The 72,089-nt window shown below is 37.4% G+C and overlaps 1 long non-coding RNA gene and 4 pseudogenes across 1 annotated transcript; 3 read left to right on the top strand and 2 right to left on the bottom strand.

Moving 5' to 3' along the window:
• Nucleotides 1-9,019: 9,019 nt before the first annotated feature.
• On the bottom strand, nt 9,020-11,846 carry LOC145058532 (uncharacterized). The gene is made up of 3 exons (XR_013686414.1): nt 11,682-11,846; nt 9,784-9,843; nt 9,020-9,196 (listed from the first exon to the last, which is right to left on the bottom strand). It is a non-coding gene; the product is annotated as an uncharacterized LOC145058532 (long non-coding RNA).
• Nucleotides 11,847-15,513: 3,667 nt separating this feature from the next.
• LOC145057890 (UDP-glycosyltransferase 73C11 pseudogene) lies at nt 15,514-17,208 on the top strand (annotated as a pseudogene).
• Nucleotides 17,209-41,475: 24,267 nt separating this feature from the next.
• LOC145057889 (UDP-glycosyltransferase 73C11 pseudogene) lies at nt 41,476-43,241 on the top strand (annotated as a pseudogene).
• Nucleotides 43,242-55,094: 11,853 nt separating this feature from the next.
• LOC145057887 (UDP-glycosyltransferase 73C11 pseudogene) lies at nt 55,095-56,904 on the top strand (annotated as a pseudogene).
• A 332-nt stretch (nt 56,905-57,236) lies between these two features.
• On the bottom strand, nt 57,237-58,978 carry LOC145057888 (UDP-glycosyltransferase 73E1 pseudogene; annotated as a pseudogene).
• Nucleotides 58,979-72,089: the final 13,111 nt, after the last annotated feature.

Raw genomic sequence — 72,089 nt, 5'->3', positions numbered from 1 at the left:
CTGTCCATCTGTTTGCGGGTGAAAAGTGGTGCTAAAATGTAGACGAGTTCCTAGTTCATCATGGAACTTCTTCCAGAACGTGGAAGTAAACCGAACGTCTCTGTCTGAAATCACCGACACTAGCACCCCGTGCCACGCCAGCACCTCCCTGATATAAATGTCGGCCAACTTTTTGGCCGAAATACTCTCCTGAATCGGGATAAAATGGGTGCTCTTGGTCAATCGATCGATGATGACCCAGATCGAATCCGCTCCCCTCGCGGTCCTGGGAAGCTTTGTGATAAAATCCATCGTGATGTCTTCCCATTTCCACATCAGATTATCCAACGACTGCATCTTGTCGTGAGGTCTCTGATGCTCAGCCTTGACCTTCCTGCAGGCCAAGCACCGCTCTACATACCATGCCACATCCCGCTTCATGCAGGGCCACCAATAGTCCAGACGGAGATCCCTATACATCTTCGTCGCCTCGGGGTGAATGGAGAATCGCGATTTGTGTGCCTCCTCCATCAATACCCGACGCACATCCCCATGATACGGGACCCACACCCTACGGTGCAGATTCAACAACCCCCGACTGTCATAGTCAAAGGAGGAAACCTGACCCACAATGCGCTCGCTCTTCCGATGTTCCTCCTTCACGGCCTCCCGCTGGGCCTCCCGAATCCGCTCCAACAGCGGAGTCACCACCGTCATCTTCAGGCAGATATCCCTGATCGGCGCTATTTTGCGGCTAAGCGCGTCGGCCACCACATTGGCCTTACCCGGGTGATAAAGGATCTCGCAGTCGTAATCCTTTACCACGTCCATCCACCGACGCTGCCTCATGTTTAGATTCGGCTGATCCATGAGGTACCTCAAACTCTCATGGTCCGTGTGGATAGTACAACGAACCCCATAAAGGTATTGACGCCAAATCTTGATGGCAAAAACAACAGCACCCGACTCCAAATCATGCGTCGGGTAGTTTGCCTCATGAGGCTTCAGCTGCCTCGACGCGTAGGCGATGACATGCCCTCTCTACGTCAGAACTGCGCCCAAACCTGGGATGGACGCATCACAATATACCACAAAATCCTCTATGCCCTCTGGCAGGGCTAAGATTGGCACCTTGCACAATCTCTGTCTCAGAGTCTCGAATGCGGCCTGCTGCTCAGGCCCCCAACGAAAGACCACAACTTTCCTTGCTAGCATGGTCAGGGGTACGACTATCTTGGAGAAATCCTGGATGAATCTCCGATAGTAGCCGACTAATCCTAGGAAATTCCGAATCTCAGATGGAGACTTCGGAACTTCCCATCTCATCACGGCCTCCACTTTGGCCGGGTCCACTCAGATCCCGTTCTGGTTGATGAGATGCCCAAGGAACTACACCTCGCACAACAAGAACTCACACTTGGAGAACTTAGCATACAAGTTCTCCCTCCTCAAAGTCTCCAGAACCTCCCGCAGATGCTCCTCGTGCTCCTGCTGCGTCTTGGAGTAAACCAAGATATCATCGATAAACACTATCACATACCGGTCTAACATCGGTCTACACACGCGGTTCATAAGGTCCATGAACGCGGCAGGAGCATTGATGAACCCAAAGGGCATTACCACAAACTCGTAGTGGCCATAGCGCGTCCGAAACACAGTCTTCTGCACATCCTCCTCTCTGACCCTCATCTGATGGTATCCTGAACGCAGGTCAATCTTGGAAAACCAAGATGCTCCCTGAAGTTGGTCAAAGAGGTCGTCAATCGTCGGGAGTGGGTAACGGTTCTTCACCGTTACCTTGTTCAGCTCCCGATAATCGATACACATCCGATGCGACCCGTCCTTCTTCACAAACAAAATTGGGGCTCCCCAGGGAGAACTACTCGGTCTAATGAATCCATTGTCTAACAGCTTCTGCAGCTGTATAGATAACTTCTGCATCTCAGGAGGAGTCAGCCGATACGGTGCCTTGGCTATCAGAGCCGCACCGGGGACTAGGTCGATCCTGAATTCCACCTGCCTCTCCGGAGGTATCCCAGGCAACTCCTCGGGGAATACTTCCGTAAACTCACGCACCACGGGCACATCGCCCACCATCGCCTTACCCGCCTCTCGGGTGTCCATAATATAGGCGACATATCCTGCGCAACCCTGCTGAAGGTAACGCCTAGCTCTCGCTGCTGAACATACCGCTGGTCCTTGCTGTGGCCTCTCGCCCTGAACTACCAACTCTCCCCCACTTGGGGTTCTGATCCGAACCAGCTGATGCGCACAATCTATCACTGCCCCATTGGGGCTCAACCAATCAATGCCTATAATCAAATGGTTCCCCCTCAACGGAATAGGAACCAGGTCTACCAGGTAATGCTCCTCGAACATCCTCAAAACACAGTCCCGATAGACCTCCGATGCTTGTACCGACCGGTCGTCCGCAATCTCGACCTCTAGAGGGCAATCCAACATGCACGAAGACTCCGGAAACTTCTTGCTAAGCGCAAGAGAGACAAATGATCGGGTGGCACCCGAATCAAACAACACCTGGACTGGGATTCCGTTCACATGGAACGATCCTAACCAAGGCACATGATATATCAAAATCACAACGATATACTATAAAAGCATAAGGAATAGAAATCATACCCGTCACCACATCGGGTGCAACGCGTGCCTCCTCGGCTTTCAGCTGAAATGCTCGGCTCCGAACCACTGGAGCCTCCATCTTGACCTTCCGGCCATCCACAACCCGACCTATCGCTGGAGTCGGCACAACTGCCGACGCCGCTGCTGCTGCCAATCTAGGGTAATTGGCATTTTATGGCCCTTTTGATTGCAATGAAAGCAAATCAGGTCTGACATCTGTATCGTCGGAGTAGGGGCAGTACAATCCTTGCCAAAGTGCCCAACCTTGCTGCACTTATAGCAGTCTGAACCTGGCCCAGTGTGACAAGCTCCCTCGTGTGACCGACCGCATTTACCACAGCGGTCCCGCCCTGACTGACCTTTCGGCCTACCATCGGATCCCTTGGGCTTCTTCCTCGAAGCCCCCACCGTCTGCCCCTCATCTGCTTTCCTTTTTCGGATGTGTTCCAGATCTATCTCCCTCTCCCTAGCCCCTAGCAATCATTGAATCCAAAGTAGGGCAAGCTGAAAAATTGACATGCTCCCGGATATCAACTCGTAGCATGTCGTGGTAGCGGGTCCTCTTCATGTACTCATTACCCGCATACTGGGGCACCAACAAAGCCCTCTCCCGGAACTTGGCGGTGATCTCCGCCACAGTCTCCGTAGTCTGTCTCATATCCAAAAATTCCTTGGCTAGCTGCTGAAGCTCTACATCTGGCGCAAACTTTGCTCTGAACCAGGTCACAAAATCCGACCATGTCATAGCCTCAATAGCCGAGGCTCCCAGAGAGTCACCAACTGACTCCCACCGATCCCTAGCCCGGTCCCTCAAACACCCTGCTGCAAACCGTACCTTCGACCCCTTGGGGCAGAAGCTGGTCAGCTGTGCAGACTCAATGTCCGCAATCCATCGTCTAGCAGCAATGGGGTCCTTTGCCCTGTGGAAATCTGGCGCACCACTCCCTCTGAAGTCCTTAAAGGACAGTGTGTGTGGTCCTGGCGACTAGTCTGAAATCCTTAAAAGACAGTGTGCGTGGTCTTGACTAGCTAGTCGCCATGTCACTCCGGAACGCCCTGAGGCGATCCTCCATCAGCTCAATGATGCCCTCCTTGATCGACCCGAAGATAACCGGCATCGCATCAAGGATACTGTTAGTCCCCAAATATGGATCCAATTCAGTAATCAATGAAGCAAATAGCAATAAAAATGAAGTGTAGAAGGAGTAGAAAAGAGATAACATCAAGCATGCACACATCTATATCATAAATGTCAAGTACACCTTGAGAAGTACACACATTGCACTGTTCAGCAACAAGTACAATCTGACACAAATCAGTTCCTATAAATAGTACCCTAACCAGCATACGAGTGTGCAACCATACACGACATGTGAGGCTGCACACATACATCAAGTCTAAATCACTACACTGCCTTACATACACTGCCACCTTAATAAGATCTATACAAAATTAGTGCCTAGCTCAAACCACAATATTATGAACTTTCAATCTCCCCCTTGGTTTGAGGCTAGCATAGTCTTGATCTTCATTCATTTGGCTTCTCAATTGGCTTCTCATACAACTTTAGATCTGATTTTCCCATCGAGCCCACCCACATCCTTCCATTAATGATTGTAGCCACCATTGCAGTAAACTCTTTGGCAGCAACCTCCATAACATCTTTTCTGCAAATAATCTGGTGACAGGCCAGAGTGCGGATACCCCTCTCTCTGAACCGAAGAAGATATTTGGCACTTATCAACCTCAATACTTGTTCTTGATCCTTGAATTTAATAGCAGCAGTGGCAGTTTCATTGTGATAGGCCCATAATTCCATCTTATCAAGGTATCCCTCATGGAAGTGTTAAGGGATAGGGATTTCCTTCTGCTGTTTAGTCGCAGGCCAAAGTATGATTTTCATAGGATCGCCTGATTCTGGATCTAGAACTTCTTTGTCTTTTCGGTACAAGGCTCTTGCAGTCTTCATCATTGGAAAGTTTTCCTTGACCTGTCTGTCAAGGAATCTTTTGAAGGTTGAAGCACTAGGATTCTCAAAAGGGTTATGGAATGGGGCTCTGGATAATTCAGCAAGATAAACTTTGGTCCACGAGTTAAAGTCATGAGTGTTCTTGTAAAACTCAGAAGTTCCTGAGTTCCTTTTCACAACCCATAAATTTGTCTCGTGATCAAAGGCCCACATTCAGATTCGTGATCTATCTCCGAACTCGTCACCAAATTTTCTTTTCTTTAGATCCGTCACAGTCAGAACAGGGTCTTTTGCCTTGCGATTCTCTTTTGAATTTTTCATGAGCAGTAAACCATCGCTCTTGTTGGCTGTTACAGTTCTTTTTCCCTGTTTGATCGTTATTCGGGCTCTGCTTCCTTCTGGCTCCTTTTCAAATCTATTGACAATAGTGGTTGTTCTAGGAGCAGGTGGATCGACAGGAAGGTCGTCAGAAAAAGACTATGAGTGGGCTGTGGGAGGATCATCGATTCCATGTGGCTGTTGGAAAAGGGCCTTGACTCTGTCTCCAAATGCGTCATACAAAACGTTCTTGAGATTGAAGTAGCTAGCTGTCACTGCACCAAGACTCATTTGTAGGTCTTTAATCTGCTTTGTCTTTTCCTCATCCTTTGCTCTGAGCTCTTCAATGTAAAAAGTGATTTGATCCATCTGAATCATCTTTTCAATGAGTTCTTGATGGAGAATCCCAATTTCTTCACGAAGATCAGACGAGGAAGATTTGTCATCACCTGTGCGCTCCTCTCTAAATGATATTCCTTTGCCACGAGAAGAGGTTGGACTGTGTTGATCTAGGTGTTTCACCAATCTAATTGAATCTTCATCCATTGAAGGTCTAGTGGGAGAATATTCTGGGATGGATGATGAGCCGCCTGTTTCAAACATGGTTCTCGGGCCTTCATCAGGTTGTGTTGGTGGAGTGTAAGCAGTAGTAGCAGTGACCGTGGAGAAAACTGGAGGTGCACTACTCACAATAAGTACCTCCAGACTCGCAATTGATTGACTCGTTTCCATAGAGGACTGGGAGGTTTGGGGCTGAATTGATTTAGGAACAAAAGGAGCAGATGTTGAGATAGATGATACGGAGGGAGGAATCTCTGATATCACATCTCCTTGACCTGATGCGACCTCCATGGGCTTTGATATGGAGAGCAAAATTTTGAGAATTTTTCCTTCTTCCCTAGTCTTGGTTGCTAAAGAAGCAACTTCATCGACTTTATTAAGGAAGCTGCTGGGAATTCCAGGAAAAGGACTAAATTCTTCATCATCAAGATCAAATCTCTATTTTTCAGAATGTCATCACTAATCCCTGTAAAGTTAATTTCCTTCAAAAACTCTACGTCACCATAGGGATCATCATCATCTTCCTCTTGAGCAGATAGTGTTTCATCTTCTTTCTGATAATCATGTTCCTCAGCCACAGCGGTTGTAGGAGAATCATGAACCTCCTCAATTTCTGGCTCAGAGGTTGAATGTACAATGTCTTCAGATTCCATAGAGATGGATTGCTCTTCTGATTCTGATCGATCACTCTCTTCAAAGATTCCGAATTTTATCAAAGGGAACTTTCCTTTAAACACGAATTTTCCGCCTCTCTTCTGTTTCATAAGTCCGAAAGCACTTGGACCAACGAATTTAAGATCCAAAGTTTCGTTTCCTCTTCGTAGTTCGGGATGCATAACATTGAAGATGATTTGTAGAAATCTTGGGTACATCAAGAATTTATCTCTCTTATTTCCCTCCAGATTTAGAACCAGTTCATGCATTATAAACTTCGAGAAGTTGAACTCGATTCCTGTAGCCAAGGCTGTGATTGCACCAGTGTTAGCCAAGGAGATTTCATTTGCACCAGATCTCCTGCCAGAAATATAGCTCACAAACACGTGAGCCAGATATTTCCAACAAGGAGGAAGCAATTTCTTGATGGTAGGGGAAAAGTTCCCTCGTACCCCATGTGGTCTAAAATATCCTAGGTTTGATGAATGTTAATCTCATTGAATAGAACTTTAGCTTATGTCATTTATCCGGGAGCATGGATTAGACACAGTCATTGTCCCTAGTCCGAGAGTATGGATTGGACATAGTCCACTGTCATTAATTCAGGGGTATGGATTAAGACATAGTCAGTTGTCCTTAGTCCGGGAGTATGGATTAAGACATAGTCATTCGTCCCTAGTCCGAGAGTATGGATTAGGCATAATCATTCGTAATTAATCCGAGAGTATGGATTAGTCATTCGTTCCTAGTCCGAGAGTATGGATTAGGCATAACCATTCGTCGTTAATGTGAGAGTATGGATTAGGTAAAGCCGTTCATTTCTGATCCGGGAGTATGGATTAGGTAAAACGGTTAATCTTAGGTTTGAGAGTATGGATAGTCTCGTTGTGAGGGTCGACGGGGTGGGATAAGAGTTGCTTATACATATAAAGTGAAATTGTATATTTTGTGAGTTATAAATTATATATATGATATAACATTGTGGGATTGAAATCCCTATGTACTCACCAAGTTTCCCAACCTGACCCACTCAGTTTATTTATATCACAGGTGTTGATATGAAGTCAGATTACACTGAGAGATTAAGGCGATATAAATCACTAGTGATAATGAGTATAAGTTCTGTTTATGCTTATGTTTATGTATTGACAATGACATCCCAAATGTTTTAAAAATGAATAAAAATACATTTCTTCGGAAATGCCTTGATAATGTAATTATCATGTTTTTCTGGGAACAAATTCCGCAACGTTTTTCTTAAAAGAGATACTCTGGTTTTTATAAATCATAAACAAAAATCGGTCTTTTCTGGCCATGAAAATGGGGATGTCACACTTTCCTGTGAAGTTCCTTCTGACATATTCAAGCACTCATCCACTGTGTCTACCAACCCATAAACTTGCCAACCAACTCGAACACAACCTGTTTATTTTACGGGCTACGTGGGTGAACTCAAAAATGATGCAAACCTATTTAAGGTAAGCCTAACCCGTTTATTTACGTGTCGGGTCGATAATTACTACCCCTATCTAGTACCACTTTGATACCGTCTTAATTAACTATAAATCACCAAACACTATTAAAATTACAAGTGATGAATAAGTATGAACGATTATCTTATATGAGAAAGAAAGATCCAAGAGAAAAGCTTAAGGATAAGAGATTTTATTAAGTAGGTCAAAAAAGAACATTGTCTAACGAACTTATATTTATACATAGAGATATTACACACTAGCCCTTATATCTTACAAAAGTATTCATATTTAACCCTAGACTATCTAATGCTTACATCACCAACCCTTTTATTATTAGTTATTATAAGGGTGCAACAAAACAATCAAACTTTAGTAAAAAAACAAAGAACAAGATTGAAAAGATATACAATAAATACTCCCTCTTTTATCGTGTAACATCCGGACTCCTAGGTATATTATTTACATATTTATTTTTGAGGATTATTGAGCAACTCGGCGAGTTGGTGCTACAACTAGTCAACTAGAGTTGGGTGCGGCCACGTGGGATTAATGACCTACTCGACGAGTCCAAGAGTCGACTCGCCGAGTAGGCGCTGTGAGATGAAACCCTAAATCACCGGGTTTGGGGCTTATATAAGGACACTTATAGCCTAATTTGCGGCTTCCCAACTGCTTACCTTCACTGAGCAAAACCCTAATCGCCCCTTGAGCTTTAGAGAAAATGTTGAGCTAATATTGAGAATTTTGGTGCATTTTTGGAAGAGAAGAGGAGGATTTCAAGCAAGGAACAAGAAGAGGTTGATAGATTTGTTACTAATCATCGAGTTGGTTAGGGTTTGTCCCGATGAGTTGGACCATGCGATAGCTTGATGAGTTAGGGGTTAACTCGATGAGCTAGACCTTCACGTGACTGCTCAGAAACGAGTGGAGTCGACGAGTCGCATGAGTGCACTCAGCGAGTCAGGTCAACCTGGACTGTTGACTCGAGTTTGACATCTGTTGACTTTAGGGTTTGGTCAAAATGAGTAATAGAGACCAGTGAGGGGTAAAATGGTCTTTCACCCATTCCTAGGGTTAGAGTGAAAGAGAGAACAAACTTTGGTGTATTTGAGTAAGAGTAGAGTATTAATTAGAGATAATTATCCCATGTGTTAGGCGGATGCTAGATCGAGATTTCTGAGTATGAGAATTTTACTTGCTAGCTTACGAGGTGAGGCTTCTCACTATACGTACCTAGAGTGGTATTATGAGTTGTGTGTGACCGGAGGGTCTTATGTGTTATTTGAGTACCGTGATATCTTGTACTATTTCTATGTGATTTATACTATGTATTATTCTAAGTTACTGAGTAGGACCAGAGGGTCTACCCGTGTCACACCCCGCTAAAGCGGAAACGCAAGATATGACAATGATAAAGGTTTCATTGCAAAAGATACATCACCATAGCAATATTTAAAAGTTCACAACCCATAATTTAAACAAAACAAAGTACAAGTTTTCGAAAATCACATTGTTCAAAATATAACTTCATAAAATAACTTCCACACGATGCAGCATGCTCTATGATGATGGATCTTTATATACACTTACTAATTATTTCCTGAAAAAACATGTAAAACGAGTGTCAACTATGAAAATAGTTGGTGAGTTCACAAGTTTATAAAATCAACATTTGGTATAAGACTTTCCATAAATACAAGTACATTGCTTTAATGAGAAACCAAGTTCATTGCTATAATGAGAAACAAAGTTGATTGCTATAATTGATAAACGAGTTTATTGCCATAATAAATAACAAGTTTGTATGTGTATGAGCAAACAATGAGTTCCTAACCAAGCCTATGACTGATGCCCTATCAAGATCTATGCTTATCGTTCCATAGATTATATGGTATCATGCACTCCAGCAATCGGCCGAGTGAGGAGTTGTCAATTCCTAATAGCGCTATCCATAATGACCATTGGCTCAAAGAGTTAATGGTTGGAGAAAAGTGTAAGGGAAGGGACTTAAGACGATAAGTTCTCATGTTCCGTGTTGCATAGACATACATAGAGAGATATAGCAAAATATAGCAATCAAGTTTGATACAAATCAATTTAAATACAACGAACAATAAATAGTTTTTCGGACATGCTTTTCCACCCCAAAACATAAAAACCGAAAATAAGGGAGTCGTGAATACTCACCATGTTTCAAGTAGGTACAAGTGGTGCCTCGGAATACACCAATGCCTTACTACCGGGATCCTACGACATCAAACACAGGCTAGTGAGTTTTTATGTCGAAATCTAATGCTAATATACTAAATTCTACATATAGAGAAATGCCTTTTTTTGTTCTAATATTGGTTTTATATTAATTGGTTACAATTTTTCTAAAATGGTAAAATTTTATAACTCATGTGATTAAGACAATTTTGGATATTAATTTTCCAGATTTTTGTAATATTAGTTGAGGGTATTTCAACATATTTAAAGGTGTTTTAAACTCCTAAAAGTTTAAAATATTATCAAAAAGTTTCCAAAAATTGTCAAGCCTTGTATTTTCATTCTAAATACAGTATAGGTCTTCCAAAAAATTTCCCTTGAATTTTTGATGTGATTAACTATTTTTCCAAAATTTTAAGCCTTCATAACAACATAAATTCATGAAAAATAGCATCCAAAGGATAAAAATCCCCAAACTTTTTATAATACTTCCATTAGACATAATTAATTTGTGAAAAACATATAAATGAGTTTCTAAACTGTTTAAACCAATTTTATGATTTTTGTTCATTTATTATAATAAAAAATGAAATAAATAGCAAACAGTTACCAAAATTACCCAAACTTTTTCTATTACTGTTATTAAACATTATTAATCTGGGAAAAATATAAAAATTGATTTACAAGCCGTTTAACCCAATTGTATAATTTTTGTAAATTTATTATAATAAAAAATGAAATAAATAGCAAAAAGTTTCTAAAATTACCCAAACTTTTTCTATTACTGTTATTAAACATTATTAATCTGGTAAAAATATAAAAATGGATTTCCAAACTGTTTAACCCAATTTTATGATTTTTGTGCATTTATTATTATAAGAAATGGGTTTAAGTGTATTTAATCTTGGGAAAATATAAAAAAATAGCATACAGTATAGAAAACTCATAAAAATTTGTTTTTAGAATCCTAATATATTATAAGATGTTCTGGTAAATTTGCATGTATTTTGGATGAGCAGAACTATTTGTTTTGTTTTTAGTTCATTATAAATACAAAAATTGGGGAAAAATAGGAATGCCTTATCAAAAACTCTGAAAATATTTTCCTGAGTTTTGAACCTGTGGTAGGAGCTTCGAAAATTGTTATACATCATTTTCATATTTTATAAAGTGGTTTTATGATTTATTGGGACTAAAAAAAAGAAACTCAAAAGTCATACTAAACAGCCACAAAAATAGATGAAACTTAATGAGAGGTCAATATTCATCATAGGGGTCATCTACAAATTGATCTAGGATTTATAGACCTCAGAAAGTATTTTATACTGATTTAAGCCCTTGTTTTCTTGTAACAATTTTAATAAATCAAGGAAATGATAAAAACTATTGGGATTTTCCAGATATTCATATCATCTTACTGGGAATCTGGGGAAATTTTATTTCGAACTGAAAAAGAATTTTAGATTTTTTTATAAATAAAATCATTTACATGCACTATTAACAATGTATTTTGATCACCAAGCTCTTTAGCTTGGTGTTCATCACATGCATCATGGTTTGAAGACCATGTATGGACATATGTTGGTCATAGTGATGTTTTCAAAGGAAATACTTGAATGCATAAGGTATATGAACCTTTACAACTTGTAAAAATCCGTATTTTAGGGTTTGCCATAGGTTTTGGTCCTTGGATTTCACCATTAAACAACATGCATGTTGTTCTTGGGTGAAACTTTACCATCATCATCATCAAACTCGACATTCGTGGATATGTTCATGAATGTTCATAAAGAATGGTGTAGAAGAACGAGAAGTACAAGAAAAACCTTTAAAACAAGAAAGAAAAATGAAGGAAAATGAAGGATTTTTGTGATTACCTTGAAGAACAAGCTTAGAAGATGAAGTTTTGAAGGTTGAGAGCTGTTCTTGGCTGGAGAATTTCGTGGGTTTGGAGAGAGGAAGAGAGATTTTGAGTGTTGTAAAGAGTGGAGTGTGAGAGAGAGAATGAATGGGAAGTTGAAGTGTAAGAGAAGAATAAAATGATTGAGATTTTTTGGGAAAAGGGGTGCCTTGGAGGAGGTGGCCGACTTTATGAGTGAGAGAGGCTCCATCTCTCTTAAAATTTAAATTAAATAAATTCCCTCTTCAATTTTTATAAAACCCTAATTTTTATAAAAATGTTTCTTTGTGTAATTCTTGATTTTTTTAAAAATCTTTGTTTTTAACTAATAAATTATGATTAATGTTTGATAATTAAATTTTTATGTCTTTGATTATATCCCATAATTTGATTATTTAAATTTGATATTAGGAGGTTCAAAACAAATCTTATAGAGTTTTTAGGTTTTAAAGTTTATAAATTTTGATTTTTGGGCTCTTTAGCGCTTTTGGAACTTTGTTAGATATTCACCATCATATTGAAATGAAATTAGAATATTTTAATTTATTTTTAGGGTTTTATACCCTTTTTCAATTGTAACAAAGTTTGAAGTTTATTCTAATTCGGGTATTGGCATTTCCTACAGTAGCTAGACAACTTACTACAATCGTAAGAGTCAAGTATATTAGTCCTAGATTTTAGTTGGATCCTAGTTTATGCAAGATTTTGACATAATTTATACTACTTGGCCATGGCATGTTGTGCGTATATGGTTTTTATAAAAAGATGCATGAGTCCGAGAATGACCTGAATTTGACAGTTATCAAAACCCGAGTTAGGACCAGAGGGTTCACCCAAACTATGGGACTGGAGGGTCCCATTGAGACACAGGACCGAAGGGTCCATATGGAGTCGTGAGACTGGAGGGTCCTCACCGAGACCCATGAGACTGGAGGGTACATGCCGAGTTATAGCCTCGAGTGGCTTATTATATGTGCATGTGGTATTTTGGGGAACTCACTAAACTTCGTGCTTACCGTGTTATGTGTTATGTGTTATGTGTTTCAGATACTTCTCAGGATCATTGGAAGGTGCCAACATGATTGTACACACACATCAGAGTTTGAGTTATGATTTAGAGGATCTTGGAGTTATATATATATATATATATATATATATATATATATATATATATATATATATATATACACACACACACACACATAGAGTTTTTGGATATGAGATTTGATGATTTGACATTGTGACATTTTGGGATTTTGTTACCATGATAAATGTGTTTTTAAATTGAAAAATTTGGTTTGAAAATTTACGTCGTTACATATCGGTTACATTTCATACTTGTAGAATTATAATTAGTGTAACATCCCGATTTTCCAATAATTTTTATTTTCATTTTTAAATAACCAAAACATTTCCAGTAAGTTTAAAATTCAAGACACAATTGTTTTCAAAATCCACAACATCAGTCAAATTATTCATAATATCAGATTTTCCCTGATGAAAACGCTAGAGAGTGCATGCTACGCCATCAAGCTGGACCCTTGTCCTTAGATCCTGAAGTACCTAAAACAACCAACAAATTGTAAGCTAATGTTAGTTAGTTCCCCAGAGTATACCCTACATAATCTACATAATTACATAAGCATAACAATCACATAATCCATGCATATAAACATATAATGATGCCAAGGAAACCCTCCAAGCTCTTACATCGGGTGCCATAGGAACCCCCACATGGTCTTAGCGCACATAACATATATGGATGCCAAGGAAACCTCCAAGGTCTTACACCGGGTGTCATGGGAACCCACACATGGTCTTAACCCACATAAACATATAAGGATGCTAATGAAACCCTCCAAGGTTTTACACCCAAGTGCCTTGGGAACCCCTTGAGGTCTTTACCTAGGATGCCATGGAAACCCTCCAAGGTCTTACACTCAAGTGCCTCGGGAACCCCTGAGGTCTTTCATGTAAGTATCACAAATACAACTAGCATACCACATACCACATAATCCATTAGTATATCACATATCAAATAATGGGCCGACCTTGGTGCCTTCGACCCATTGGTATGGTGAGGAGACTCACCTTAGTTTGCTGAACCCGAAAGCTGCTTGTCTAACAATCCGAAACTACCCGCGCTGAACAATAATATCATTAATCCTAAATTAGGACTAAACACAATCTAATTGTAGAACCCAATCGCCTAAGCCCACGTCCTTCCACAATAACCCAAGGGTCTTCCTTTTCACTATTGGGCCTAAGGTCCAATATGAAAGATCTAATGGGGCACATGAACCAGTAAGGCCCAACCAACACAACTATGGTCCCAAAACATGACATCAGTCCAAAACTCAAAAGGGGACCAGACCCACATCTGATTAAGGCCCACAAACCTTCATGCCTATATAAGGCCCAAAGCCTAACTGGAGTGTGTACGTCATGCGTACCACTCCAGTACTCTCAGCGTACGACCCCCTCAAGCAGTACGCATTGCGTACTCCAATCTACACGCGACGTACAAGCATGATGTGCACATTTAACCATTAAGTGCTTAATACTTGGGATTTCGACGTCCAACTTTAGATCTGAGTCCATTAGGATGTCCTAAGGCATAAAGTTGGCAACTTAATTTATGCCTCCAACAATCCATTAAGACCTTTCCAAGGGTCTTAACTCATGCATGAGGTAGAAACACTCATCAAGACTACATTTTTATGGTATGAATGAACCAAGGGACCTCAGATCTACTCTTCCTAAGCTCTGGAGTCGCTCAAACTCCCAAGAGATGATCCATTAACACAAAAAGAGACTATATAGAAAACCCTAGCTCTAGAAATTACAATGATGATCAAGGAGAAAGCTTTTTACCTCCTCAAGCTTTCCTAAGTTGCTCTAAATGCAAGATCCAGAAGCCCTTCCTCGTTCAAGCTTGCTTCCTCCTCTTCCTTTTAGCCAACACACTAAGAAGATGGTATTAAAGCACTCACAAGCTCAAGAAAACACACTCTAATGATTCTAGGGTTTTAGGGACGTTTGAGGGTGAAGGAGGCTGGTTAGGGCGAAGCTCAAATGAGATAATGATGTTTATATAGGTTTTAAGTCCGGAAATTAGGATTTGAATATTGTCATGTACGCTCCGTGTACCCTTTGGTATTCCCAGCATTCGTGCTCATCCATGCTTAGTACACTAAGCGTACTTCTAACAAAGTACGTTGAAGTACTTAAGGGACCATTATGCTTTATTTATTATTTCAAGGGTATAAAGAGAAATTACCAGATTTTGAGTGTTACAACTAGATCCGAGAAGAGGTGCCGGGTGTGCTATCACACAGGGCTGTGTTTTGAAAGGGCTCAAAATTTTAATGGGTAGCTAATCTCTTGTTATTCGCCGTTAATTTGAAGTTTTAGGGCCTCATTTTTACCCTTTTACAGTGCCTTCAAAATCCTCATTACAGTGCATTTTTAATATATCTTGATAAAGGATTTGGGAGAATTAATTAATGTGATTGTGTTATATCTGTGTATACCCCATACGATTAAATGATCTTTGCAAAAGTCCTATCACGGCATCTAAGTTCAGTCCTCCCAGTTGACTCACAACTTGCCTGTGAGGCTGGGAGAGCTTTCACGAGCACTATTATTGATGTGAGATAAAAGAAAAATGCTTTTGACAGTAGCCACTAACAAAGTTGTAGTTATCTGCGTGTCTTTTCCAGGAGATGTTGACATGCTTATGTATACGCTTGCATCACCAGTACTGACTAATCTAATAATCTAATAATCTAATAAAGTAATAAATAAAAGGGCACGTAATATCATATTGGAAAGGGGGAAGGGGAAAGAGGATGAAACTTACATTTAGAATGCAAAAACAATTCCGTTATCAAACCTAGATTTCAGATTCTATCATACAAGCCATACTGTAAAATGGCTTTAGAAGAACCACATGACACCCAACTTCACTTTCTTATTATACCCATCACGTCACCAGGCCACTATATTCCCACCATTGACATGGCCAAGCTACTAGCTCAACATGGTGTTAGAGTCACCATAGTCACAACGCCAGTTAATTCCATCAGGTTCGGATCAATCCTTGATCAAGCAATCCAATCAGGTCTTCCCATCCGTTATCTGGAATTCCCACTTCCAACTGCAGAGTTTGGGTTACCAGAAGGTTGTGAAAGCTTGGATGAGGTTCCTAGTGACTTGGCCCGTAAACTTTTCCTTGCCCACAGTTCGCTGCAAAAAGAAGTCGAACAATATATTGAAAAACTGAATCCTAGGCCAAGTTGCATAGTATCCGGCTCGTTTCTCCTATGGACAGCTGAAACAGCAAAAAAGTTTCAGATTCCAAGGATTCTATTCGATGGAATGAATTGCTTCACACAGATGTGTAACCATGTTTTGTACCTCACCAAGGTATATGAAAGTGTGGATGAGTCAGAGTCATTTGTTTTACCCGGTTTGCCTGATCGAATTGAACTAAAAAGATCCCAACTATCTTTTATATTCAACTCTGGCTCAAAAGACGTGGCAGATTTAGTTGAAAAACTTCGGATATCTGAGTCCGAAGCATATGGAGTAGTTATAAACAGTGCTCAGGAGTTGGAACAAGGATATGCTGATGAATATCAGAAAATCAAAGAAGATAAAGTTTGGTGTGTAGGTCCATTATCGCTATGCCATAAGGATGTATCAGAGAAGGCCCTGAGAGGTAACAAGCCCTCCATTAATGAAACCGAATGCTTGAATTGGCTAGATTCTCAAGATAATGGCTCGGTGATCTATGCCTGTCTAGGAAGTATTAGTCGTATGGAGCCTGACCAGCTAGTCGAGCTTGCTTTAGCTCTAGAATCATCTAACAGACCGTTTATTTGGGTCGTTCGGGCGGGCCCCAAGACACCAAAGATAGAAAAATGGATAGATGAAGAGGGGTTTGAAGAGAGAACCAAAGAGAGAGGTCTATTGATCCGTGGGTGGGCTCCACAGCTGGTGATCCTATCCCACCCTGCCGTAGGAGGGTTCTTGACTCACTGTGGATGGAATTCAACTCTAGAAGGTGTGTGTGCTGGTGTTCCCATGGTGACATGGCCTCAGTTTCAGGAGCAGTTCTATAATGAGAAGTTAGTTGTACAAGTGTTGAGGGTTGGAGTTAGTGTTGGTGCTCAAAACGTAGTGCATTGGGGTGAAGAAGAGAAGTCTGGAGTGCAAGTAAAGAGTGAGGAATTGAGGAAGGCTATAGAGATGGTGATGGAAGAAGGGAAAGAAGGAGAAGAGAGAAGAAAGAGGGCTGAAGAACTCAGTAAGATGTCACATAAAGCAATGGAAGAGGGAGGATCTTCTCACCAGAATATGAGAAGACTAATTGAAGATATTAGGAAATTAAGCTAAGAATGTGGTCAATCCCATATATTCGATTTTGGTATCTTGTTCTGTCTGTGATCTATGTATCTGCATTTAAATCGTTCTGATAACATGAAGAATAATTTGTCGAACTAGCTTTTTCATTTGGTAGTAGAGTATGCTTATTGATTCAGTGGTATCAATATATATATATATATATATATATATATATATATATATATATATATATATATATATATATATATATAGGGTATAGTTTTTATGTTCTAGCTCAATTTGAAATATATTGTATAAATAGGGCACACATTCAACTCTCATAAACTGACTAGCATCTTCCCATGTTATATCACAGTAAATGATCTGTAGATATGTTACATTTCTTACTTAAAAAGTGTTACCATTTGGTAAAAAGAATCTAGCTTTCATATAATTTTAAAGTACAATATATAATAAGAAAACCCACCACATATCTTGATCCTTGGTCATGTGACAAGTGGCCTTGGATTACGACTCCTAATGATGTAAGAGCTTAGGTAAGAAGCATTGAATATATGTGAGTGGATCATGTGTTATTGTTTTGTTTGTACTTTGATTTATTTATATCACAAAGTAGTCTAATTGTCTTTGAAGGAAAATTAATATGAAAAACAAGTTACAATAATGAATCTGAAACATTATCTTTAGGTTATTTGTGTTATAAAAAGAGCAACATGGTTGAACCACAAAGAACAAAACAATAGATATGACGATGCTTAAAACGCATGAAATTCACAAGAAGATCGAACAATCAGATGCTCATGATGATGAACTCTATGCAGGATATTAAAAGGTGATTGAATTTGAACGAACTAGGATAATGAGATGTAGTTCAAAATGCGCGAGTGAGGAACAAAAAGATTAATGGATGGCTCTTGTGGCCATTTACCAAGTGATTATAGAGTTCATACTTTTAATCTTAGACAAGGACATGATTAAAGAATCATGAGAAACTCTTAAGATGATGCACATATAGGAGTCGATCCGGTACCGGATGCTAATGTACAAGAAGCTAAAGTACAAACCTAGAGAAGTGCATTTGAGATGATATGCATGAAAGACACTTAATAACTGGATGATGTTTGCATGAGATTGAAATTTTTTTGGGCCATATCCTAGTTCAATTCTTGCAAATCATGAAATCTATCTAGCAATTTGGAGACTTGAAAAACATGATGAATAGGTTGCACGTTATCTCTAGACCCATGATGTAACATTCAAGTATTGGTAAGTTTCACTTTTAGTCCCTAATGCAAATTTCTTTCATATTGGTCCCTTGGTTAGTACGCGGGGCATACTCATTGGGTACGCTTAGCGTACTAGCCATAACTTGGTCGCAAGACTTAACCACATACGCGGGGCATACGTAGAGTGCACATGATGTACATGAGTCTTAGACAAATCCTAATTTATAGGGTCTGCACCCTATTTAAACCTCATTATAGCCTCATTTTGTCATGTTTAGCTAGCATCCACCTCTCCTTGTCCCAAAAATGAAACCCTAAGTGTGTTAGTGAGTTTGAGAGTTTGATAAAGAGATTTTTGGTGTCTTAATGTGAAGAAGAAGAAGAATAGAAGCCCTTGGAGAAGTTGATTGAGCTTGTAGATCTAGGATCACTTGCACATTTGCAAGCTTTTTGAGGTAAAAGCTTACACCTTTGTGCTCTTCTATGCTAGATCTAGTTCATGGAACATTTGTGCATCTTTTGAGTCCTTTGTATAAAAGGACACCTTTTGATCTACTCCAGAGGCTATTGATGCTAGATCTTAGTTCATTTCAGTCCCCAAGTTCATAAAAATGTCAACTTTATGGAGCATTTGGACCCATGCATGTGTTAAGACCTTTATTAAGCTCTTTTTGAGATCTTGAGCCCCATTAAGCCATGCATGTGTGTAAAGTTGTCAACTTTACGTGATAAGTGGTCTTATAGAATCAGATCTAAGAGTTTGGCTTGAAGTCTCAATGGATTAAGTGCTTAGTGGAGTGGGATGGCATGATGGGGAGTACGATGGGCGTACCTAGCTACTTATAGTATCCCTTGAAGGTGTACGCTAAGCATCCCGCGTACTCAACAAATTGCCTTTTTTGGGCTTGCATTCTCGGTTTGGGCCATAGGTTGGGTTTTCTTCATTTGGGCCTTGTTGGGCTGTTAGAATTCTTGTTTGGCTTTTGGCTAGGTCTTAGGGTTCCTTTGGATTTTTAGGCCAAGATGGGCTTCGGGCCTAATTTAGAAGATTAGGCCATATTTGGGCTTTGTGTGATCATTAAGGATTTAGGCGTTTTGGGTAATAAGTTGGGCCTTGGCTTTGGGCCAAAATAGTAAAATGGTAAAATGCTCTTTTACGCTGGGCTTAGGCTAAGTTTCTTGAATTATTGGTTATGGGCCGAGACCTAGTATTAGTTAGATGTTGTTTTATGATGATAGCACGGGGAATTGTCAGACCAACAGATAGAGATTTATCTATGTGATTCAGTAGTTAGAGGTGAGTTTCCTCACTGTGTTTTAGCGGGTTAAAGGCACCAATGGCGGCCCATGGTTGATATGTTAGGGTGCTAGATGTTCATGTGACTTTTGCTTGTGTCATTTTCTTGTATGTGTACTGGGCAAGGACCGATGTCGGGCGGGGCCCAAAGACTACTTTGTATGCTATTATCTTTGTTAATATTTATTAGTGTTACATGTAAGACGTTTTGGCTACTTCGACTGATCTTTCCTCGAAAACTTCTCATGAACTTGTCCTTGTTCCTCCTGGACTCTTCTGTTGTATACTATGAGGATGTGGTTACATTTATCTGGGTTTGTCGTGCGAGAATGAAAGTGACTAAAGAACCTATGAGATTTAAGGTAACTTTATGGGGTGATCCTTACGGAATCCTCCTATAATTGTCGAGGTACACAAGTTTGTATATAATTGAGGATTAAATAGACTTTCGAATAATTGATCCCACCTCAACACTACACCCTTAAGAGGAATGGATAGCGAAGCGTAGGCCATAGATTCTATGTCTATAAAATCCTGATTATATATAACACTTTAGGAATATACCTTGCAAGATTATAGACTTATCCGTAAAGGTCTTTTTAAATTCTCACATAAGTTATTTATCTGTACTAAATACTCCTATAGTATTCTAACGTAATGTACCTGGTATGTTCTAAAATCGTTATCGCGCTATCGTATCATAGAATACTCCCATAGTACTCTAACTCTAACTGTACTTGTTTTGGCGTTCTCTTGACTGGTGTTCAGGTAAGTTTTAACCCTATTGCAATGCCACATCATTCCCAAACACATGTTGGTCACATATCGAATGAATATAGTTGATCAGGCTATATTGATCATAACTATGATTACATAACTGTTCGGGTTGACGACAGTGCCCAACCTTTAAATACTTTTAGTTCTGTTCTCCTCGTGACACTAGTTCTATTATGTACATGTATAAGCAAGTAGGTATATTTTTATAACTTGTCGTTATATTCTTAAATATATCATTATCCAGAGCACTTAAGACCCATTGTATTTATAGTTGTATATCTTTTATCGGTTGATATACTTAGTTCACTATAAACAATGCTCTGATACCAATCTGTCACACCCCAAAACCAGAACGGCGGAAACGTTCGAGGGTGGAGGACGTCATGTTAAGTATCACGAGATATGTATATGGTAAGAAAGAAATAAACAACCATTTCATTTCAAAAGAAAGTGTTTACAATGTGTGTTCACAAAACATAGAATTCATACACAAATAACAAAACAAGACTTGAAGCTGTAATGCTTCATCTTTTAAATCCCCAGCACGAACACCTGTCTAATAGTGTCCTGAGAATACAAGTTATTTGAAAGAGTTGATCAACAATTAAGCTGGTGAGTTCATAAGATTTTAGCGATGTGAGTAAGCTATAAAGTGTTGTTGAAAATGTATATGTAAAAGTGATGTATCCTGTAAAATGTGGTTGCAAATGTATATGTAAAAGTGATGTAAGTTGTAAGTTCTGTTTTGAAAAGTTCGTCTGTTCCTCTAGAAAATCCTATATTTCCTACTTGAATGAAAGTTAAGTAAAATGACACTACAAGACTTTCTATGGGTACTAAGTGGGTACAAGTTATATATACTTAGAGTAAACAAACAATCGATTGGGCGCATCTGCCCTAAGCTCACACCCAACGGGGAACAGAAAGTAAGGCGGATTGCACACATTCCATTGGTTGTTAGATCGTTGCCATATATAACCCTGGTGTATTCACTTGTTACTCATGGAGTTATTTGTAATGGTTCCTTTATATCTAATGAAAATTTCTTTTAAGAAAACCTATATTTCTTATAGTAAAATATTGACCACAGTGACTACTTTTATAATAGCTTTGTTTATACTGCTATATATAATCTGATATCGGGTAGAAAGTTAATTGGGTGAATCTTCCCTAAGTCCACAACCCAACGGGGAACAGGAGGTAAGGCGGAAGACACACATTTAACTACCTAATGGGTATTAGTTTCATATATAAACATGGTGTATAAACTAAGGTATTATAGAGTTACTCACCTAAAGTCTTTAAGTGTATACTGGCTTAATAAAATGGATTAAGCCCTTATCTGGGGAATCTCTAGTTTTGTATATCAAAAGTACCGAATTTGAAAAGTATGCTTTGTACTAAAAAAAGTTGTGCGTTGACTCTGTGTCCTATAACCTGATCTATACCTGGTACTCTTATGATGACTTAATGTATACTAAGCATAAATATATATAGATTCGGGTAGATAATAGATTAGGGGAACTTGTTCCAAGCCCACAATCCAACGAGAACAGGAAATGAAGCGAAGGCACACATCCTATTAGCTATCAGAATCTATTAGTATATATGTATCCTATAGTGTATACATTAAGGAATCATAAGATTAGCATTATGGTCCTAACTTTTAAAAGTAGCCTTCTACCAAGACTCGACTGTTTTGAAAATAGCCTTCTACCAAGACTCGACTGTTTTGAAAGTAGCCTTCTACCAAGACCCGACTGTACGACTATTATTAAGTAAATCTAATCTACCTCATCGATTATATGAATATGACACATGGTAAAGGTATTAATAATATTGAACTGGAATTTTATATCTTTCTGTAATTGTCGTGTTGACAGTGTAAGTACTGTAGTATTTGTAATAAGTGACTACTTTTAGTACTATTGTGCCTTAATTGAGAGTTAAGGCATAATGTGATGGCTAGATCCTATGCTAAACGCTCCCTTGTCAAGAGATTCTAGGAACTACACGCGACCCCTGCATGAGTGCAAGCCGTGAACATCCACATTACTACGATCATGTATACCTAATATAACTATCACAATGTAGAAGTGATTCATTGGTATAGTTAGATCCTGAAAACATTCCATGCTATAGCACCTTATTATGTTCTGTTCTGTTATCGTGTATTGATATCGTGTTTATGTAAATGTATTCCATGTAAGCGTATCTATGTAAAAGTATTTATGTAAACGTATACCATTAGTATAGACTCATGAACTGAACTGACTCTTTGTGTGCTTCATTGTACTAGAAGTAATGAATAGCATTCTCCTAAACTATACCTATAATAGTTTACTAATGTTCTACCTGGACTGTTACTGAAAAGACTCATTTATCTACTAAGTTATGCTTATACTTTAAAAACGGAGTTTCGTGTAACTATAAAGTAACATAACCTTTAAAAGATTTTTGTAATTTATTGCCAACTTATAATTAACATAAGTAAGATTTTGAAAGATTGTTTATAACAAACATTTACACACTTATCATTGTGTTCAACTTGTATTCCTCCCTTAAAACAGTTAAAAAGTTAAAAGATTCATTACGGGGTATGAACTCACCTGATGTGGGTGATTCAAACGGGTATGCGCATACGGATGAGAAGTTCCACGAATGAAGTCCCGAGACATAATAAGTCCTCAATGACATATAAGGACACATATTGACATGAATATAGTGTTTATAACAACTATATAAAAGGAAACGCCTTCCAGGACTAGGAAACACCTTGACCAAGTGTTGGAATCACATCTGATTCAACAAAGGAAGGTAGAATGGCACTCACATGAGTTTACTACCATGGGTTTATGGCCCAAGGGAGTTTACGGTCGTAAACTCATGGTTACTCATGTATAAGTGCAAGCTTGAAGGTTAGGGATGTTTTAGGGACCTTAGTTCTATCGTAGGATGAGGAAGACCACCATCTTTGAAGCTTTTGGGGTGTTCACGGCCCTAATGAGTTTACAACCGTAAACTCATGACCATTTATGTTTATGAGAGTTGTTTAGGGTCCTAAAAGTCATAATGAAGCATTCTAACTTCAAGTCTAAGCCTTAGGAAGTGTTTGTGGCATCAAAACACCCTTAAATTGAGTTTTCGGCCCATGGACCATTTTAACAAGTGTTTGCGGCCATAATCACCTATGGGTGATGGTATTTTGATTTTTTTAAGTACTAAACACATCAAGGTAAAGTGGTAGGCTAGTCCCTAGGCTTAAGGAAGGAATTTGGGGCATCTTTGCACCATAAAAGGGAGTTTACTGGCCAAGAACATCCTTGTCCGTAAACTCTCTTCTAACCTTTGTTTCTTGATGTTTCTAAGGTCTAGACATGTTTAATCTAGTGTACAACAAGTTAGGATAAGAGTGCTTATGATATAGGAGCTTGAACTAGTCGATTTGGCCAAGAACACTAGTGTGTGTTCTTGGTGTTTCTTGAGTATCTAAACAAACATGATTTTCATGGATGAAATCAATGTAAGAAGCTAGTTAATAAGATGTATTAACTAATCAAGGGATATAATACTCACTCTTTTGAAGATCTAAGGTGATTGTTGTTATGATACTTGAGAGGATTTGGAGGAAAATCGGCCAAGGAAGGAAGAAATGACTAGAAAATGACCCTTTGCCTTATATATGCTCTTGAGTTTACGGCCGTAAACTCATGGTATTGTGACCGTGAACTCATTTAGATGGGGTTAGGGTTCGATTTGCTACACTGTGGTTCTAGCGGGTACTTTCTAACAGTTATTCCTTAAGTGTATTAGGCTCAAAACTCCTTAGAATGACCTGTAATCAGGCTAGAACTTTGTACTAATGATTTTGACACTCAGTTGAGTTGACTGACTGAGCTTATTAAAATAAGAATTTTCGGGTTGTCACACTAACTACCCCTTGGGTCCTGTCGGCCGGTACCTAGCCTAACATATCAGGGTGTTGGCCTCCCCTTTGATCCTGTCGACTGGTACCTTGCCTAGCATATTAGGCTGCTCTCCTACCCCTTCGGTCTTTTCGACCAATACTTGGGACTATTTCACCCCCTACTCTACCACATAGCATCCTAGTGCATAAACATACAAGTCATATACTGCCTAACTTATCTGGGTGCTGGCATACCCCTTCGGCCCTATCGGCCGATACTAGGGTCCATCCTACCCCTTCTATCACATATCACATAACATCATAGCATACTGGCACATAATCATAACAAATAACAATATACCAGATAATTATCATAAAGAAAATTATCCCTACTATAACTCTTACTAGTGGGTCGGCCTTGGTGCCTTTGACCCACTTCTATTGGAAGGTAACTCACCTCGCACTGCTGAAGTCCCGTAAACAAAACTCTAGCTGCTGGATAACAGGTTCTCGAACTGTCAATCATCAAAATAACACCCAATCGGTAATTGGGTTCCAATCTATATCCGTAAGTTCATGTTTGCGGAAAAAGGCTACTTTACCCCCAACTTAGTTTGACTCAAGCCCAAGGCTCAATCTAAAGGCCTAAAAGTCAACTATGAGTTAAAGCCAAACATATGGCTTTCCAAATTGGGCCCATACCTTTACATGGTCTTATTCTAAGGCCCAACCATTTAGTCCAGTCCAAACATTTGGCATTTTTAATGGCCCAATATCTCATAATCATAAAGGCCCAATTATGGCCCATCTGTGGCCCAATTTTCCAAATTGGGCCCAAACCCCTTACATGGGCCTTACCTTAAAGCCAATTAAATTATTCTAGTCCATATGCTTGATTTTGGATGGCCCATTAATAACCTAATCACCATAGCCCAAGTGAAATTAGTGTTTCTTTAGGTCAATTTGGGTTTTTCCTAAGTCGGGCACCACCTACTACCACCTCGGGTAGTGGTGGTTAATGGCGGCTCATGGCAACAACCATTACCTCAAGGTGGTGCATATTCTAGTCCAAAAAAATGTCCCAACATCCCAAACAAAATCCAAACACAAACAAGCACACCGCCACCCAATACGGAGGTTGATGGTGGCAGCCACCACCTAACAGTGGTGGTTATGAGTTTCGTATCATTATTCTAATCTCTAATTACATTTTACAATGCTTTAACCCAAAAATAACACACCCAAATAAAATACACACCCAACCAACTTGTGGTGGCCGGTAGTGGCGCATGGCAACAGCCACCACCTCATGGTGGTGGTGGTGGCTGTTCTTCGAGAATTCCGGCCAAACAACACCCAAACACCACTTCAATGTAACAGACACACACACACATGCGTCTTCTATTTGCAAAATGAACCTAACCACCAACCTGGTGGCGTACGACAGCGACAGCAACACAAAACGGCAGTAGCAGTGGCGGTTGCAATGATAGTCACCACCTCGTGGTGTGGCGGCGTTTCCTCTTGATCCTCCACCCAACAACACTTCAACCCACACGATTTCACGCCAGTAATACATCCAAACACAACCACCCTGGCGGTGGCGCATGACAATTATAGAGAAAATGATGAAGCTGCCCCCTCCCCCCGGACGACAGCGATAGAAGCCCGTTAGCCGCAAATGGAGAAGAACCACGAATGACAGCAGTAGCGAAAGCGGGAAGGACACCCGCTGGTGGTCTTCGTCATCACTGGCAATGGAACAGCGACAACGCTATTATCTCGACGGTTCCCGATTATGGTGATGGTGCTTTAACGACGGAATAGTGAGTGGCGGATGAGAGCTTCATGTGGCGGCCACTAGCTAATCGGAATGGATGGAGAATGGTAGGGACAACATCAGATATGAAGGGGGTATAAGGAGGGTGACGGCTGGAGATGGTTTGGTTAGGGTTAGGGTTTACCGGTGGGGGTTGAGGGTTATATACCCCGAACCCTAAGTCTTTTCCCATAATGACGCATTTAGTCCCTAATTATCCTTTTCTTTCAATTTTAATTTACCATTTAAACCCCTCCTTCTGAAAACCCATACAAATCAAGTCCAAAATCTTACCAATCAGCCCCTTAGCCTCTAAAATCTCTTCAAATTAAGTCCTAATAATTTACCCAGTAGTCCCTGCCTTCATAATTATTTACGAAACCAATCCAAAACTTACACTTTTAACCCCTGACTTCTAAAATTGTGAACCAACACCTTGCTATACAATTATTGACTTTAGGGCTACTATACATTTATTAATTAATTTATTTATTTAATAAATGTTTGTTACAACTCTCCCCCACTTAAATTAGATTTCGTACTCGAAATCATTCCTTACCATTCCTTACAGGCCCAACCACCCAAGTAACATGGCCACAGTCCTGGGCACACCCTATCCTTCCTAGGGTAACAGTAGCCAACCTTCGCAAGGCCCTAAAATCTGCAGATGAACGAATTCCTTGCAACAAAATTGTTGGATTAATGTCTAAGTCCATAACTTTTTTGGTATGTACTTGACCCGATGGTGCATGGTCCTTTTGGGTTGCCTTCACCAAAGCAACTTGATAGGATGAATTATGGAGAGAGATGATTAATTATGATTTATTAATATATTATGAGAATAATATATTAAAGGAGAAATCATATTGTTTAATTAATATTAGTCAAGAATTAATAAGAATTAATTTTGTGGCTCAAAGACATTAATTAAATAAAAGGGACTAGAACTGTCAATTGTGTGATAGTTGAATATTAGGCTAATGGACTCCATAGAGGATGGAGTGGACGAATTCTATGGGGAAAGCCATTAGAAATCGTCCAAGGCCTCTAAGGAGGGAGTCCATGGGTTGCTTAGGTCCTAAGCAATCAAATTAGGGTTTCCTTGTTAAATAACCCTAATAGCCTCACTATTTAAGGACCCCTAGGGCACCAAAAACGTGGCCAACCAATTCCTTAGGGTTTCTACATGTTTTTGGGTGCCTCCTCTCTTATCATTCTTCATCCTCTTGCTCTTGGTGTTTGTGAGCCATTAGAGGAGTGACACTTGTGACTCTAAGCTTTCTAAAGCCATTACAAAGGAGGATTTGAGATTGTTATTGCTACATAACAATCAAGGTATGATCTAAACCCCAATCTTATGTTAATATGATTAATTGTATGTTAGATCTAGGGTTTATAGCTTTGGATATTCAATTGCATGTTCATTAGACAAACTAGATCCAAAAGCTATTAGGGTTTGCATGTACACCATAGGAATGATGTTTTGCTCAAAGCCTATCAAAAATCACGTCTACTTTATTTGAAATCTACAGTCTTGAGGTGGTCTGACTCCTTGCCAGACCGCTCATACTGAATTATCATTGTTGAACACAGTCCACTTATCCCTCAACTGACTACTCAACTTCTGATAACTCGAGGTTCTCATTATAAATCAGGATCACAAACGCAATTATTCCTGTAGATCACTTATACTTGGCCTAGGCTCAGCTAATCCTGTTGTGAGTGACTTGTCACTTCACAATCAACCAACTATTCCGTCCGTACTTGCAACCTAAAGCACAAATACTAATACTGCCCAAACACTAAAACTGCCTGAAACAATATGCTGCTACATGTTTGCTTTCCAAAATCTACTGAGACCTTTCTGGTGTAAATTCATTCGTCAGCCATCCAAAATACCGGGTTCCAACCTAGTCGTTGAGCTATAAAGGCTCCCACATGACCTTCTAACGAAATTCTCTCCTGTCAATAATTACCATTCGTTATCTTACCACTATGGCTCTAACAACCTCCCTATCCAACCGATCGGGGTCCATACATCGAGTCCTGATGTTACCAAATCCAAGGCTAAAAGTGATTGCTACCTGACCAATGGTAGCCTTATATCACGAACGACCTGAAGTAGTCCATTGCTTCCTTGATCTCATATTCGAAGTAGCATTCCAACGGATGTATCGCTAGCTCAACCAGATCTAACTCAATTGGTTAATTTCGTAATCCATAAATCAATCCATGGATTTTCGACGCCCTCACTGCTACACCCGAACTGGTGGGTACTCATATTCCTTTCGTGTCCTAACAACATGCTCATGCTACCTACCAACCTCGTGAATGCTACAGGCTACACTCGTAGACTTACAACACTCTGTCATTATCTGCCAACCTCATGAATGCTACGGCTACCCCCGCAGACTTACAAGACTTTCCATGCTAACTGATTGTTAGTGAAAGCTATCGCTACCCTCGTAGTCTTACGAAACTTCCTATACTATCTGAATGTTAGTGAATGCTACGGCTACCCCGTAGTCTTATAACAATTTCTATACTATCTGACTGTTAGTGAATGCTACGGCTACCCCGTAGTCTTACAACACTGTCCATACTGGGTCGAACATGCACTCGACCTAACATTCAAATGAACTTGAATTCTAATTGGACCTCTAACCTGGTTACCTAATCTTGTTATCCGAGGCCAAGGAAAGGCGTGAACCAGCTGTGGGAATGGTTTCGGAACTCCCAACTCACCCAATCCTCAATCAAGACGGCCACTTGACCACCTTCCTCCCTGACTGGGATGCGAAACTCATCCTAGTTTCACACTTATTTCTACTCCTGAATACCTGATCAATTCTCCACCAATTAGATTCGACTAATTATTCACGGCACGTGAGAGTTGAAGGATTCCCAATCCTTCTTTCCTTCTGATAATCCACTGATAACAACATGTGCTTACCAATGCTAGTGATTACTTAACAATTAAACCCTAAAATTGCCCATCCTCTGAAATCTTGAAGAGTGCTCCTGCAATCTGGTCCAATCTGACACCCTCAATCCACCCCCCATGCTGACAACTGGAGGCCTTAATCTTCACTTTGGCTGACGAATCATCGTTTCCACTTCCAATCCCTCATCACCACTAAACTCTAACCGAACACAGCCCATGAAAAAAATACAATTCTCTTGAACATCCAATGACCATCCACTTATGCATCTAACAGCCGCAACTGACACTGCCATCTTCATGCTACTAGTCCTGTACTAGAAACAACATTCCCTTGAACTCCAAGGTTCTTCCATAGACAACTGTCAACCATACCCGAACAAATAATAGAACCATTGAACTCTAACTTCACTGGAGAACTATCCCCATAATTCCTGACCAAAGGATCTTCCAAATAATACTTCTGAATTGATCCCAACAAAGATCTGGAATAGTAACGGTACACACGAAACCAACTCTGCAAGATACGTCCATATGTAGGTTCATCAAAGGACTTTTTGGCATGCAAAATGGCATATAACAATCCTTGATAACCCAGACAATATCAGAGAACCGACCCAAGATCTGACTTGTCCAAACTCATTCACAATTCCAAAGCGATACTAATTCACGACATCCACCTAGTAGCAATAGAAGATGATATACCCGCAACATCTGAAGGAATCCTGATCACCTTTTCCAGAGATACTTAGACCATCCTGAGAACATGGTAAAAAACTCTCTCCAATCCCGATGACAGGAACTAATAATAGGATCCTCCTTCCTAAAGGATTCTGAGGATCCACAGGCATTGGGCTTCAGTTGAGCCCCTAACTGCCTCGCGAAAAATCTGGTCCGAAAGGCCCCGAGACGACTACCGAGAGCTCCCTAATTCCTTTCCTTGGCTGAACGAAATACCACCGAGGTCCAATCCCAAAACGTCGCGAGTAATCTCCGATGAAATGAACTTATGCAATCACGCATCGACTGGTCCAGGCCCTGCTCCTGAGCCGAAACCATAATCTGAATCCCATTCTTGATTGCTCTACACCATAATGAATTGATATTCCAAAGATCCGAATGTACACAAGAATCTTTATCCCACAGGCTTCCTGGACTTTCCAAGAATATCCCAAATTCGAGTATGGATCCTGTGCTTTCAGTAGTACGAGCCCAATACTACCTTCCACACCTATCCATACTTTCGTCAAGAATCATCCTAAATCCTCCAAGTCACCCTCTCAAACTGATTCACCCAAGTCTCACTAAACCTCACTTCCAATCCACTAAAGTGTATCCTAATTGCTGCAAGATTCCCAGTAATGTCAACTAGCTACCTTATGAATATAGCCACATGCAACAGAGATCAGAGAATCCTTCGAGTAAAAGACTCATCCCTAGAACGGTTAGACTCAAACGAGAGATGCGCACTAGGGTCAAATCTATCACTCTGAGATTATCTAGCCTGTGCCATATGTGACTTAGCATATTCACTTAATAGTTAGCTCACATTACTAAGATTCCCACAAAGCACAAAGCACAAAGCAAGCAACATTTAGACGATGGAAAATCTAACCAACATATTCCAATCAATCATTCTATCCTCTTATCAGGAATCTATACTGGCATGAGATTCTAAGGCTCATACAATCAGACATAACCTAAACAAGCTATCCTATCACTGACTGATCAGTACTATCATGCAGCTCAACAAGCACATGCATCAGGCATATATGGCATCTTCCTAGATCCTTAGCGCTAATCTAGCATGCAGTTCTCGTATACATATAGTAGGCATATAAGGCATCCTTCCTAGATCCTTAACCCTAATCAAGCATGCAGTTCCCATCGTCATATCATATCATAACATAACATGTATGGGTGTCTTGGGGAGAACTTACTTGAGCTCAGCTGATTGCATGCATCACACACTTTTTCATTTTCAAAATTCTTTTCTCTTTTCAAATTCTTTTCAAAATTCTTTTTATAAAATGATTTTTCTTTTGAAAACTTTCATACCGAGTCCTTAGATTGAGTCCAGACACACCCGAGAGTGTGCTCGAATCCCTCAAACCAAGGCTCTAATACCAACTTGTAACATCCCAAAACTTAAGACCAAAATTTTTGTTTTTAATTAAGTTATTCTAAAACCAACAGTATAAAAACATTCATAATAACATCTCATGTCAAAACCAAAATGTCAATAATCAAAACATGTTCTCATAAAACATTATCAGAGTGTAGTCCTAATGATCTCATGTGCGGAAAACATAGTGTGATGCACTGCGATCGCCGACTACTTTCCTTTGAAAACGAAGTACCTGAAACCAAAACTGAAAACCGTAAGCACGGAGCTCATTGAGTTCCCCCATCATACTACATACCATATAAACACATAATGCATAACATAACTGGGTACTAACTACCCATTCGGTTCTGTCGACTGGTACCTTGCCTAGCATATCAGGGTTCTGGCCTCCCCATCGGTCCTGTCGAAAGGTATGTTGCCTAGCATATCAGGGTGTTGGCATTCCCCTTCAGTCCCGTCGACCGGTAACCTTGCCTATCATATCAGGGTGTTGGCCAACCATTCGGTCCTTTCCACCGGTACTGGGGACTATTTCACCCCTACTCTACCACATAGCATCCTAGCACATAAACATACAATTCATATATTTCCTAACTTATCTGGGTGCTGGCATACCCCTTCGGCCCTATCGACCGGTACTGGGGTCTATCCTACCCCTTCTATCACATATCACATAACATCATAACATACTAGCACATAATCATAACATATAACAATATACCAGATAGTTATCACAAAGAAAATTATCCCTACTATAACTCTCACTAGTGGGTCGGCCTTGGTGCCTTTGACCCACTTCTACTGGAAGGTAACTCACCTCGCACTGCAGAAGTCTCGTAGACAAAACTCTAGCTGCTGGATGACAGGTTCTTGAACTATCAATCATCATAATAACGTCCAATCAATAATTGGGTTCCAATCTATATCCATAAGTCCATGTTTGGGGTAAAAGGCTACTTTACCCCTAACTTAGCTTGACTAAAGCCCAAGGCCCAATCCAAAGGACCAAAACTCAACTATGAGTTAAAGCCCAACATATGGCCCAATTTCCAAATTGGGTCCAAACCGTTACATGGTCTTATTCTAAGGCCCAACCATTTAGTCCAAACCCAATATCTCATAATCATAAAGGCCTAATTATGGCCCATCTATGGCATAATTTTCCAAATTGGGCCCAAACCCCTTACGTGGGCCTCACCCTAAAGCTCATTAAATTATTCTAGTGCATATGCTTGATTTTGGATGGCCCATTAATAGCCTAATCACCAAATCCCAAGTGAAATTAGGGTTTCATTAGGTCAATTAGGGTTTTTCCCAAGTCGGGCACCACCCACTACCACCTCGTGTAGTGGTGGTCAGTGGCGGCTCACGACGACAGCCACTACCGCACGACGGTGGCTATGGTTCTAGTCCAAAAAAAATATCCAAAGATCCCAAACAAAATCCAAACAGAAACAAGCACACCGCCACCCAACACAGTGGCTGGTGACGGCAGGAGGCGGCAGCCACCACCTCACGATGGTGGTTATGAGTTTCTTTTCATTATTCTAATCTTTAATTACATTTTACATTGCTTTAACCCAAAATAACACATCCAAATAAAATACACACACAGCCACCTTATGGTTGCCGGCGGTGGCGTATGGCGGTAGCCACCACCTCACGGTGGTGGTGGCTATTTTTCGAGAATTCCTACCAAACAACACCCAAACACTACTTCACTATAATATCACACACATATGCGTTTTCTATTTGCAAAACGAACCCACCCACCCACTTACTAGCGCACGGCGGCGACAACAACACAAAATGGCAGTAGCAGGGATAATTGCGATGATAGACAACAACTTGTGGTGGTGACAGAAATTCCTCTTGATCCTCTGCCCAGCCACACTTCAACCCATACGATTTCACGCCGGTAATGCGTCCAAAAACAGCCACCCTTGCGGTGGCACATGACAATCGGAGAGAAAACGATGAAGCCGCCCCCAGACGGTAGCGACAGACATCCGTTAGCTGCAACCGGAGAGGAAGCGCGAACGAAAACAGTAGCGACGACGAGATGGACACCCGTTGGTGGTCTTCGTCGTCACCGACAATGGAATAGAGACAACGCCGTTATCTCGGCGGTTCCCGACTGTGGTGATAGTGATTCAATCACGGAATAGCGGGCGGTGGATGAGACCTTCATGTGGTGGCTGCTAGCTGATCAGAATGGATGGAGAATGGTGGCGACGACATCGTAGACGAATGGGGTATAAGGAGGGTGGCGGCTAAAGATGGTTTGGTTAGGGTTAGTGTTTACCGGTGGGGGTTGAGAGTTATATACCCCGAACCCTAAGTCTTTTCCCATAATGACAATTTAGCCCCTAATTCTCCATTTATTTCAATTTTAAATCCTTAATTTACAATTTAAACCCCTCATTCTGAAAACCCTTACAAATCAAGTCTGAAATCTTAGCAATTATCCCTTTAGCCTCTAAAATCTCTTCAAGGTAAGTCCTAATAATTTACATAGTAGTCTGTCTTCAGAATTATTTACGAAACCAATCTGAAACTTACACTTTTAAACACCCCCCCCCCCCCCCGACTTCTAAAATTGTGACAATTATCTCCTCGAGACCAACACCTTGCTATATAATTATTGATTTTAGGGCTACTATACATTTATTTATTTATTTATTTCATAAACACAGAGTTACAGGGTGACCCCGTATGCACGTCGTACGCTGAGTTACGCACGTCGTACGCACCGAAGTCCTTTTCCTTAATAAGAGCTTAATGCGTTAAGCTCTCACATTCCAATTGAATATCCAAGGCCCAAATACCGCCGGGAGTCATAAAGTTTCCAACTTTATGACTTTGTGTGCCCATTATGTGCTTAATACCAACAATATTATCTTCTAAACACCTAAAGACCTTCTAGAGCATGCATGGGGAAGAACTAAGCATCAAGATCTTAGTTTTATGACTCAAGACCACTTATTGGGTCTGAAAGGATGACTTATTTGCTTAAGAGCATGCTATGCTCAAGAATCACAAAGTTTCGGACCAAAAATTCCCTAAATGACGGAATAACTAGATCCATAAGAAAATATTGTCAAACTAGGAGCTTTTTACCTCCTGAAGGTTGCTAGCAAGGAGAGAATCCCATATCCCATATTATTCCAAGCCCCAAGGTCATTCCATCACCTTCTTCTTCTTCTTCTTCTTCTTCTTCTTCTTCTTCTTCTTCTTCAAGAACACCATCAAAACACACAAATGTGCTCAACATGCACTCTTCACACTTAGGGTTAGCTACAGGGGCAATTTTTAGGTAGAGGCTGATGAGGGTGAAGGTCTTGGGGCCATAAAGGGGATTATATAGGGTGCAAACCCTCAAAACTAGGGTTTTGGTTTGAACAGCGTACGCGTTGCGTAGCTGATGAGTATGCCAGGCGTATGCATGTGAGTCCCACTTTTGTCATGCATGAGTACGCCTTATGTACGCAGTACACTCCAAGTACGCATGACGTACAGACTAAAAGGCAAACTTAACATAGTTAGGATTAAAAATGAATCTTCTCTGGATGGGTGTTACATATATATAAGAAAGAAGGCATCAAAATTCTTCTCGCAAATATTCGAACTTTAAGATCAAGTAAGTTATTGTTGGGTCAAAACTCAAGAACAATTTAATGATGATAATGCGGAATACAAAAACGAACACAATAATGAAGATGTGATTGATGAGAAAAATATTTTATTCAAGAACATGGGGAAATTACACTATAAGAAAAGACTAAAGTAAATATATTCTACCTAAGTAACGTCATTATGATAGGCGGCTACATCTTACCTCACTTTTAACCCTAATAATGAATATTACATGACTATTTATAGGGAATAAAACAAGTCTTGGGGCCAATAACCTACATAGCATCAAGCGGGCCCATTGTCAGAACCCATGGAATACTTTGAACACTACATTCTCCCCCTCAAAGTATGGAATGGATGACAAGGCTTCAACTTCCAAAACAAGCATCTAGAAAATAAGAAAGGATCTCGTGACGAGGATTATCAAAAGAGATCCACAAATCTTGATTCTTCAATAGTCTTCAAACCAGGTTCTAGGATATATAAATATGAAGCCAAGCACTGAATTAATGTTTTTAAATTTCATTTTCTAATGTAATTCCAAATATTTTCAAGAAAACCATCCCGCCATAAAAACCCATTTAGAAATTAAGAAACATAATCACTTCCTGTCTATGAAGAACTCCACCTCCAAGTCACAATGAACTTCAAATAAGCTAATGATATAAGCCACCAAAAAATATCATGTAACAATCCAAATTTAAGATTCGTAACGTCACTTGATCGAGAAATCACTAAAATTTAGATATATTCAAAAGCTTTAGAATAGTTCAAAGTGAACTTCTCTGTAAAAGCTTTAGAAGAGTTCAACGAGAACTTCTCTGTAAAAGCTACCTTCATATCGCTACCACAAGCTTCATCAAAAATATTCAAATTTGAAAAGTCACAATCCAATTTCGATTGGCCATATCAAATTCTCCCCCTTTTTATAATAAAAAGCGTGATTATAAAACCTTCAAATGGTCATGAGAATGATCTTGAATCGGATAAACAATTACTGTGCTCCCCCCATGACAAATGGAATAAACAATGACGTTTAAAATCCAAAATAGTCGAAAAAATTTGACGTTATTGTGAAATACGTCCTTCCGAACCGCCAAGACTTGTTGGAATCCATAATATATTGTTCACGAGAAAATATGTTCATGAAAAATAAAAAATTTGTTCATTAGCCCTTTAATTTGTAAACATTTCAAAATATTGGGCTGAAACAGTCACTTTGCTGAAAGTTTGGGGATTTAAATGGTAAAACCGATGGGTTTTAAGCATTACAATATTCCTATGGTGCACATGTAACCCTAATTGCTTTGGATCTAGGTTTTTCTCAAATTATACATGCAAATCAATTTTCCAAAGCAAGAACCCTAATCTAGCATACAATTTTCAGAGTCAATGAACAAACTAGGGTCAGAAGAATAACTTTCTTGTTAACTAGTAGTAACAAGTAATACTTTCCTTGATCTTGACCTTCAAGAGCTTAGTGCCTCAATCATTGCACCTCTAATGGAGTCACGAACACCATAAGCAAAGAATGTGGAGAAGGAGTGGCATAAATCAGCTAGGGTTTCTTCTAAGGAACCAGTGGCCGATTTAATGAGGTTGGGGGGGGGGGGTTCCTTTTATAGTTGAGGCTGCTAGGGTTTTTAGCTGGAAACACATAGACCCCCACATGGTAAGCCTTGGACCCCCACAAGCAACACATGGACCCCCACATGGTAAGCCTTGGACGAAAACTCTGTGGGCTTCCCATAGATTATCGTCCACCCCATACCAATAAGTGAGGGATTATTGGATATCATACAGACAGATGTGTGTGGGCCCTTCAGATGCACTACAAAGGATGCTAACAGCTTCTATGTGACCTTCACCCATGATTATAGAAGATATGGGTATATCTACTTAATCAAGCATACGTCGGAAACCTTTGAAAAGTTCAAAGAGTTTAAGCAAGAAGTGGAGAATCAATTGGGTAGGAAGATAAAGATGCTTAGATTCGATAAGGGTGGTGAGTATCTTAGTATCGAGTTCCACGACTATCTTAAGGAATGTGGAATTGTTTCACAATTGATGCCGCCTAGGACACCGCGACTCAATGGTGTAGCTGAGTGGCGCAATCGAACCTTGTTAGACAAGGTTCGTTCCATGATGAGTTGAGCTTCGTTACCTATCTCATTTTGGGGGTATGCCTTAGAGACTGGCACCCATATCCTTAATCTAGTCTCAAAAAAGAAGGTTTCCAAAACACCTCACGAGATGTGGACAGGGAAGGTTCCCTCATTGGCACATATCAAGGTTTGGGGTTGCAATACTTTCATAAGACGAGAGACTCAACTAAGTCTTATTAGTCTCCTACTTCTATTTCTCAAAATCCTTATCCCAAGAACGTAGGTAGCTTCTCCTAAATCCTTCATAGTGAAACACTTCCCAAGGCGGGACTTACCCTCCTGCAAGGTCGGGATGTCGTTTCCTATGAGTAGTATGTGATCAGCATAAAAAACTAGAAAGCCACCTATACTCCCACTAGCCTTGACATATACACAAGACTCATCCTTGCTTCTCAAAAATGCAAACTCTTTGACTTTCTCATCGAAACAATGATTCCATCTGCGAGATGCTTGCTTTTATCCATAGATGGATTTCTCAAGCTTGCACACTCTATTAGGGTACTTTGCATCTACAAAACCTCTTGGCTGACACATGTAAACATCTTCAGCCAACTTCCCACTGGTAAATAATGGAAGAAAGACGAAACTAGACACCTTTTGCAAGTTGAAATTGTCTCGCTTTCGAATTAACATATGCTAGGTCTCGCAATCGGAATTATGTTATTGGTATTTGGATGCCTTCTGAATGAAAATTGCTTTCGGAATCAATACATCAAAATGAAATCGGAACTCAGTTCATTAATCGGAAAAACACCCATGATCGAAATTGAAGGAGGTAATCGGAGTGGAAGTGTTCGGACTTAGATTTCAGAATTATAACTGGTCTCGGAATCGTAACTCACATCATCGTTTGGAAATCAAATCACCAATCGGAATTGAAATTGAACATATTGCTCGGAATCTGAAGGGTTGACCAGAGTTAACTTGGTATTCGGAATTTTGTTTGATCTTGGAATCGGTCTTCATATTATGAGTGGACTCAGAATCGGAATTCATGTTTCACGAGTCGTTGTTGTGTTCGTTTATCAGAGGATAAATAGGGAAGATAACAACAATTTACGCATTTGGTCCCTATAACTTTAGCAACATGGCCATTTTAGTTCAATTTCCGAAATTGTTACAAATAAAGGGGAAAATGATGCAGTTCTTAACAGTTTCATTTGATCAACGATTGCGAACAAAAACTAACACACAATCCGATTGTGTGACCAACTGAACACAATACTTGACAAACACAAAAATCATCTTCTTCAAATTGTTTTCAGATCAAATACCCATTTACAATCAAATCCATCACCATATTCATTTGTTCTTCACTATGCATCATCTTTATTCTTGATTCGTAACATATGTTGGAACTCACAAAAATCCTAAATCGTCGAATCTCCAAATCATCTTTAACTTCACAGATCGATACAATCAAGAAACAAAATTCGATATTCGATATTGGAACGTGAATGAACAGATTGACTTAGTTTGAACACAAAATCAAATAATAAAATCAAAATTGGTTTTGATAATTGTATCGTTCATAAATTACGACTCAAGAATAGATGAACAAAAGATTTTAAGATACAACAATTACAGATTAGAGATGAGTCGGCATGCTTGATTCAGATCACACGATTTCAATGAACAAGATGCAGGCTAAACCAACGAATAGTAATAGGCAATAATGGGTCAAGAACAAATGAATAAATAGGTATCGGTTAAATGAATAATAATCAGATCCGAAAATAATGAATATAGTGAACAATGGAACTCGTGATTTGGACACAAATGTGGATCTATTGAAAATAACTTAATCAGAAGACTTTGATCTCAAAACAAATCAGATCTAGAAAAATACAAATTAAATGAGAATCAGATTGGAATTACCACGATCAATAGTATCAAACATCATAAATCTCCATGAACAGTAGCTTGAACAAGAATCTTGATTCCAAAACACCAAAATACCAAAAATCTTCAATAATTAGTGTAGAAAATCATCAAATCTAGAACCGATACTTCAAAGATCAATTAGATCTTCAAAGACCCGCTCTGATACCACTTGTTGAGCATCACTACTACTGGTTGATCTAAAATCACTTGGTGTTAGAAAGGGCGCAACCTTACCCATATAGCGCATTCAGCCCTCCACCACCAGGTATTCGATTGCGGCACTCCAGGCCATCGTGCGAGGACTTGGTTGATGCCATTTCTGACCCCAAACAGAGGATTTTGGATTTAACACAAGATTTAAGAAGGTAATCAAACAAAGATTGGTTAGAAATCAATCGATCTAACATGCAGAGTGTAGAATCAATTCACAACAATCAATTGAATCATGTTTTTAATTCAGACTGTGAGAGCGAATAAAAAAAATATAAAAAACACGAGAAAACTGCAATCAATTGGATGAATCCTACTCTGATAGCAAATGAAGTGTGATAGATTTTGTTACGAACACAATTGATCTAAGAAAAACAGTTTAGAACACAAGATGTAAATATAATCTGGTTGGCTCGTATTTAGTCTGGAATAAGTACAAAGTATCGAGAGTGTTTTACAATCAGAAGTGCTCAAAAGTTACCCTCTATTGTAGTACTTACCCTATTTATAGGGTACAACAGACTCGAAAAAAATAAATAAAAGGACTAAACATTTTAGCTTGGAATCTAACAGTGCCTTGTGAATACATAGAGAGTCGAAATCATTTGGATTTCGACTCCTTACAGACCCAGACTATTTCGACTCCTCACTATAACGTTTTGACCCCTACATAAATACATAAGAAATGATCTACTAAACATGATTATTAAGCAAACACATTCGATATTCTAACGCTTCTCACTTCGATTCTTTAAATATTTGCTCCGAGTTAATTATCTACCATCAAAATCATCCCAAAATGGTTTCCCATTGATTATATACCTTTTAACATTGTGCGAGAAGTCCCCAAGGATTGCACACCAATTAGGGTTGTAAAAACGTCTATTTATAGTGTTGTAGGTCGGTGTAACTTCGCGACACGACTGATAAGTGTTTGTGACGCTAACCCTAATTTGGTCACGATTTTTTCATTTCCAAAATCTTTATCCGAGTTTTTTGATTTTATGAAAGGCGATGTATGTCCCCTAAAAGGAGCGACACATCTTTCCGATTTTTGATGTTTTTCTATTTTTGGGTATTTTTCAGCTCCCCCAACTTCAAATTTTTCCTTTTTCTCCAAGCCACGATTTTTCCTATGTTTATTAAATACATAACATTTTAAGTATCTTTTATCTTTAATTATATTAGTTAAGCCCAAATATTAATATAATAACCCAAAATATATGACTAATTTGGATAATATCAACGGGTCGATAATTATGACAATTATCTAGTACCTCTTTGATACCATCTTAATTAACTATACATCACAACACATTATTACAATTATAAATTAATGATGAATGAGTATGAAAAATAAGATGAGATGAGATAGATCCATTTTATTTTGATCATAAAAAAGGAACATTGTCTAATGAACTTATATTTATACATAGACATAGAGATACTCCACACAAACGCCTATATTTAAATTAATATTCATATTTAACCCTAGGGTATCTAATACTTACATCTCCAACCCTTTTATTATTAGTTATTATAAGCATACAATAAAACAAGAAAAAAAAACCAAAACAAACAAACAACAAGAATGAGAAGATAGGTAAGAAAGACTCTCTCTCTTTCATGTGTTAAATTTCATACTTATAGCATTATAGTCAGATCCGACCTTAAGGAGGCTTCAGGTGTGTGGCCGTACAAGGCCGTGTCGTGAAGAGATCGGAATTTGAATAAAGCATTAGTATTTTGCTATCATCGCTAATCCGGAAATTTAGGGGCTTTTTCGTTTTTCAAGGTTCAAACATGGTTCGATTAGTGGTGGATGCAATTACTTTAATTAAACACAAAACTGTCATTTTTTTTTGACTTTCCTAGCAATTCTTTCGGAAATATTTAGGAACCTTTGAGGAATTTCCGAGGAAAACCATTTTCCATAATTTTAGGAAATCTCTCGGAAATGCGTAGGAATTTTCAAGGAAAAAAAGTTCCTAGCAAAATTTGGTATAGTAGTGTCTTTGCTTCGAAATCAATGAATGGGCCCAATTATAGGTTACTATATCTTAATAAAAGAGTTCGGAGAATTTATTAATGTGATTGTGATATATATATATATATATATATATATATATATATATATATATATATATATATGTGTATATCGCACATGATTAAATGATCTTTGCAGAAGTCCTATCAAGGCATCTAAGTTAAGTCCACCCGATGACTCACAAGAAACTTGCATGTGAAAGCTTTCACAAGCACTATTATTGATGTGAGATATTAGAAAAATGCTTTGCCAGTAGCCACTACAGAAAGTTGTAGTTATCTTCGCGTCTTTTTCGAAGACGTTTACATGCTTATGTATACGCTTGCATCATCACTGACTAATGTTATAAAATAAATGGAAGAAAATTTAAATAACATTGAAAAGGGGAAGGGGAAAGAGGATGAATCTTAAATTTAGAATGCAAACACAATTTCGTTAACAAACCTAGATTTCAGACTCTATCATACCAGCCACACTGTAAAATGGCATTAGAAGAACCACATGACACCCAACTTCACTTTCTTGTTATACCCTTAATGTCTCCAGGCCACTATATTCCCACCATTGACATGGCCAAACTACTAGCTCAACATGGTGTTAGAGTCACCATAGTCACAACGCCAGTTAATTCCATCAGGTTCGGATCAATCCTTGATCAAGCAATCCAATCAGGCCTTCCCATCCGTTATCTGGAATTCCCACTTCCAACTGCAGAGTTTGGGTTACCAGAAGGTTGTGAAAGCTTGGATGAGGTTCCTAGTATGGACATGGGAAGTAAACTTTTCCTTGCCCATAGTTCTCTGCAACAACAAGTCGAACAATATATTGAAAACCTGAATCCAAGGCCAAGTTGCATACTATCCGGCACATTTCTCCTATGGACAGCTGAAACAGCAAAAAAGTTTCAGATTCCAAGGATTATATTCGATGGAATGAATTGCTTCACACAGATGTGTAACCATGTTTTGTACCTCACCAAGGTATATGAAAGTGTGGATGAGGAAGAGTCATTTGTTTTACCCGGTTTGCCTGATCGAATTGAACTAAAAAGATCCCAACTATCTTTTGCATTCAACCCTGGCTCAAAAGACGTGACAGATTTTGTTGAAAAAGTTCGGGTATCGGAATCTGAAGCATTTGGAGTAGTTATAAACAGTGTTCGGGAGTTGGAACAAGGATATGCTGATGAATATCAGCAAATCAAAGAAGATAAAGTTTGGTGTGTAGGTCCATTATCCCTATGCCATAAAGATGTATCAGAGAAGGCCCTGAGAGGTAACAAGCCCTCCATTAATGAAACCGAATGCTTGAATTGGCTAGATTCTCAAGATAATGGCTCGGTGATCTATGCATGTCTAGGAAGTATTAGTCGTATTGAGCCTGACCAACTAGTCAAGCTTGCTTTGGCTCTAGAATCATCTAACAGACCATTTATTTGGGTCGTTCGGGCGGGCCCCAAGACACCAAAGATAGAAAAATGGATAGATGAAGAGGGGTTTGAAGAGAGAACCAAAGATCGAGGTCTATTGATCCGTGGGTGGGCTCCACAGCTGGTGATCCTATCCCACCCTGCCGTAGGAGGGTTCTTGACTCACTGTGGATGGAATTCAACTCTAGAAGGTGTGTGTGCTGGTGTTCCCATGATGACATGGCCTCAGTTTCAGGAGCAGTTCTATAATGAGAAGTTAGTTGTACAAGTGTTGAGGATTGGAGTTAGTGTTGGTGCTCAAAACGTGGTGCATTGGGGTGAAGAAGAGAAGTCCGGAGTGCAAGTAAAGAGTGAGGAATTGAGGAAGGCTATAGAGATTGTGATGGAAAAAGGGAATAAAGAAGGAGAAGAGAGAAGAAAGAGAGCTAAAGAACTTAGTAAGATCGCACATAAAGCAATAGAAGAGGGAGGATCTTCTCACTGCAATATGAGACGACTTATTGAAGATGTTAGGAAATTAAGCTAAGAATGTGTTCAATCCTAGATATTCGATTTTTGTATTTTGTTCTGTCTGTGATCTATGTTATTATCTGCATTTAAATCGTGCTGATAACATGAAGAATAATCTACCTTTTTCATTTGGTAGTAGAGTATGTGTATTGATTCGGTGGTATCAAATATAGATTATAGCTTTTATGCTATAGCTCAATTTGAAATATATTGTATAAATAGGGCACACATTCAACTCTCATAAACTGATTATCATATTTCTATGTTATATCACAGTAAATGGTCTTTGTATATGTTGCATTTCTTACTTAAAAAGTGTGACCGTTTGGAAAAAAAAAAAAGAATCTAACTTTAACTGTTGCTCCAAGACTCGCCCATACAATTTTAAAGTAGAATATAGTATACAATAGGAAAACCCACCACATATCTCGATCTTTGGTCATGTGACAAGTGGCCTTGGATTATGACTCCTAATGATGTAAGAGCTTAGGTAAGAAGCGTTGGACCTATGTGAATGGATCATGTGTTATTGTTTTGTTTGTACTTTGTTTTGTTTAAATCACAAAGTAGTCTAATTGTCTTTAACGGAAAATTAATATGAAATACAAGTTACAATAATGCATCTGAAACATTATCTTTACGTTCTTTGTGTTATAAAAAGAGCAACATGGTTGAACCACAAAGAAAAACAACAATAGATATGACCAAAGGTTTCAATCAACAAGAGTCATTCTAATGGTACTATTTAGCGTTACAAGGCATGCCTTATTGCCAAAGGTTTCAATCAACAAGAGGTCATCGATTTTTTAGACACTTATTCCTGTAAGTCCAAAAAATTGTAAGTCCCAAAAATTGTTTGACGTATCAATCCGATCCACTTAATGGTGCGGAATCCCAATAAAGTGGATGATGCAAGATAGAAAAGGAGAAAAAGAAGAAGAATTGGATGAATCTTCAATGTATTAATGATATGAATGATGTTCCGTTACATAAGATTCAAACATACACACTTCTTCTCTCTAATTTCTCTCTCTAGAACCCCTCTCCTTACAATATGGCTTCTCTCCTCACTAATGCTTGACCGAAAACGTCCCACCCTTGGTTCTTGTCTCCTAAAACATGTCTTTCTATATATACCTATGGACATAAGGCCAACGCCCAAACCCTATAACCAGACCAAAATCCCATGAGTTTTCGGTCCAAGCTACAAATAAAGCGAATAATATTTTTGCCCAAGACTAAAAACAATAAATGCTTAGAAAAGCAAAGTATAAACCAGTTTTTAGACCCAAAAATCTCCCCCTTGGTTTATAGTTTTCTTTTCTTATGACCCAACAAACTCCCCCTAAAATTGTAGCTTGTTTTTCTTGTCAATCTTCACTTTGAGCTTGGGTTCAACATTAATCTTCAATTTCTTCACGACTTCAGGATGAACATATGAATCATCTATATGAATAACTTCATCTTGAAAAGTTGGGAATTTCTTCAAAATTTTGGCTTTGAATGCACGTTGGGTGTGGAGGCTTCATGTAAGGATTCTTTAAAATCAACACTTTCAGCTTGAGAATCTTCAGAGAGAATAACAGAGAACGAATCTTCTGGATCACTTCAGCAGGTACATAGATAGCAGCAAATTGATTGAGAAGGCTTCAATGCAATATGTCACATAATCTTGAAGTGAAGCTTCACCTTGCTTCTGAGGTTTAAAGATTGAATGTTGAAAAATAATCTTCATTTCTTGTTCCTTCGAATGAGAATTCTTCAATGATCATTGTTGCGCCTTGAAAAGTAACAAAAGACTAAAAAGTCCATGTGGATCAAAGAGTTATGAAAAGTCCATCTCACCACAGTTGCTTCAAGGATGTAACCTTGGCTCATAAAGTTTTAATACAGTCTCCTTGAGTCTCTTCTTCCTTTGAGTTCCCTGATTCGCTTTTCAAGACAACCGGAACTTTGAAATAAAAACAAAACTAAAAAAACTTAGCACACAATATTTTTGGATTTTTCATATTTCCTGGAAAAGTAAAACAGAAACAAAAATATTTTTGGATTTTTTATTTTTCTAAAAAAGAAATAACACTATTTTTGGATTTTTAATTATCTGATTTTTGTTTGATTTTTAAAATTTTTAATTTTCCCCCTTAAATTTGTGCATAGAGGAAAACTATGAACAAATTTAACAAAAACAAAAATAATAGCTAAGTTTAAGACTGATTTGGGATCAAGGTTGTAAGGCAATTCAATATCATTTATGAGCACACACCTGCATGTTTAGATATGCTCAATCACCGGTATTGTGATCCACTTAAACACAAAGGATATTGAAAAATTGACAGATTATAAGTGACAAGACATTTTGATCTATATTCCTAAATGGACCATTTGGCTGATGACGACCAAGGATATTGTTGTCCACTTAAATTCAACAGCAAGATCTATAGACAACCTATTAAATGACTCACTTTTAGATGTACTAGAACATGTTTTGTAACAACCCGATATTTTGAGATGATAAAATGTAACGCCAGTCAAATTTAAGCCAAAAATTAACTTTCCTAAAATCATATTTGGGTTAAATGAAGTGGTAGGACTCGTATCAAGGTTTTCGTACATATAAAGAACACTAAAATCCGAGTTATAACGAAGAAGTTATGACCAATCAAAAATTCACGGCGAGAACCGGCAACGCTGGTAGACGTAAAACGCAAAGTTTCGATACAATAAGTTTTAGCCTGAGGTATCTAAACGAAAGTCGTAGATTACGTTAAACCGTGATCATGCATAAAAAGAACGCCCAAATCTGACTTCGTATGAGTAAGTTATGATTTTCCGAAGTTTCTAACCTAGCAGTAGACAGCTAAAAACTCGAAACAGAGATCGAGCGATATTTAGCCGACACAACCTAAACGAAAGTTGGAGAGCCTGACAATAGGAGTATAACAATAAAAAGTCTGACGAAAATGGACGTCGGATAAAGAAGTTACGGATTTTTAACGAAGTTATCGTGTCCCGACCTATTATTTAAAATATAATTAAAAATAAAGTCAAAATTAGCCGATGGAGTCTAAATGAAAGTTGTAGAGTATTTTCTCACCTTCGCGTGGATATAAAGAACGTCAAAAACGAAGCTCGTATGCGAAAGTTACGCATTTTAGAAGTTCTTGGCACGCACTTCAAAGTCTTATCCGAAGGAGTACGCCCTGCATACTCGGATACAAGGCTCCGGATCAGCCACGTCGACTAGAACTTTGCCCGAGGATGCGGTAAGCAGTGACGCAAATGAACGCCCCGCGTACCCTCGGAGTACGCCCCGCGTATCGAGGACCTCCAGCCTCTATAAATAGATTGCGAAGGTGCCGGCTATTTTCACACAAATGCTTCAATTCTCTCTCATTTTCGCCTCGTTTTTCGTGCCGACAACATCCCGACTTCCCGGTTTCATATCCAAGCCCCGACGAAAGTCCGAAGCCCCGAGATTCCCGAAAATCTCGTCATTTTCCGGTCGAGGTGCCGCCCGGGAAAATCTCGTTTTCTTCAAATCACACGCCTTCATCGGTGAGTTCATACCCCTAAAATCTACATTTTTATCAATATTGTTTTAATATACACTTTTGAGGGGGGGAATACAAGTAAACACACGATTTTTATCATGTGTAACTCAAAGATTCACTAAATACTCATTTTTATCAAGTAAATCATATGTGATTCACAACCATTATGTGGAATCTTTCATACGGAAAACATAACACGATATCGTCTGATATATATCGAAATTAAATATGTTGTTATACTTATACGAATCAAACAGTTTATTTATACCTCGAGTTCAAGTGTTCATTATGTCACCACAAAAAGTTACACATTTCATAACAAGTGAGCATTACACTAGGGTTACTATACAAATGAAACGAACTTTTGGAAAAACTATAATAGTTTACGACAAACATTTATACATGTTAAAAACTCTTTATCAAACTGTCTTACATACCTTATGATTCTTTTCAAACGCTGTTAGAATCATGTTTCTAACAAAAGTCTTCTTATATTTAAAACTGTTCTTATCAAACAAACTGCTTTCAAATCATTTTATAAACTGACATCAAGTCATCATTTCTTATTTATTAAACTTTTCAAAGGTTTTACAAAACTTCTTTTATATTTTTTTGCTTGCCTATATATGTATACTTATATAAGTAATGTTTGAAGGACTTAGGACGGCTAGCTCGCTTTATTTCCTTTTCCTCGTTGGGATGTGGCCTTAGGGCATCGGTTATTCATCCGAATGTCGTCTAAATATTAGTTATATATATATATATATATATATATATATATATATATATATATATATATATATATATATATATATATATATATGTACATATATAGACATAAAAGTTTCCGTCAGTTCGTTCAGTACCTTTGAGTAGCAAAGGCATATTTCGAATTATACACACACATTATCAATAACTATAATAGGTATAGTTAAGACATACTATTTACCATTCCAAGTACCAGGAGTTATACAAGATTCAGTCTATTCATGAGTCAATACAAATACATTACATACTATGCGAAGAGATACAATTATATACGATTAAAAAGGCATACAATCTTAAGACATACAATTACAGAAGTATACAACTTCAAGACATACCATATTAAGGAATACAATTACATGAGATAGTATACTAGATATTCATAACATTTTATATACTACAAGTACCATATCAAGAAGGTATATTCATATACAAAACAAAATGGACTTTCATATGTAAATCTATTTAATACTAAGAATTGTGAGACATTTCAGCTTCACGTACGTTCGAGTATGCATTTTAAGTCCTGTATTATATACCATAATCCCTTGGAGGGGGAGCGTGATACTTGTGTATAGATCTATACGGGATTGACAATCCCGCACCTAAACTGTTAGCTACAGTTAGACCGGCAGGTCTGGGGTGACAAATGTCATAACATTCCAACACCTGAAGAACGTTGTTACAGGCCATCAGTGTCAATAGTATGGTTATAAAACTCACATGGAGTATTAAAAACACGTTGATTTACGGATTTATCATATACCTTAACAGTTATAATTGTACACAAATCTACTATTTTAGACATGAAAAACATCATGGTAGTACATCTTTGGGTCTTTTAAACTACCACCCACTTATAAACAAATATTGGATTTCTGAAGCAATCATTCAAAACAGTTAAGTCTTGGTAGAAGACTACAATTTATACTAGTAGAAAACATGGGATTTTCTAAGGTTTTCAAACGTTTACAATTACTTGCAAACATGTTCGTTGGTACAAACTTTCCTTCATACATTTACAGGTTTTCTTTACAGCTTTACAAATCAAAGTCACATAAGTACTTATGAACTCACCAGCATTATTGCTGATACTCGCTTTCAAAATAACTTGTATTCCCAGGATACGGATAGACAGGTACGACCACCAGGTTCTGTGAAGACGGAGAAATCAAGACTCGTCTTTTATTTTTGAATATTCATTTTGTAGAATTATACTATGAAAGAACTCAAATGTAATTAAAATTATACTATTTATGCAATGGATGATGTTGTTGCTTTGTTTACTACTTTGCATTGTTGTGATACATTACATGACGTCCTCCGCCCCAGAACGTTTCCGCCGTTCTCGGTTTTGGGGTGTGACTCGTTCCCCACTTCATGACATACCCCGGTAATCAAGAACTTCTAAAGAACTCTTTACTTAGGGTGAGTAGACAATCATTAGAAAGAAGTTAGATATAGAAGTGCATATGTTGTATCCCAGGTCGGATGTCTTCCAATCACGCAGAGGGAACAACATATGACTAACATAGATAGAGGGTTAGAGAAATAGTAGGGTGCATATGTTGTGTCCCATTTCGGATCTTCCGATCACGCAGAGGTAATAACATATGGCTAACAGATAGAAAGAATTGCATAGATAAGAAGATGTATAGAAATAGAGTTGCATATGTTGCATTCTAGGTCGGATATGTTCAAATCACACAGAGGAGGAAACATATGATTGACAGATAGAAAGCAAGAAAATAATTTCCTACGGACCTACTTTATTAGAACCCCCCAGTCGTCCTATCAGAACTGGAATTAAGGATATAAGTCCGTACACCGAGGAAATGTTGAACCACAATTCTAAATACATATGACCTTTAGTGTATCATGCAGGTTCCCATGTTTATCTCACTGCTCAATCTACCCGAGCGCTGTATGGTCAGTCCAAATGAGACTATCTAAGTTCATATTGTCTAGTCCTTTCATTGTCAATCAATGTCTAGTCCTTTTGAATCCTTTGTGCCTACCAGCACATTGAACACAGAGTCTAGACAATTTGGCTTCAGTGCATAACACAAATTTCATATTGCACTTTAGCACTAGACTTCATATCACTTCTCAAACAATACCTACAAAAGAAAAACTATAAGAAAATAAAAGATTGTCTTCAAAACGAATCATTTTAAGAAAAACTCAGGAGTATCGAGAAGAAAACTCAAACCGTAATTCACCAATGGAAATTGCAACCAGATGATCTGAGAGCAGCACACATATTTCAATCTCAGAATAGATCCAAAAATTCTTCACATCGTTAAGCACAAACCCCATTTGTGATCCTTTCCTTTTTTCCCTTCTCACAAAAGACACATACTGTCAAACATAGTTATGAATGTTGTACCGTTGAGAGATGTCCCTTATCATGTGCTTGGAACAACTACTATCAACAAAACGAAATCTGATGATATGTGTACATAGCTGCTCCAGCACATAGTGCGAGATTAGTAGGTCTTACAAATCCAGTCCATTTTGAAACTGGGTTGACCTTTGTCATCAACGCAAGGTACTCTCTCCCATGACATATCATGCTTATCACAAACTGAGGATGAAGAAATATTAGAATCATTTAAAGATTTGAGAGAATGAACCTTTGATACCCATTTGTAGTCAGGCTTAACCCAATTATTGTTCGATCGATTGGGTGTCATATCGCATGCCTTCGAACTCGAAGCCGATCGTTGAGAGCACTTTGAACTAACCGGTCTTGGTTTCACTGGAGTATCTCTTGAATTTAGCCTTTTGTCAAACATTCCCTTCTTGACTTTGGGAGTTTGATTCTTGGCCATTTTCGTGTTCTAGTCGCCATTGTTTGAACGTGGCCTTGAAGGGTTTCTTTTGAAAAATCTCCCTCTTTGTGCATTTTGCCATCCTTGAGCATAGTAGGGAACATATGCACGATTTGAACAATTTCTGGCAATGTGTCCAGGCGTTCCACAGTGAAAACATGTCTTTTTCTTCATGTAGGAGTTGTTTCTTCCTGCCCCTGGTGGCGTGCCCTTTCCTCATTTCTTATTAATCTCGTATACACACATACAGCAAGCCGTCCTGTTTCACTTGTTTTGGTGGCCTGTATTTACCAACAGCAGGTTGATTAGAAGTAACTGAGTTAGAAGCACAAGATTAAGAGTTTAAGGAGATATTTGTTTAACAATCAATAGAATCAACAGAATTGGAATTAATTTTGTTCTCCTTGTCCTCCTCTTCCACTACTTTACCTGCACATGAAGTAGAATTATTAGCAACACCCTCAGTAATTTGGCCTGATTGTTCAGTCTTAACTAAAACTGGTTCAGGGATTTGGCCACACCGAGTAGGTGTCTCTTCCTTAATGATTTCAAGGGGTGGGGTATAGTTATCATTGAAGGGAGGTGGAATACTAGGATACCCTAGACCCTTAGATTGATTATCTTTAAATGTTAATTGTTTTTCAATCATCAATGCAACTACCTCACTCGACACATCAAATTTCTTAAAGGTAAAATCCGCATCTTTATATTTAGCTTTTAATGCATCAAGTTCGGCAGTCAAGTTAGTAAGCTGTTCCTTAACATATTTATAGTTCACACATTTGTTGCTATATTCCTCTTGAAGTTTTCGGAAGTCCTTGATTTTGGCGTGTAATTGAGATTTTAAGGGTTTTGGGGCCTTCCTAAGTGTATATCCTTCATATTTAAGGTCCTCATTTTCACTCTTTAATATATCGATTTGATCACGAAGAAACTTAATTGTAGCTTCACAAGATTGAGAACATGAAGTTTCATTACCCTTGGTGTTTGAGGATAGGAGTGTTCATTTGGATGGATCGGTTTAATCCGATCCAATCAAGTGAATCCAAATTAATTTCGTTTTTCAAAACGTAGATCCAAATAGTCCAAACTAAATTCAAATCCGATCCGATCCAACCAAATTATAATTCGGTTGGATCGGTGTTTTACAATTTGGTTTTCAAGAATCAAGACATTTCAACAAATATATAACTTTAGTATTAACTTACTCTATAATATAAACTAAAAAATATTGTTTAATTAGTTGTGAACTAAAACTTATAAATAACTATCAAGAAAAATATATTATAGTTTACTACTTTATAGACAAATTTTTTTTGATAAGAAGTACATATTAAAGTATTATAATAGATGAAAAATTTTAATATATTAAAAGAATAATTTAGTAAGTTTATAATTTATTAAAGATATATATTAAAAAGAACAAAATAATAAATTGTAATTCGGTTTTTTTGACTATTCGGTTTTTATTTTATAAACCAAAACCAATCCGAAATCCAAAATAATAATTCGGTTTTGCTAAAAACCAATCCAAAAATCCAAATATCCGAACCACATAGTCCGATCCAAATTGTCCAATTGGACAATTCGGTTTTATCCAAAGAGTGAACAGTCCTAATTGAGGAACTCATTGTTTACCAAAAATACCCTTTGACTATAAACCTTAAAAGTCAACCTTAAAAGTCAAATTTAAAAAGTCAAACTTGAAAAGTCAAATCGAAAAGCCAAATGTGAATTTTTGAAAGTTAAACGAAAAAGTCAAAGTTTAAAGTCAAAGGTCAAACTTGGAAGTCAAAGTCAATTTTTAAGGTCAAAAGTCAAATTAGGAAGTCAAAAATTAGAAGTCAAAGCTTTGGGCCGAAAATGAAACTTTAAAATTCGAAAAATTGATTTTTGGGCCAAAAATGTCAAAATTCCAAAATTAAGGCCGAAAATGCAAGGCTACTTGAACTAAACCGGGAAGACTCGCACCAGCCGAAAACGAAGTTGCTGACCGAAAACTTGTGAGACTGCTGACCGAATACGTGCGCAACCGAAAACTGTCCTAAGCCGAAAACGTCCGAGGCCCGCTCCACCACAAACTCTCTTTCGGTTGTAAACACTTTGGACCGCAAACCGCAGAAAGCTTCCGACCGCAAACCCCTAGCAAACCCTAGTTGCTGACCGAAAACCGCTGCCACGCCCTTGTTGGTTACGACCAAAAAACGTGATTTTTCACCTTTTTAGCTCCAAAACTCGATCAAAAACTCATTTTTATGAAGAACACGAAGAACAAACCCCTAATATTTTGTCCGAAACCATCCAGAAATGCCAAATCCTTCAAGAAAAAAAATCAAAAAACGCTCAGGATCTTGCTAATTTAATTGATACGATCCAAGCTCTGATACCAACTTTAAGTCTCCAAAATTGCTTGACGTATCAATCCGATCCACTTGATGGTGCGGAATCCCAATTAAGTGGATGATGCAAGATAGAAATAGAGAAGAAGAAGAAGAAGAAGAAGAAGAAGAACTTGATGAATCTTCAATGTATTAATGATATGAATGATGTTCCGTTACATAAGATTCACACACACATACACTTTTTCTCTCTAGTTTCTCTCTCTAGAACTCCCATCCTTACAATATGGCTTCCCTCCTCACTAATGCTTGACCGAAAACGTCCCACCCTTGGTTCTTGTCTTCTAAAACATGCCTTTTACTCCAATATATACCTATGGATCTAAGGCCAAGGCCCAAACCCAATACCCAAACCGAAATCCCATGAGTTTTCGGTCCAAGCTACAAATAAACCCAATAATATTTTCTCTCAAGACTAAAAACAATAAATGTTTAGAAAAGCAAAGTATAAACAAATTTTTAGACCCAACAATTCCTCTATAGCTAAACTCATTGGTATCAAGGTTTTGCTTGCTTTAGGTGATCAACATTCTTGGTCTCTTATTCAATTGGATGTGAATAATGCTTTACTTAATGGGGCATTGGATGAAGAGGTTTACATGAAGTTACCGTAACAATATATTTGTAATTCTCCCACTTCAAAAGATAAACCACTTTTATGCAACTTGGAGAAATCTTTCATGGCTTAAGGCAGGCATCTCATCAATGGTATGCCACTTTTTCTTCATATCTACTTTCACAAGGATTTACACAACCGAAATCAAATTATTCATTATTTTATAAGGGTAAAGGATCATCTTATGTAGCTTTGTTAGTCTACGTGGATGATATTATGTTAACATGTGCTTATATTCATGAAATTAAGTATTCAGCAGACTTTAAGCAACAAATTCAAGCTTAAGGATTTAGGAAAGTTACAACATTTCTTGGGTCTTTAAATTACTAGATCATCATATTGGCATTTACATTTCTCAACGACAATATGTTCTCAATCTTTTAGAAGAAATTGGCATGGTAGCTGCAAAACCAGTCAATCATCCAATTTGATCCTACTTGTAAAACATTGAATTTCAATGGGGCACCTTTAACAAATACTTCTCAATACATACGATTAGTTGGACGATTAATGTACTTAATTATAACAAGACTAGACATTACATATGCAGTAAATAAGCTAAGTCAGTTTGTAGGACCCTGGTCAAGGATTGTTTTTGTCGTCCGAACCTTCTTTAAAGATCACATCCTTTTCTGATTCAGACCGGACAAGATGTCCTGATGCTAGAAGATTTGTTTCTGGTTTTTGTGTATTTCTAGGAGAATCAATGATTTCTTGGAAATTAGAGAAACATTCCATTGTTTCAATATCTTCCACCGTAGTTGAGTACCGAGCCATTGTTGTTGCTACAACCGTGATTATTTGGCTTCAACATCTGTTAAGGAATTTCAATATTCATATTCATCAACCCATTCTGGTTTTTTGTGATAATGAATCGGCAGTCAAGCTCGCATCTAACCAACCTTTCATAAATGTATGAAACACATCGAGCTTGATTGTCACTTTATTCAAGACAAAGATTTTTGGAAAATACAACCAAGCTCATGCATATACCCACAACACACCAATTGGCCGACAGATTTACTAAACCATTACTTGACATAAGATGCTACCTATAATGACGAAGATAGTTTTAAAAAACATCTTCCAAAGTCTATCTTGAGGGGGGAACATTACTGTTATATTTATGTTATTATACTTTATCACAATTAATTTAGTAGTTTGGTTAAACAGTTAACTTAATCATTGGTGTTAATTTGTTAGGTGTATGATAGCTAGAAGAGTGTAGTATAAGTTGTAATATAAATGTTTGCTTTGTAAGAAAGTCAAAGAATGAAAATACAATGAAATTTTCTTCCATTTTCTTTTCTCTAAAAACGAACAGAAGATGAAAATAATTATGAGAAAATTACTTAATCTCCAAGTATCTTATTGAACCAAATCTGAAAAACTGAATGAAAAACATAAGAAACAATATCCTATTTATACTAGACGGATTGAAATCCTTCTCCAATACAAAAACATAAATAAATGGAAACTTTCCTAAATGCCCCTGGAAAAATGTTTATTTGTAAATTATCTAACCTAGGGAGTATCAATAGGTTGAGCTATACTTAAAGATTATCTACTAGTTCTTCCTATATTTTGTTCCTACTTAATATACTCCTATAAAATAATGACAAGTGAAATCCACTAATTATCTTTCTTATTTTTTTTTTTCTTGATTTTGACACTTGTCATGTTCTAGTGAGTAGTAAGATTAGTAAAGAATGATATTTGATTTCTCATTGGATTATTAACGACTCTTCTAGACTCTATTGGTAATTGCCGCGAGATACAAGAAATACGCTTTCCTGCCTTGACAAAGTTGTAATTATCTACACCTTCTCCACAGAAGTAGAGATGCTTATGTGCATGCTTGCATCATCACATATTTATCTAATAAAATAAAATTAAGGGCATAAGATTAATAGCATTAAAAAAAGGGAGGGGAAAGAGAAAGATCATGCATTTATATTTACAATTCATACACCATTCCCTTATCAAACCTTGATTCAGTTTCTCCATCATACCAGCCAGACTCTCAAATGGCTTTAGAGAAACCACAAGACAACCAACTTCAGTTTCTTATCATACCCTTAATGTCACCAGGCCACTATATTCCCACCATTGACATGGCCAAGTTACTAGCTCAACATGGTGTTAAAGTCACCATAGTTACCACCCCAGTCAATGCCCTCAGATTTGGGTCAATCCTTGATCAAGCAGTCCAATCAGGTCTTCCCATCTGTTTTCTGGAATTCCCACTTCCATCTACAGAGTTTGGCTTACCAGAGGGTTGTGAAAGCTTGGATGATCTTCCAAATTTGGGCTTAGCCAAAGAACTTTTCCTTGCCCAAAGTTCACTACAACAACAAGTGGAACAATACATTGAAAACTCTGAGCCTAAGCCAAGTTGCATACTATCCGGGACATTTCTCCAGTGGCCAGCTGAAACAGCAAAAAAGTTTCAGATTCCAAGGATTATATTCGATGGAATGAATTGCTTCACACAGATGATTAACCACGTTTTGTACCTCACCAAGGTATATGAAAGTGTGGGTGAGTCAGAGTCGTTTGTTTTACCCGGTTTGCCTGATCGAATTGAACTAACAAGATCCCAACTATCTTTTGCATTCAATTCCTCCGGCTCCAAAGAAGTGAAAGAATTCCATGAAAAAGTTCGGGTATCTGAATCCGAAGCATATGGAGTAATCATAAACAGTTTTCAGGAGTTGGAACAAGGATACGCTGATGAATATCAGAAAATCAAAGAAGATAAAGTTTGGTGTGTAGGACCATCATCGTTATGCTATAAGGACGTATCAGAGAAGGCCCTGAGAGGTAACAAACCCTCCATTAACAAGAACGAATGCCTGAAGTGGCTAGATTCTAAAGATAATGCTTCGGTGATCTATGCATGTCTAGGAAGTATTAGTCGTATGGAGCCTGACCAGCTAGTCGAGCTTGCTTTAGCTCTAGAATCTTCTAACAGACCATTTATTTTGGTCGTTCGAGCAGGCCACAAGACTCCGAAGATAGAAAAATGGATAGAAGAAGAAGGGTTTGAAGAGAGAACCAAAGATCGAGGTCTATTGATCCGTGGGTGGGCTCCACAGCTGTTGGTTCTATCCCACCCTGCAATTGGAGGGTTCTTGACTCATTGTGGGTGGAATTCAACTCTTGAAGGGGTATGTGCTGGTGTTCCCATGGTGACATGGCCTCAGTTTCAGGAGCAGTTCTATAATGAGAAGTTAGTTGTACAAGTGTTGAGGATTGGAGTTAGTGTTGGTGCTCAAAGTGTGGTGCATTGGGGTGAAGAAGAAAAGTCTGGAGTGCAAATAAAGAGTGAGGAATTGAAGAAGGCTATAGAGATGGTGATGGAAGAAGGGAAAGAAGGAGAAGAGAGAAGAAAGAGAGCTAAAGAACTTGGTAAGATGGCACATAAAGCAATAGAAGAGGGAGGATCTTCTCACCAGAATATGAGAAGACTAATTGAAGATATCAGGAACCAATCGAGTACTAGGAATTCAAGCTAAGAAGATCAAGTTCAATCCGATTTATTGGAGCTTTTTCTATTGTTATATCAATGATCTTTAATTTTCGCCACGTTAAATTTTAATTGATATGCCTTTTCATTTGGTAGTAGCTAGAATATGTGTATTGATTGACTAGTTTCAAATATATTTTTAGTTTTAATTTAAGGTAAATATGAATGTTAAATTCACAATATATAAATAGGTGACAACTTTAATATATCTTGGTAAATGGTTGCATTTCAGCTAGCCGAGAAAACTGTGGCCATTTGGTATAAAGAATCTAACTTTACCTACTGCTCTAAGACTTGGCCCATTAATTTAATTTAATTAAAAAACAAAACCACCACATATCTTGATCCTTGGTCACGTGGCATGTGGCCTTTGATTATGACTCCTAATGATGTAAGAGCTTAGGTAAGAAGATTTGGATTTATGTGACAGGATTATGATTTCTAATTGTCTTGAAAGAAAATTAATTTGAAAAACGTAACAAAACCCAATAATTCATGTGAAACATTGTATGTTACTAATTATTTATTCATTGTAGTATCTTGAACAAACTACAAATTTTGCAACCAAAACATAACCTTTCAAAATAAGAATCATCAAATAAATGTTGATAAATCACTAGCTACCAATTCTTGCAACTTAACCTGCCAATCCCTTATTCATGTGTACAATAATATCTTCAATGAACAATTTTAAATTTAGCTGAGATGATCCTCCATCTTCTAACGCCTTTTCAGCCACCCCCCTGAAATACTTAGCCTTTTCTCTTCTCTCTTGTCCTTCAATACCTTCATCCATTACTATCCTCACAGCCTTACACACATCCTCCCTTTTCACTTGTACCAAATCTGAATCTTCCTCTCCTAAATGCATCACTGATTCAGCCCCAACACCGACACCAGTCCCCACTACATCCACAGCCACCCTCTCGTTAAAGAACTGTTCAGCGAATTGAGGCCACGTAATCATCGGTACACCCGCACAAATCCCTTCTATAGTCGAATTCCAACCACAGTGAGTCAAGAATGCTCCTAATGAAGGATGCGATAGTATGAGAACTTGAGGGGCCCACCCATGGATCAAAACACCTCTTCCTTTCACTCTCTCTTCAAACCCATCTTCCTCCAACCATTTCTCTATCTCTTCCGTTCGACTCCCTCCTTTCACCACTAAAATAAACGGGGATTTTGACTCTTCTAATCCTACAGCCAGTTCGATAAACTGTGGTGGTGTGAGTCGTGTTAGGCTCCCTAAACACACGTAAACTACACTCCCTAGTTTCTGACCATCGAGCCATGTGATGCACTCGTGGTTCGTGATTGAACCATTGGTTCCACGTTGCGCTTTGTCCAAATCATTCTTGTTAGATTGTGAAAACGGACCTATACACCAAACTCTTTGCTTCACTTTTCGATATTCATCTATGTATCTTGTTTCCAGTTCTTCAAAAGTGTTTATAACTGTCCCATACGCTCCTATTTCAGCTGCTCTTATCTTCTCACGAACACTCTTCAGTTCCTTCGCCTTTGCACTCTTCCCCGGATTGAACAAGCCCGGAAGCTGGGATTTTGTCATGGTTATCTTATCAGGTAAACCCGGCAACAAAATCGGGTCAAAATCGCCGACATGTTCATGAACCTTTGAAGCGCATAGATTATGAGTAGCTAACTGAGTGAAACAACTCATTCCATCGAAAATAACCCATGGAATCTGAAACTTTTTTGCAACATCTGATGTCCAAGCTAAATGTTTATCAGAAATGATACAACTTGGTCTTGGTTTAAGCTCGTTAAACACTTCTTCTAATGGTTCTTGAAGTTTAGCACTTGCATCGAAAAAGTTTTTGGAGAGATTGAATGTGGGGAGATCGTCTACACTTTCGCATCCTTCTGGTAATCCATATTCTGAAGCGGGGAATTGGAGTTCCAGGATCCGGATAGGGTGGCCGGACGCCACAGCACGGTGGAGCACCGACCCAAACCTGGTGGCATTACGGGGTGTGATGACGATGGTGACTGTGGCAGAGTGTTGTGCTATGAGTTTGGCCATGTCCACCATTGGAATGAGGTGACCTGGGCACATTAATGGTATCATAAGAAAATGAACATTGGAAGCCATTTTAGTGTATCGAGTATGATATTCTTTGTGGCTATATATTATGGTATTATTTCTAGTAGTGATGATGTTATATAAGAAGTTAGAAGAGTGATCTACAATATCCGTTTAAAAACTTTTAAGTGTCCTTTTCTGCAATGAATTCTGACAGGTGTTGGGTGTTTTCATGTGATTAATTAACTTTTTCTTTGGATTTGGCCTCTTCTCGAAACCTAAGAAATACTACAAAACATGCCAGATTTGACCATCGTCGTTGATTTGGATTGTGACATTTTATGAATTAAACTTGTTTTTGAACTCTTAAGAATGAGCTGGTAAAAAAACGAAAATGCTAATTATTTGTAAGTAGGTCATTTGAGCAAATATTGGAAACAGTTTTTCTTTTTCTTTTTATTGGAGAGTAAGTGGAAGATTACGTACAAGAAGTCCCATCTATATCTTTACGATTCCGAAGTGTGCTTCGGTTGTCGGTTTAGTGATGTAAGAGCTTATGTAATAAGAGTTGGGCACGTACACAAGATCATGTTGTTTCTATCTTATAAATTTATACTCTTAAAAGAAATCTCCTTGTCCTAATATATATATATATATATATATATATATATATATATATATATATATATATATATATATATATATATATATATATATATATATATATATATATATATAATTTTAGGTCTTCTAATTAATATTATGACAATTTTTAATCTATTAACTTTTCAATTTAAATCTCAAATTTCAAATTTTTCATTCTGACTATATTAAATTAATAACATTGAAATAAAAAATAAAACAAAATTAATACATATTATAAAATGATATAATTTTACTTATTAATAAATCGATAATTATAATTTTATATAAATAACACAATATATTATAACTTTAATAACTGTGATGTGATATATATATATATATATATATATATATATATATATATATATATATATATATATATATATATATATCACAATATATATATATATATATATATATATATATAACTGTGATGTGATATATATATATATATATATATATATATATATATATATATATATATATATATATATATATATATATATATATATATATATATATATAATAAGTAAAGTGATATCAATAAACCGCCAAATACATGTACATAAAATTAGGGAACTTTAATTAGTTTCTATGGGCTCATTATATTTATACTCCCTCCGTTCCAATACTATTGTTCACAGACAAAAAACACACAGATTAAAAAAATCATTAATTATTTAATTATCATTAATTTTATATAATAAAATGATAGTTTTGTCATTACTTTGCATTTAATGTTCATTAAATGCTTAGTTTGTTAAGTAATAATGAGGAATATTTTGATAAAAATGTTATTTATTTTTAGAAGTAACTATTATTTTGGAACAAAAAAAAAATATAGACTATAATTTTATGACGGAAGAAGAAGTATATAATAACTAAAGAGTTAGCAATGTGTCGGACGAAAACCTATCCTATTATAAACAGATTAAATAAATTTATTGGTCAAATATATAGAAAAAAACATAGTTATTTAAATGTGCATAAAAATTTAAGTTTCTTACCTATTTTGGTGATATTAGATTCTTTATACTAAATGCAAATACGCATAAGACCAACTGAATCAGAGGTATCATGTCTCGAGTAGGTAACATTAACGAGTTCCAAATTTGATTCCTAGATGCCATGAAAAAATAAAAATGTTAGAATCGTCTCAAGGATTGTGCCATGCGAATAGGCTCTGAAAATCAAGTTACATCGATATGTAAGAGGATATGGTTTCTTTTAGATGGAGAACCATCTTGACAGGGATATTGTATGTATATAGCGTAGGCTCATCTCTAGGAAAGATATATCCTCCTCATAGAGAGGGTATTCTATTTATAGGTCTGAGTTAATGGACAATTTGGTTAGGCTTGGCAGTTAATGTAGCTAGGAATCAAGTCGGGAACTCACTAACGACACCTTCTTTAGATCAACAATCTATATCTAACACCTCGACCTGATAGCCCGATTCCATGGCGCATAAGTGTGTCATATGACTACTTGCATTTAACATAAAGAACTCAATATTACTAAAACGGTTAATAAACTTTGGTTTTTGTCTGTATTCAGTTAACTATGTTTATTTCGTACAAATTTGACCGGTATACTTGTTGAACTTGTTCATAATAGGGTAATATCATCGGTAATTATCAGTCATATTACCCTATTTTCAACATGTCAAACAAGCTTAAATGGCCAAATGTATACGAAAAAAATATGATTATCTCAATATGGATAAAAACCAAATTTTATTACCCGTCTATGTTGTTAACCCTGATAAAAAAAACTAAGAATTGAAGGTTAAACCAACCCATTAAAGTCTTGATGTGCAATGCAAAGAAAGAAAGTTAATTTTGGATAGACAGAGAAAGGTAAGAACAAAGAAAGATGGGTAACAACTATATTTAAAAAAAACAAAAAAAAAACTTTATATATATATATATATATATATATATATATATATATATATATATACACACACACACATTAGGTTATAACTCGTAGAATCCATGGTTGGCATGATTAAAAAATTTATACAAAAAAAACAACTGTAGAAAAATGCAACGTATTCTCGATCGTATGTTATCATGTCTTATTTTGATAAGTAAAATAAACATATTAACATAGATTTTGAAATATACACACCATTGGAAGTTTTATTGGTCAAATTATCATCCTTATCTAAAATCAGTAACTTCAATAATTTATGTTTTTTTACTCTAGATAAAGCAACATATAAGTGAAGGTGTAAGAAAACTAGTTCTCATAACAATAACCCAACATTTGACAATGATTGACTCTGAATTTTAGATTTGAAGTCCATCTAGTATAGAATGTGAATATAAATTGTCGTCGAATTAATTGTGAATAAACTCTTATTGGCTGATGATATCTGAACTGATGTATTCTTTTTGCTCTCTAGGAAACAAATCAACAACAAAAGCAGATGATCATTTATTTCTTCAACGACTTCATTTTTTGGTGCAAGTATTTCTCTTTCTTAAAATAATTTGGATTGTTGACATTTTCAAGAAATGATGAATATACAAACTCAATTAATAAACCTATAGGATCACAAGATTGAGTAATAATAAAATCTTCACAAATATGAAAAACAGCATCACCATCATTAGAACCACCAATATATCACTCTCTTAATCATTAATATCATAATTCAAGTCACACCTGATTATCTAACTTACAACAACCACTAAATCACACCTAATTTGGAAAATTGGAAAATATGAATAAACCAAACAATTATAACACAAATGAAAAGTAATAAATTATAAAATATCAATGAAAAAAAATCGTCTTAAATGAATGGGTTTAGCTTAAGATCTCATCTCACTTCCATCCAACCATGGTCAATTCAAATGTATAATATTTTGACCTTTTTATGGATTTACTAATTTTCTACATTTTTTCTAGATAGTGTTTCTATGATGGAATCAGGGAAGAATGGAATGGTTCATTCCAATGGAATGGAATGAACCAAATGTAACAAAATGTTGAATCTTCAAATGTAAGATCAACCCATACGATGTATCTAAAACAACCCAAAAATATTAATTAAAATTTTCACTTAAGTCAGAAACAATTCATTCATTATCTCAAAGACGATCAGAATATTATTGTTCTCAAAACATGAGAGTAACTCGTAAATATTCAGTGTAGAATAAATCTCTATGGGATGAAGTATACCCAAGGCAGGACCTTCCTTTGAAACCAAAAGTACTTAAAAATATATTAAACATAAATTGTAACTACAAAGCTTAGTGACTTCCCCAAAATACAACATACCATGCATATCAGTGGGCCTAGCCTAGGGTATATTCCAATCCAACATACAATAATAGGCCCAACCTTGGGGTATATTTCAACCCAACATATAATAATGGGCCCAACCTTGGGGTATATCTCAACCCAACATACAATAATGGGCCCAACACTAGGTCCTAGCGCTAGGGTATATTTCAAACCAACATACAATAATGGGCCCACCCATGGGGTACATTTCAAAACAACATACAATAATGGGCCTAGCCCTGGGGTATATTTCAACCCAATATATAATAATAGGCCCAACCTTTGGTATATTTCAACCCAATCATACATGCAAGAGTCACAAAGATAGCTAGCATTCTACGTAACACAATCCAGTAGGTCGGCGTTGGTGCCTGTTGTTGGGTTTTGAGCACTATAACACTCATATGGTGCACATGCAACCCTAAATGCTTTGGATCTATGTTTTCTCTATTATACATACATATTTTCAATTTTTCCAAAGCATTGTCCTAACTAGCATACAAATTGCCAATTGAATAAAACATCTAGATAAATGACATACCTTTTTGAGGACTTGTGGTTCTTAACCCTTGAAAGCTTGAGCACCTCAAGTGTGATGCCTCTAATGGTTCACAAACACCAATATGCAAGAGGATGATTTAAGAGAATAATCTATTTATCTCAAAGAGAAGAGACAACCGATTTTGGTCTATGAAGGATTTTATTTATAGTGTTGGACATACTAGGGTTACACTTGGTAAACCCTAATAATCCATGACTTTCCACATTCTTATGCTCCATGGATTTAACCTCCATGGACTATCCATGGATTAGTTTAGCCCACAATCGTGGATCATTAGCCCACACTACAAGAATGATTGATTTACATAATCAATCCCCATATATTTAATTAGTCTCTTTTGATCACAAAATTAATAAATTAATTCTTGATCAATACTAATTAAATAATCCCGTATTAACATATTATACTTGTAATATATTAATAAACCATAGATAACCTTATTCTCAAAATTCCTCCTATCAAATTGCACTGGTGAAGGCAACCCAAAAGGATCATGCTACAATCGGGTGAAGTAGATACCAATTATAGTTATGGGCTTAGACACCAAATCCAACAGTCTTCCACTTTGATAAGTCTAATAACTATTACTGCTTATGCACTTCAGGATCTGACTTAGCAATCGTAAGCTTTCAAAAGTCGTTGTCGAACTCTGAACTAGTCAGTGACGTGTCCTTCACATAAGTGATCATATACTCCTCTGTTCTCAAGATATCTATGCGGACAAACACATGGAACATAGTCATACTTATTGTCCTGCAATTTGTTTCCCGATTTCTGATTCGCCTGACATAGAACATAACTAAACACATCAATTTAGTTCTGATCAGGCCTGAAACATAAGTCAAACCGAATCATCGAGGGGCCCAAGATATTGCTTTTAATCCTCTTAGGATAAAAGGAACAAATAAACTTCAACATTTTATGCTTGTACTAACTACTCATCAAATCATGCATAACGAAACGTTTTATAACATCAAGTTATTGATGCATTTTCATGCCATCAACGCACAACCAACTTGTAGTCAACAACTCATATATCTTGATTTGAAGATTATATGATATTATCGTCTCACAATTACTCGTGATAAATTCGATGAAGTAATTCAGGTGAGCACGGGTTGAATCCAATACTCAAATCTTATTTCAGGAGTACTCATGAATGGTGTAGCAAACCTGTTGCTATGTCTAACTCTTTAGACAAATCTACAAGCCAACTCATGACAGTCTTCTTTCATACCTACTTCCAAAGTATGATCGACTGTGGATAGTTTGAATAATAATAATAATAATAATAATAATAATAATAATAATAATAATAATAATAATAATAATAATAATAATGATATTGTTATTCTAGAAGTCAAAATATGCAAAGTGAAACAATAGTAAATAATTGACACAAGAGAGTATCTTTACTTATAAATAAAACCCCTTTTATTCATCATCAAATGTCAATTACAATTTAGCTATTACAAGCTTCGATTTATCTAATTACTAAAACTAATATTGTGCTTTAGCCCAATGCTCCTCGCATGCTGAAAGTGCTTAACCCTTGTCAGTCCTTTTGTAAGAGGATCTGTTGGGTTGTCCTCTGACGATATCCCCTTTAGCATGAGGTGCCCTTCTTCTACTTGATGTCTTATGAAGTGGTATTTTCTATCGATATGTCTGGATCTACCATGATCTCTTGGTTCCTTAGTTAAGGCAATTGCACGTTCATTATCGCAAAAAATCTACATAGGCTCCTTTATGGATGGAATGACTCCAAGGTCTCGGATGAAGTTTTTCAACCATGTCGCTTCCTTCAATGCTTTGCTTGCTACTATGTACTCTGATTCGCACGTTGAATCAACTACAATTTCCTGCGTGTCCATGGTACTGCTCCTCCATTCAGGGTAAACACCCAGCCCGACTGAGACCATAAATTATCTTTGTCGGTTTGGAAGCTGGCGTCGCTATACCCTGTCACTCTCAAGTCATCACTCCCACCGAGGGTAAGGATCCAATCCTTAGTCCTCCGCAGGTACTTAAGAATGTTCCTAACTGCAGTCTAATGAGATTTACCAGGATTCCCTTGATATATGTTGACCATGCTCAAAGCAAAGGCCACATCAGGGTGAGTACAATTCATAGCATAGATGCTCGAACCAACTGCGAAAGCATTTATTATATGACTCATTTCTACTATTTCAGTCTCTGTACTCGGACTCTAAGTCTTACTCAATTTGGAATTGCCTTGGATAGGTAAGTGACCTTTCTTGGAGTTCTCCATGATGAAACGTTTCAACACCTTGACCAAGTAGGTACTTTGACTAAGTCATATTAGCCTTTTACTCTTGTCTCTCAATATCCTTATCCCTAGGATATAAGTACCTTCTCCGAGGTTCTTCATAGCAAAACACTTCCCAAGCCAGGACATAACCTCAAGCAAGGTTGGGATGTCATTTCCTTTGAGTAGTATGTTATCTACATACAATACCAAAGAGCTCACTATACTCCCACTAGCTTTGACATATACACATAACTCATCCACGCTTCTCGAAAATCCAACCTATTTGACTTTCTCATCAAAAAAAACATTCCATCTGCGAGATGCTTGTTTCAATCCATAAGTGGATTTCTCAAGCTTACACATTCTATTAGGGTACTTTGCATTGACAAAACCCTCTGGCTGACTCATGAAAACATCTTCAGCCAACTTTCCATTAAGGAAAGTGGTTTTGACATCCATTTGCCATATTTCATAGTCATGAAATGCAGCAATGGCCAACATAACCCTTATAGATTTGATCTTCACTACTGGTGAGAAGGTCTCAACATAGTCAACTCCCAGAGTTTGAGTAAAGCCCTTCGCAACCAGTCGTGCCTTATATATGTGTACATTCCCATCCATGTCGGTCTTCTTCTTGAAGATCCATTTTCATCCGACTGTCTTACGAACCGGTACATTTTCAACCAAGTTCCAAACTTGATTGTCATACATAGACTGAATCTTACTATCCATAGCCTCTTACAATTTTGCAGACTTGGGGCCTGCCATCGCTTCCTCGTAGTTGTTAGGTTCATCCAAATTTACCAGTGTGCTATCACTGATAAATGTATCACCTTCAATAGTAATATGGAAACCAGAAAACTCAAGTGTATTTCTAACTCTACTTGAACGCCTTAGAGGTAAGGACTCATTAATTCGATCAACTAGATTTTCCTCTTCATGTTGATTGCTAGTGTTTGAGGTTCCTTCACCGCTTGATTCTTGAAGCTCTTCAAGGTCAATTTTCCTCCCACTGTTTCCTTGGCCTATAAGTTCTCTCTCATGAAAGACTCATCTCCTTGCAACGAAGACAACATTGTCACTCGGTCTGTAGAAGAGATATCCAAAGGATTTATGTGGGTAGCCGATGAAAATATATCGCTCACTCCGAGGTTCGAGCTTATCATGAGTCTTGCGTCTCATGAAAGCCTCACAACCCCAAACTTTGATGTGGTCTAACGAGGGAACCTTCCATTTCTACATCTCGTGATGTGTTTTAGAATCCTTTTTGGTAGGGATTAGATTAAGGATATAGGTGGCATTCTCTAAGGCATACCCCCAGGATGAGATATGTAACGAAGCTCGATTCATCATGGAACATACCATGTCTATCAAGGTTCTATTGCGCCTCTCATCCACACCATTAAGTTGTAGTGTCCTAGGTGGCATCAATTGTGACAATTCCACATTCCTTAAGATAGTCAAGGAACTCGATACTAAGATACTCTCCTCCTCGATCGGATCGCAACATCTTTATCTTCCTGCCCAATTGATTCTCCACTTCTTGCTTAACCTCTTTGAACTTTTCAAAGGTTTCTGACTTATTCTTGATTAAGTAGACATAGCCATATCTGCTGTAATCATCAGTGAAAGTCACATAGAAGCGGTTAGCATCCCTTGTGGCAGTTATAAATGGTCCACACACATCAGTATGTATGAGATCCAACAGACCTTCACCCCTTTCACAAGAACCAGTGAAGGGCGACTTGGTCATCTTTCCAAGTAAACAAGATTCACAAGTGTCATCCGATTTTAAGTCGAATGACTCCAAAACTCCATCCATTTGGAGTTGGGCTATGCGCTTCTTGTTGACATGTCCAAGACGACAATGACACAAGCATGCTTTATTCAAATCATTGGAAGAATCAATATTCAACACATTATTTCCTAAGTTATCTACAATCATCACAGTTTCATATATATCATTGCATGGTAATGCTTCAAAATAAAATACAACATTACAATAAGCATAAATACTGCCATTTTCATTATTAAAGGAAAAGGTAAAGCCTTGTTTATACAAACTATGAAAGGAAATAACATTTCTCGCCATGTCGGCCGAGTAACAAAAATTATGCAAATCTAAATTTAAATCATTACTAAGAAATAAAGAATAAACTCCAATCTTGGTCACATGCGACACTTTCATATTTCCCATGATTAAGTTTATCTTCCCGTGCTTCACATCCCTACTTCTTTTTAGTCCCTGCAAATCAGAAAAAATGTGAATACCACAGCCTATATCAAGGACCCAAGAATTAGCATGTGATGAGTTATTAGATTGAATAGTGTAAATAACTACAAAGGAGGGCTTGATCTTGCCATCCTTTATGTCATGCAAGTACTTGTGGCAACTTCATTTTCAGTGCCCTTTTTCATGACAGTGGAAGCACTCTGCTTCCTTCGGATTGGAAGAGGGATTAGCAGAACTAGCTTTGGTCCCACTTGAAGAGGATCCATTAAGAGACTTTCCCTAGCAGCTTTTGGAGGGAGCCTTCCTCTTCTTTCCCTTCCCATGTTTGATTGCCAGAACAAGGGCAATAATAGTAGTAGTGGGAGTAGACACAACCGACTTGTCTTTCAGATTGCTTTCTGTAGTCATAAGAAGGCCTTCAAGCTTGCTAAGAGTGACCTCCTCCTTGTTCATTTGATAAGTCATACAAAACTGATCATAACAAGGAGGTAAATAGTGTAGAATAATATTTATGGCCAACTCTTCATCAAAATTGACATTCAATTTAAGCTAACGGTCCACGAATCTCTGCATCTTTTACAAGTAGGCCATGATGGGTTCACCATCCTTCATTTTGGTTGTGATCATGGAGGCAATGATCTCATACCTCTCCTTTCGAGCACTTTAATGGTATCTTTCCATTAAATCTTGATTCATTTCAAAAGGATAGTAGTCCTCATAGGACTACTGCAGCTCACCAGTCATGGTAGCAATCATTAGACACGACACCTTTGTCGCATCCCTCTCATGAGTAATATGTTCAGCGATTTGTTCGGGAGTAGCAGTGGTGACATCAATCTCCTTGAGCTATTTATATAGGACATATTCTTTGTCCTCATAGCAAAAAGCTATTCGAATGTTTCGAATCCAGTCATTGAAGTTCAAGCCATCGAAAATGACCCTCCTACGTAGGTTCATGAGGGAGAAAGAGCCTGAAGGGATTGGGTTGGAAGCATTGTGTGGGATAGACATCTGAAAAAGAACAAAGTTTAGGTTAGATGATAATCCTTAATATTACACCCAAATGAAATATTAAGGCTAGGACCCAACATAATATTCTACAACTGCGAAAAGGGACGCCGTAATCCAATTGTAAAATATTTGAAGGTAGGTAAATGGCGATTTACCAATTCCCACCATGAAAAACGAAATAGATTATTAAGTTTTATTTGGATTGAAATTCCTAGATCCTTTAAGATTCATTGAACTTTTCAATGGCATGTTTAAATCTCGATTGTTCCCTTTAAGTTTGTGACTGGGATGCCGATGATCACAAACAAGGTGTGAATAACCATGCAAACTAGCTTGGTACACCCAATGTTACAAATCACCTAATCAATGTGCCGGTTAACCACACACGCTCCATTGATCTATGATTAACATCAAGCTACCCTTTGCCACACATCTTCAGTCCCATATTAGTGTTTCGGTTAACCACACACGCTCCACTAACGACTTAACAAGGTGCAAAATGTAATTTCATGGGTTAACACCGTTTAGTTACATTATATTTATCATTATACTTTTAATGAGGGCGAATTAATGTCATATCTCACCCGTTTGGCTAACGATCCTTCATCAGTCAAGGAAGTGGTGGGTGTGAGTGGACACCCATTAAACCACCTATTTTAGGCAGTGACCTTATACCCCCCTTATAGACCGACTTCGTGAATGAGGTCTACTAACGGTAAGACCGACTTGTCTTATATATATATATATATATATATATATATATATATATATATATATATATATATATATATATATACACACACACACACACACACACATACTAGTGGGCTACCCGCACGATGCAGCGGCGACAAATAATTTCTTTCGAAGATAAGTTTTTTTCGACAGATTGTTTCGGGATTCGTTTCTTTTGTGTGATTAGTCTACTTTTGGTAGTCAGCAGATAATTTTTTTCAACTAATAATTTATTCTTGATGATTTATTTTATTTTGCGAAAGATGCCTCAATTTGTACGTTAGGTGAGCATAATAACCAAAAAACCAAGCCAAAACCGAATAAAATGAACATTTCTTAGATAAGTGGTGCGGTTTTTAATTTTTGTTAACATAATATATATGATTCACTTTCGAATATTATATGAGATCAACGTATCATTAATCGGACCAAATCATAACTTTTTTTCTAATTATATTAATTATAAATAGATAGGTTTTAAACTCTAGGCACTTTCATATCGATACTAACTTGATCATCGGTGGCTGCTCCAAATACTCTTCTTTTGGGACGACTCTAACTATCTTGTTGATGAGTGTAACTGGAATCACACACTGAGGCTTGCTACTGACATCGAAGCACTTATCCGGGATCTTGACCTAATTCTCCTTGTGACGATTTTCTAAATCATAAGTTTGTCATTAACTCAGTCATTTCATTATAAGTTTAAAAAAACATGGCATTACATTCTAAAACACATCATTTGTGCCATTAATCCAGATGAATATTACACATTCACCATGTAATAAAATTAGCCATATCATTTTGGTTTTTGAAAATTACAGGAATATATATATATATATATATATATATATATATATATATATATATATATATATATATATATATATAAAAGTATAATTTCTAACAAAAAAAAAATCTCCCATAATATCTACACTCTTTCTTAAATTCGTTTTTCTTAAAATTATTTCCTCGCCTATTATCACTTGGACTTTTAGCAAATTTACACAAAACTCAATCCTTAAAACTTCCTAGGCAAATCTCCCAGTCATTTTCCTGTAACAGTTAAGTTAACACATGAATATCACCGATTGAGAGAGGCTTCCAGTTAGGTTTCATTTGTCTATAAGTTGTATTTTACACCAATATTTGGCAACATTTTTTTCCCTAAAATAAAAAATTTGACAAATTATTTTGACTTTTGAGGTAAAATATACACTCCTACAAAACCAAAATTGTATGGTGTATATTTATAAATTGGAAATGTGGTTACCATTTCAACTCATAAATAAATACAATTTTTTTTTCTGATGCTTGCTAAATTAAAAAGGCTAGTTAATTCCAACTCCAGTCCAAAAATTACAAAGTAATTAACAAAGTTTGATAACTAAATCAATGTGTTCCAAGCTTACAACAGCCTCTTAACAGCTTAAGAAGCTCTCTAAATTGAGACTTTATATTTATCATAAGCAAATCAAGGTCCCAAACAAAGGAACAGTTGTTCAACAATTTCGTTAACTTTCACTCTTAAAATGAAACATGAATCATAAAAAATGAAATTTCGAACCTCTTCATAGCCTAGTAACAACTCTTTTCGTGGCTAACTGTGACCCTAAGCATGTGATGTGATGTGCATATATGAGCTCAAATCCTTTATTTCAAGCCTTTCTTCAAGAAACTAAGATCATAGCTTTCTCTTTTACAATAAATCAAGGATTATAAAAATGAAAAATCAGTAAGGTACATAAAAAAACAAAAATCGAACCCTTAAAAAATAAAAATTCGACCTTTCAGTTCTCATCAGTAAGCTTTCTCTTTTCCCCATGCTAAATGTTATTTGACCTTTCAGTTCTCATTTTTTTTTCTTTACTTTTTATCAATAAAGTAGAAATTCGAATCAAACATAAAGATCAAATTTTATATAAACTAACAATCATCTATCATCTTCTGTTTCTTTATCTTAAGTTGAAATCACATACAAACTTACATTATAAAATATGAAATCACAAGATTAGCATACTATATAATCATAATATAAATCACAAGTAATTACATTATAACAGAAATAAAAACAAAAATATCATATTATGAACAAATATCATAGAGAAATTTGTCTAGGTACATTCAAAGAGTCGAAGCATACTAAAATCAAAAGCTTAATTTCATAACCAAACAAACAAAAACAGGCTTCCTTGATCCATCACAGCCGTTAACAATGTTTTACACTTCAAGTCAAAATTATAAACACACACTTTTAGATATGAAGTTCAGATTTGCACCATAACCAGTTACATTGGAAATATAAAAAATATACACAAAGGAAAATATATATATATATATATATATATATATATATATATATGTATATATGTATATATATATATATATATATATATATATATATATATATCTCATGAAAACATCAAAATAATGCAAGAAAACATGTATACATATATTTGAACTTTAGATTGGTAACATAAAGAACTTCATATAGTGGTGACGAACACTAACATGGTTGATGGATTGAGGAGGATAGTGACTGA

This window comes from Lactuca serriola, chromosome 6 (genome assembly GCF_051521515.1).
Source record: "Lactuca serriola cultivar US96UC23 chromosome 6, Lser_US96UC23_V15, whole genome shotgun sequence".
Classification (NCBI taxonomy): domain Eukaryota; kingdom Viridiplantae; phylum Streptophyta; class Magnoliopsida; order Asterales; family Asteraceae; genus Lactuca; species Lactuca serriola.
The sequence above is the reverse complement of the archived record's forward strand: the minus strand, read 5'-3'. Positions and strand labels throughout refer to the sequence as shown.